Here is a 57,301-nt window from a genome sequence, read left to right as displayed (position 1 = left end):
CCATCATCACACACAACAAGTCCACTGAAGGCTGAGCCATACCATCATCACACACAACAAGTCCACTGAAGGCTGAGCCATACCATCATCACACCATCATCACACACAACAAGTCCACTGAAGGCTGAGCCATACCATCATCAAACACAACAAGTCCACTGAAGGCTGAGCCATACCATCATCAAACACAACATCACACACAACTCTCATTATGGTCCACTCTCAGATTTGTCTGAAAAATGCAATTAGAGCATTTTCACAAATCAGCAATAGGTTGAATGAGAATAATGAGAATGAGAGTAATGGTCTTTGAGCTGGAGCTGGTTTTATGTGGTCTAGATGGGCAAAAGCTGTGAAATCAACTCTTTTTTCCAGCTGTTTACACCAATAGGAGAACCTTTTTGAGGTAAAAAAAATAATAATAAAAAAAATTGCATACAACATTAAAAACGGAACAAAATGCAGCATTCATTCTATAATGTATTCTCATTACTATATACCTATGTTTTACAGTTCATGAACTAGCTTGAAAATGGTTGAACGACACCATCTAGAGGCGTTATTCCACTTCTTAAGGTGGACTGGAAAATTCCAATCGGGAGCTGCGAATCCGATGCCAACTTCAGCGTGGTAGCCACTGCCTGGTTATCTTTTGTTTTGTTGCTTTGATTTAACTAGGGATCTCTATTCCTAGGCTCGAGCTATCGCTGCAGTGCTGCCCGAAACGTTACCATCGCTGTGAATAAACACTCGAATTAAACTGGAGCCCTGCAGTGTGCGAGCTTTCTTCCTTCTTTACAGTACTGAAAATGACCACATGGCGAAACACATATTCTACCAGGGAAAATTAAGCAGCATTGCAAACCTAAACTCTCAAAAGAACAATTTCAGGACTCAGAATAAACAGATTATGGTCATAATAACAATATTTGGTGGTCCAGCGAAAGAGTTTGACTCACATTTGTGCATGAACGCACACAACAGACATCCACCGCTGCTCACCCATGGACAATTCCAGAAATGGATCTTGCCTCAGGGGCGTGGCCTATGACATGATCAACTACAGCAAGTGCACTAGGACAAAACTCAAACGCACATACCGTAATACAGGGCTTGAGGCCATGGGCTTGAGCATAGATATCTATGGGCTTGAGGCCCCCCCGTTCGTACATCCATGCTTGAGGCCCGTTTGAGTTGACTGCTGCCTCGCCTGGAAAGCAGACGACGAGACGAGAGCAGCCGAGCGCAGTCAGGCGAGGCATCAACAAGTCGAACACCGCCGACTGCACACTCACTGCTGCGCCTCTTCTTCTACAGTTTTGTATTACAGCGGTTTGTAAACAAATTGAAACATGCATTAGCGCCACCCACACTCACTAATGACCCAGCCCTTCAGATTACTCATTTGTTTGTATTCCAATGTAGGCATTGCAGGTGGTATTTATGTAAAATATGGAGTGACAGCTTGGAATAGATATACAATTGAAGTTTATACACTTCACTGTGGGTTTGTGATGCACTACTTGTTCATACTACCTGTTAGTACTTGATATAGCACTTTGTTTATAGCCTACTTCTTTGGAACATTTTATTTTTCCAATAAACCAATATTGATTTTGTCTGTTTTGGGGTATTACCAAGCTGATTTGTCCATACATGCAAATGCTAATCAATAATCAGTGCTATGCCTCCTATATTATATTGTTTCCATGTATGTCTGTCTATCTCTCTCACACACACACACACACACACACACACACACGCACGCACGCACGCACGCACACACACACACACACACACACACACACACACAGATGTATGCATAAAGTTACTCACACTCAAATGTATTCATATATAACTTTATACTGTAGTACTTGTTCATACTACCTGTTAGCAGGCTACTTGATATAGCCTAGTACTTTGTTTATACTTCATTTTATTTATCTTTTACTGGAACATAAATGCTCCAATAAACCAATATTGATGTTGTCTGTTTTGGGGTATCACCAAACTGATACATGCAAATGATAATCAATAATCAGTGCTATGCCTCCTATATTATTGTTTCCGTGTCTCTCTCTCTCTCTCACTCACACACACACACACACACACACACACACGTATGCATAAAGTTACTCTGAAATCACACTCAAATGTATTCAGAGATATATAACTTTATAGTACTTGTTCATTCATAGGCCTACTACCTGTTAGTACTTGATATAGCCTAGTACTTTGTTTATACTTCTTTGGAACATTTTATGTATCTTAAATGTTCCAATACAATAAACCAATATTGATTCTGTCTGTTTTGGGGTATCACCAGATTTTAGTGAAATAAAGCCTTGTCTTTCATTCTGTGTAAAGATTACTGTGAAATTTGAATGATAAATATAGTTTTGAAGCTCATCATAAATGTGGGGGACAACAAGCAGAACTAGCTTACTTGTCATACTTCTAGGCGTTTTTCTCTCTCCTGAAAAACAGTTTGGAAACAGGCAGCTGACATAAAGAGGCGCAATTTTGACATAACCAGAAAGCTTGCACAGTCACACGCCCCCCCCCCCCCCCCCCCCCCCCCCCCACACACACACACACACACTTATACACACAGTCCCCCATCTTTATTGTCACAAACGACCACCACAACACATGCAGGTTGTAAACCTACTGTTTTTTTCTGATTGTGTAAATAAAGTTTATATAAAAAGAATATACAGTAAAGCTCATATACAACACCAACACACAGGAGAACAAAGAAAAGGTCATTTGGGATTGGTGTAAACAACCAATTAAACTTAAAAACAATTACACACAGAAAAATCCTCCTTAGTCCCCCGTTCACACAGGATGCCAACCAAAGCTCTACCTATGCTGAACCCACAAGTTTCATTTAGGCGTCCTTGTTAACAGGCAAAGCCGTTCACACCACCCGCGCGTGTGCCACGCCGAAGCCACGCTCACGCTTTGCTTTGGGTGGGTTCAAGGCGCTGAGAGGAAAAGAGAAGGCTTCTTGTGTGAACAGCTCAGCGTGAGCCTGCCTCAAGCTTCAGTTCTGTGTACTGTACGTTAGGCGTCCTGTGTGAACAAGGGCTTAGTTTTTGTACAGCTACTTCCATGCATCTGAAATTAAAAGAAAAAAAAGGACAGTCGCTGTCAAATAAAGATAAACACCTAGCGCTCCTCAGTGTGTCCAACAGCGAGACCAGAGAACATTTCGGACCAAAATATATATTTTTGAATTCGCTTTTTTTTTTTTTTTAGTTTTGCTCTGAATTAAATGTTCTATGGTTTCTTGTGATTACAAATATAGCCGATGCGGTTTGATGCTTCTAAAGCCTTTGACCGTGTCAACCATACATTTTTGGCCAGCACATGCAAGGCGCAGGCCCTATAACAGGGTTTGTCCACCCAATTTAGTCACCAATTTGCAAGCCGATTTGGTCCCACTCAGAAACCATAAGACCTGCCGCTACCGAACTTGGTAGGTAGGTTCACAGTCACCTTTTACTATGGGCGGGAAAATTACACTAGTTGACCACTAGGTGGCGCTATAACAGCCCTCTTTACATTTTGAACCGTAGCATCTACAATCAAAATTATTTTTTCCCTGGATTCGTTGGGTCATTCCGCATCTGCTTATAGAGCCCCCACCCATTTCCGTAAAACTAGATTTTCCGCCATTTTGAATTTTCTCCAAAAGCATTTTTTTTCGCTAGTTCTCCTTCAAATTGTGTCCAATCTTCACCAAACCACATGACACAGCGTGTGTGGACTGTCCTGCACAAAACTCATTTCGCGTTTTTTTTTTTTTTTTTTGCGATATTATCAACTTCAGAACTTTTGTGGGTGTGGCCTAGTTCCTAAATTAAGTTATCCTTTATTTATCCCCATGGATAAAGCTCCTTAGCTCCTTACAATATGTACTGAGTATGGTTTTGAACATGATATCAAATACAATGCCAGTAAGTAAGAGTGTTGTCCTAATCTGCAGAACCAAAGAGGACAAATGTTTATGTTTTTAAATGGCGGTAGCATGTATCGATAACAAGAAATGTGATAGGAAACAGCTTTAGCGAATTTTGTAACCAAACTCCATTCAAAAACATGCCGTTTTAACAGAGGGTCCATTCCTGGCATTGTGCCAAAAATGAGGCAGTCAAAATAGTGGTCGCACCATCGTCAATCACTGTGGGTGATTTATTTTACAAGTGGCACGCAAGTCATATCTGACTAGTTTTAAATGTATTTCTCCCCACAAAAGTTAGGCTAGGCCTATATGTCTCGATATAGGCTATCAGTCAGTCAGCTCCTATCCTCTCCGCAGTGTGGACGCACAGTCACACAACACTGCCTGCCTCAAATGGCTGCCTCACACAATAGAATTGGCTGCATCCAACTCGATAAAACTTATCAGAAGAGACTAAAGTTAGCGACAAATCTGGAGACTTCAAAAACATGCCGTTTTAACGGAGTCCATTCCAACCACGGGGTGGCAATATGCCAAAAATGAGCGCTTCTGCCTTTGTTAGGCTACATAAACTAAGCCGCCCAGTCAAAATAGTGATCGGACCGTCGTCAATCACTGTGGGTGATTTATTTTACAAGTGGCATTCAAGTCATATCTGACTAGTTTTCAATGTATTTCTCCCCACAAAAGTTAGGCTTTTTCTGACATGGGAGCAAGCAAGCAGCGCAGCAGTAAGCTTCCCTCCTGATGCACTGGACCTGGCTGCCTGCATAGCTGAAGCGCGGTGGGATCCCTCTGCCAAACAATTCAAGCCGTTTTTGCAGCACTTGAGGAAACCGTGAGTTTGCTCGTTGATATAAGCGATTGGCCGAACGATTAATTAATTAATAAACTACCACCACCCGCCCACATAACAGCTAGCCTACATGAACAGGATCATGACTTGCCACTGTTTAACAGCAGCTGCGCTTGCGTGGAAGCGGATCTTACACCGGCGGCCGAGGTGAATAAGATACGGAGTCGCGGGAGTGGGCGTAGGCCGACTAATTGTTGTTTAAACTGCAGGCCAATCGGCTAGGAGCAGGTTATAAATATAATACGGATTCCACTGCATGTTAAGAAGTGGCTATAGTCTCACAGAATGTCATTGTCAGGCTGCTGGCTAATCCCTACTGTAGTGATGTCAGATATCAGTCACCTCTATGAAGACACTGGTATATACATGTAGGTCGCTTTTATGAAGGCTACACTACTTATTTGAGTCGTCTTTTTTTACTGCCTGTATGGAATCTTTTAATGTTGTGTGCTGTCTGTTATATGGACCCTGAGTCTGAAATAAAGCCTTGATTGATTGATTGATTGATTGATTGATTGATTGATTGATTGATTGACCAACATGTATAACTATTTTTAAGCATTTTACAAAACAATCAAAATGCAGGGTAAGATAAGATACAAAGAAACTTGTAATTTTCAAATAATATTCCATCATTTGTTTCATCTAAGTTTGAGACACTAATGATTTTAATTTTTTCATTCTATTAGAACATAATTGTTATGATGAAAATCACTAGATCAATGGTCTCACAATATGTTTCCATTGTTTCCATTGATAGACAATGAAATATTGAAATATTGTCCAGCCCAATTAAGTGAACTCTGCTGTGTGGAGTATCACGTGTTTCTTCAGGGCTTGTTTACGACCAAAACTGTTACCACAGACTGAGCATTTAAATGGTTTATCTCCTGTGTGGACTCTCATGTGTTGATTCAAGGTTCCTTTACGACCAAAACTGTTACCACAGACTGAGCATTTAAATGGTTTATCTCCTGTGTGGGTTCTCATGTGTTTTTTCAAGTCTCCTTCACGAGCAAAACTCTTACCACAGACTGAGCAATTAAATGGCTTATCTCCTGTGTGACCTACCATGTGTCTCTTCAGGACATGTTTATGACCAAATACGTTACCACAGACTGAACATTTAAATGGCTTCTCTCCTGTGTGGTCCATCATGTGTGTTGTCAAGTGTCCTTTCTGACCAAAACTGTTACCACAGACTGAGCATTTAAATGGCTTCTCTCCTGTGTGGCCTATCATGTGTCTTTTCAGGGCATGTGTATGACCAAAACTCTTAACACAGACTGAGCATTTAAATGGTTTATCTCTTGTGTGGACTACAATGTGTCTCTTCAGTGTATGTTTATGACCAAATCTGTTACCACAGACTGAGCATTTAAATGGTTTATCTCCTGTGTGGACTATCATGTGTGTCTGCAATTCTGCTTTACGACCAAAACTGTTACCACAGACTGAGCATTTAAATGGTTTATCTCCTGTGTGGATTCTCATGTGTGTTGTCAAGTGTCCTTTCTGACCAAAACTGTTACCACAGACTGAGCATTTAAATGGTTTATCTCCTGTGTGGATTCTCCTATGTGTTGTCAACTGTTCTTTACAACCAAAACTGTTACCACAGACTGAGCATTTAAATGGTTTAACTCCTGTGTGGAATAGCATGTGTTGTTTCAAGCTTTTTTTATAACCAAAACTCTTACCACATACTGAGCATTTAAATGCCTTCTCACCTGTGTGGACTCTCATGTGTACTTTCAAGATTCCTTTACGACGAAAGCGGTTACCACAGACCGAGCACTTAAATGGGTTCTCTCCTGTGTGGACTCTCATGTGTTGATTCAAGGTTCCTTTACAACTAAAACGGTTACCACAGACTGAGCACTTAAATGGGTCCTCTCCTGTGTGGACTATCATGTGTCTGTTCAAGTCTATGTTATGACCAAATCTTTTACCACAAACTGAACAACTAAAGTCTTTATTCCCAAGACCTTCACTGTTTTTCTGTGAGTCTAAGAGAGACTGACGTTCACTAGTGTCCGTCCAATCATCACTGTCTTCAGTCTCAGAAGAGTCTGAAGTCTTGCCAGCACTGGCTGGTTCTGATGCTCCATAGTCATCTCCATGAGCTGATGTTTTCATCTGTTCAGTTGAGCTGCTGGCTAGAGGCTCTGCCTCTCTGTGCTCCTCAGTTTGGCTTTGATGAAGCTGTGAGGACTGAGGTTTCTCTTCCCCATCTTCACTCTTCACAGGGACAGGAGTGAATGTGAACTTGGTGATATCAGCCTCCTCCAGCCCTTGCTGCTCTCCCTCCTGACTAATCCAGAGTTCCTCCTGTTCCTCTTTAATGTGTGGGGGCTCTGGGTCCTCCTGAAGCTGCTCTCCCTCCTGACTGATCCAGAGTTCCTCTTGTTCCTCTTTAATGTGTGTGGGCTCTGGTTCCTCCTGGAGCTGCTCTCCCTCCTGTCTGGTCCAGAGTTCCTCCTGTTCCTCTTTAATGTCTGGGGGCTCTGGTTCCTCCTGAAGCTGCTCTCCCTCCTGACTGATCCAGAGTTCCTCTTGTTCCTCTTTAATGTGTGGGGGCTCTGGGTCCTCCTGGAGCTGCTCTCCCTCCTGACTGATCCAGAGTTCCTCCTGTTCCTCTTTCATGTGTGGGGGCTCTGGGTCCTCCTGAAGCTGCTCTCCCTCCTGACTGGTCCAGAGTTCCTCCTGTTCCTCTGTAATGTGCGGGGGCTCTTGGTCCTCCTGCTCCAGACCGGGGTTCCACTCCTGCAGATCAGGGGGAACTTCTTCTTTAATGACCAACAGCTGCTGGAAGTCTGGAGGTATGGCTACTCTGTGTAACTCCACTTCAGGATTTAAAACAGTGTCCAGGAGCTTCCGTTGTTGCTCGTTCTTTTTGGAAGGAGAAGATTCTCGCCTGTTATCAGACTGAATAGTTAACTTGTTACACTCCATTTCCTTCTTCAGAAGCAGTCAACTCAGTGGAGTAGGAAGATCTGAAGATCTGGACTCAGGCAAAGAAGCTCCCTCCTCGTAGCCTACTCTGCTATCTTCTTTCAAACGGCCCAAGTATCTCTTCAACGGCCGCAGTTAGTCGCTAGTTCAGCAACGCTGTCAGGTTTAGGACTTTAGACATTCCATACTGTAATGTTGCGTGTGGCTAACTTGCAGAAAGAAGGGAGACTGGAAACGGTTCTTCTCTACAGCGCGGCGCACACGCTAACGAGGAGTTGGAGGTGACCCCGGAAAAGAACAGCAACTGGCCGGTGGCTGATTACGTTACGGACCCGTTCACTACACATCTGACAGTTCCCGGAACAACATCAAAACCTACTTGTGTAAGCCCATAACTCTTCCCCCTACTTCCCGTCCCCATTCCTACCCGGTTGATACCCTTTTACGGACAGCGTCTCCCTCCAACTAGCAATCAGGTCACAAACGTCCACAACACACCCATTCCCCGATCTCATAAGTCCATATCCCAGCGTTACAATACAGTGACACATTAACTTTTCCTCCTGAACGTTTTATTGATCAACGTTTTTCAAAGCATCAATAAACGTTAGCTCCATTAGCTTCACAGCTAACTAAACCAATCAGTCGATAGAGAGAAGCTTCTTCCTCCTCGAGTCAGTACTAAACGGAGCCTCGTCTCGTCTCCAGTTTATATATTCGTGATAATATCATCCATGATACAGAGTCTTCTGTTGGTCAGTTTGGGTTTAAACTATACTACTACAAGGGGGGAAATCGGTAAGGTAGGCGTCATTATGGAACCGACAATATTTATGTGTAGGCTATATAAAATATATATACATGTATGTATATATACATACATATCTATATCTATATATATATAAAAGAGAAAGAGCAGACCATGTAGAAAGATCAGATGCTTGAAAATGTATTAAATTATTGTCACAAGTTGTAGGCTATCCATTTCCACGACTCCCAAAATAGACAATTCTCAGAACATGTAATAAACCAAACCAAATCAAACATGCAAACTATTTCTACTACATGACTAAGTTCAGTTATCCTTTATTTATCCCCATATAGGGAAATTCATCCTCTGCATTTGACCCATCCTCGACTAGGAACCTTCCTAGTACTAGGAGCAGTGGGCAGCCGCAGTGCAGCGCCTGGGGACCAACTCCAGTTATTTTGTCATTGCCTGATATACAATTAATCCTAGGCTTGAACTAACTTAACAAATACAAATTTAAGTCTGCAAAACAAAGAATGAACAGAAGTATGTTGTAACTATAAAGGGGTCATCCCTATGTTCCCCGCTTTTCCCAAATAGGGTCCTATGTTCCCCGCTATGTTCCCTGGGAGAGGTTAGGTTTTGGGTTAGGGTCTGGGGGAGGTTAGGTTTAGGCGTGGGGGGTGGGAGAGGTTAGGTTTTGGGTTAGGGTCTGGGGGAGGTTAGGTTTAGGGTTAGTGAAAAACGGGGAATATAGAACCCGGGGAACATAGAACCCAGGGAACATAGACATGATCCCACTATAAATGCCCACTAGAGTGAACCGTCACTCCATAAAAGAGAGAGGGGAAGAGACCATGAGACAGAGACCAGAACAATGTGCAGTCAAAACAGATAATAGAACAGCCAAGAACGTAATTGTAAAATAACATGTTTGATTGCTGATTGGGGTGTTTTGAGAGGGGGGTCAGTAGGCATCTCGCGCGCTACGCTACATCATTGTGACACTTCTTTAATTGTATGACATTTCAGCCCTCCAGCCTTCTTCATGATGTTGATCTTGAAGAAGGCCAGAGGATCGAAACATGAACATCAAACTATACAGATGGTATGCCTGTGACATCAATTGGCAGAAGTCATGATGAAGTGATGATTTCATTGGGTGAGACTGTTTTCAATTTAGTTATGGGACTGCAGGGTTACATTATCTTCCCACAATAAACATGACGAATGTGAATGTGAATGTGCGAGAACTTGGGGAGATCTTTGTAAGAAAGATGTAAAAAAATAAATAAAAAAAAATCTAAAATCCTTGATTAAGATGTTTAAAATGTGATGAGATTTGAAAAAAGAAGGATAAAGAGGTTTTAAAATCTTATGAAGAATATAGGATAAAGATGTTTACATTTTTGGAACTGGTTTATGCCCGAGTGGAACATACAACACTAATAGTAATACATGGCAATAATAATTGGGGAGGGGGAGGTCTCCCCCACTTTGAAAACCCCTGACCTAAGGGATCCATTGGTACCAACATGTCATTGTAGCTTGTCAGGAAGGAGGCTAAATAATGCTCCCAAATTAAGCACATTTTTGGCAGGGGTCGCTTGACCTCTCACCTCAAGATATCCGAATGAACATGGGTTCTATGCAGCATCCACACGTTTCTCCTGTAAACATAAGGTAGCATTTACACAGCCTAATGTTGACAGGTATGGGCCATTTACATAAAGAGTTTTTCATTTTCGAAGTTTTCCTTTTGTATGTGGATGGATTATTAATTTGCACTGCATTGCCCTATTCCCACATTCACATCTTCTGTTTATGAAATCCGGAGTACAGAGGGAAACAATTAATTTTAGGCTGGTGTGTTGATCAGTTGTGATTAAAGGGTTGGGTGGGCCCTGGAAGATTTTCCAAATTTCAAATTGGGCTGCGTCATTCTTAAGTTGGGGACTGGCTGATTTAGTTGATGACCGCAAGACTCACAAAAGAAAAGAAAACCCACAAACAGCACTTCTCAGAACTCAATGAATATTTATTAACACAGTGGGGAGGGGCTTTATGAAGCCAGAAAATGAAAATAGATCTACACTCATTACTACCAACAAAGAGCATATAACCAAATCCTTACGCCACATTGTTTTTCCATTAAAAAGTAGGTAAGTAGATCATTTAGAAAACGAAAATGAGAAAAGGTGACAAGTATGCAAAATAGAGGGCTTACAAAAATACATTGCTTCATGAAGAAAGTTAGAAAGATGTAGTCAAATATTGACCAATATTTTTTTTTTCCTTTTCATACTAATATAAAATGTGTTCTACCGTCTATAAAAGCGTTTAAAAAAAGCTTATTTACAGCTGTAAAAAGAGGTAAAAACGAGAAGGTAGAAGTTCACCCTTTAATGAAAATGTGATTTCGTCTCGCATTGTTCGGGTCAGGACGTTGCCCCGTTCCATTTGTATTGGGAACTAGGAATCTCCCGGTTCAAAGGTCAGGAGCGCCCCGTGGGATGTCACCTCACCAGCCCCGAACTCAAAATCAAAGATGGCAGGTACGTGCTTCAACAGTGTAGTTAAAGTTGTAGTAAATACCGTTTATTAGCACTTCTGTCTTATTTGTGTCTGATTAAATCAGTCATACATGCAGTACTGTCTAACTTCTATGTGTGGACATGTTGCTACAGTGTTTGTATGCGCAAATTATCGCAAAATGTGTTGTTATCAACTGTTACTGCTAACAATGTGTAGCATGGCAAGAGCCAACCCTGGCTGGTTTCCCATCTGTTTTAATGGAACGCGGTCAACCCGGGTGTGACGTCACTCAACTGGGATATTCCTAGTACAATACAAAAGGAATGTGTCATAAGGGAAGAAGAACTCTGACCATGGAACTGTAGTTACAGCACGGAGCTCCCGACAGCTCTAGTGAAGCTTTAGTGATTGGTTCTAGTGACTAGTGAGAGTGGCTGTGATTGGGTTAAGGCACGGTGGGAGCTCAGCACTGATTGGTGAACGGAGGTAGGCGGGGCCAGCGCGGGGGGTAAGGGGAAGGGACGGGAGAGGAGGGGAGGGGTTTTGCTGGATGAACCCGTGTGGGCTGAGTATGGTGAGGAGGGCGAGGGGGTGGGCGGCCCTGACGCTTTGGTGCTTCGAACCAGAGTGTGAGGGTGAACGTGAACGTGGGCGTCCCGGTGGGGCCTGTGGGGCTTGGTGGTGAGGGGCAGAGGCTGCACCTGCTCTGCGTAGGGTGAGACGTGCTCGGCGCTGCTGTGGCAGTGGGTGTGCTCGGTGTGCGTGGGCGCCGGGGCGGCGGGGGAGGCCAGCGCTGTGGTGGGCGTGGCCGGGGAGTCCAGGGAGGAGGCGGGGCTGGCCTGGGACAGGTGTGTGTGCGTCAGGTGCGTGTGTGACGTGTGGGGCTTCTCCTGAGATCCCGATGGCAGGCAGGGCCTCTTGGGCTGTGGCGAGAAGTGCTCCGCCGGCACTGGGGGGAGAAAACAAACACACACGCCGATGAGCTGCAGCAATTAAACTCATTCCCCTGCCAGAGTTTCAAAGAAAGAGTCGCCAGCCACCGCCAGGGTTTCTGATCATTTTCACTCATTTTCCAAGACCCACAGAATATTTTCATCTCTGACTATGTAAACAGTAACACTGAATATCTCAAAAGAAAGAAGAGAGCCTCTAGAGATAAAGAAAGAACATTTGATTCTACCATCATCCGTTCTTTAGTTATCGACACTTGAATGTAGGTAGTGTTCACTGAAAACGTCTGTCCCCAAATTTTACTTCATTTCACTGCTTTGCCATTAGAGTCGCCATTTCTCAGCGTGTCCGAAACGTGTGACGCATGGGTTTACGTTGAGGTAAACATGCTATCAAGCCCCAACTTGTGCATATGCAACATTTAGAAATGATGGTCCTCCTCTGACTCATGGAAATATTGGCTTACCTTCTGGCCCACAGTCAGTCTTGGCAATATCCCTCTTTCTCTTCTTCCGTTTACCCTGCACAAAAACAACCAACACATTAGAGTCTCCATCCGATATCAACTAACAAAAACAATGCTCAGACTCCCAGCCAAAAAGTACTAGGGTGTGACTGTGTTTTATCAGCTCTAAAGTGGAGATTACAACATACAACATGTGTATAAGTGTGTTATATGTGGGCGGGGGGTGTACTGACGTAGTTGTCTCTGGCCGACCAGCCCGGGTAGAGCTGAGAGTGGAGCTGTCTCTCCTTGCGAGCCAGGTCGTAGTATTTGGCTTGCTCCTCACGAGTCAAAGAGTGCCACTGTTGACAGACCACAGCACACTGTCAGTTAACTGTTAACTGTTGACAGACCACAGCACACTGTCAGTTAAGTGTTAACTGTTACCAGACCACAGCACAGTCAGTTAACTGTTGACAGACCACAGCACAGTCAGTTAACTGTTAACTGTTGACAGACCACAGCACAGTCAGTTAACTGTTAACTGTTGACAGACCACAGCACAGTCAGTTAACTGTTAACTGACCACAGCACACTGTCAGTTAACTGTTGACAGACCACAGCACACTGTCAGTTAACTGTTAACTGTTGACAGACCACAGCACATGGTCAGTTAACACAATGGCACAAGTCATACATCAACAATCATACAATCATACAAGCACTAAATATATTAACAGACAATCCAGATCGAGATGAAACAAGTACAGATTCTGTCCCATGGTTCATTTCGTCATTCGTTTCGAGACATAATTAATGGTCAGTTTATTTGAGTATGATCTCAGCTGTCTGACTCCTAAAATCATCTCTTCAATCGAGAATACAGTAATGTTAGCATACATACAGTTAGGCCAATATATATTTGGACATTGGACACAACCTTCATAGTTTTGGCTCTGTACACCACCACAATGGATTTGAAATGAAACGATCAAGATGTGCTTTAACTGCAGACTTCCAGCTTTAATTTGAGGTTATTTACATCCAAATCAGGTGAACGGTGTAGGAATTACATTACATTTTAAGGGACCAAAAGTAATTGGACAAACTAACATAATCATAAGCACCGTCCAATGAGTTCTGAAGCATTTGGCTGAATATGAGCAGATAATATTGCCCGAAACCACTGCTGCTGCTGTCAGCATTCACATCATCATCAATAAATACAATACTAGTTCCATTGACAGCTGACATGCTTTTGCAATGCAAACTAATCTATGAAGAAGTTCATTCTCTCATGTGACCTCACTGAAAGTCATCTGCTTTGAGAAGAGAGCGAAAAATCACCGCTGAGATGTTAAAGATTCATTGGCCGAGTGTGACACCTGCAGCAGCGTAGTGATTTGCACTGATTTGCTCCATGGGGCGACCACATAATTGCCTTGCCCCCATTGGCTGATTGTTCTTTTCCTGGTTCCTATTTAAACAGGTTCCAGTCTTTGTCATACCATTATGCCAGATGAAGGTCGCTTGACCGAAACGTTGCATTCTTTTGAATAAAAGTCTTCTTTAAGTGAAGTCAGTGTGCGGGAGGCTTCCTCTTCAACAAGATTTATTGGCCGAGTAAAATTTCCACAATGAAACATTGTTTTGTTGAAGTGATTGCTCTGTTTTGTGGGGGGATTGATCTATTTTCCCTACTTTTCCAGAGTCAGATGAACTCCTGACTTTCAAAATGCTGGAAGTTTAATAGCACGTATAGTGAAGTGTCTCACCCCGACTGACTGACTGAAACATGGCGCTGTGGTCAAAACACGTGTAGTTGGTTCACACACAAACAAACACAGAGAAGCAAAGGCACTGACCCGACGGCCCAGGATCTGGTTGATGGCAGCGCTCTCTTTCAGCGTGCACTCAGACACCACCTTGGCTCTCTGCTCCTTCATGTATAACATGAAGGCGTTCAGCGGCTTCTTAATGTGAGGCCTCTTCTCCTCCTCCTTGTCTTTGTGGGCGGGCGACATGCTCTTCCTACAGCAACACAGCAAAAACACGCACATGCTCAGTGCATCATATTCGAGCGGCAAATAACCAATACTTTCATTATCTATTCATCCGTAGATTCTTTTCCCGACTAATTGATTCGTCGTTTTGGTCCCCAAAGCCCAAGAGCACTAGCCTGGTAAACCAGCCGGTCACGTGAACTCACATTTCATTTTGTTCTTCGTTCCCGTCTGGCCTGAAGCCTTCACCCAGTGTTTAGCAGTGGGCGGAGGTTGGGCGGGTGTACTTGCCTTGACAGACAACTCCTTCAGCCAATCAGCGTTGGATCCAGTCAAACCCAAATGCACTCGGGAGAATGGCAAAAACATATTTTCCGCAGAGAAACTCCCCAGTTGCGGCGATACTCCTGTACTTGTTTAAATGTTGTTATTGAGTCTATTTCTGCAATAACTGCACTTTATGGCTGTTTAGACTAGACGAACATTGACATTACTCCTCGAGACGGACAGGCAAGGAGGCGGCCATTAGTGTTTTGTTAGTGCAGTGCTAGTGGTGTTCCTGATTGGCCAACTTGCGCTGTCAATCACAGGGCACTGAGCGCAGTCACTGATTGGCTCTTCCACTTTGCAGTTTCTACTTAAAGCCCTCCCAGGGCTTGAGGGCAGACGGTCCCGCAGAACGAAATGAAATGTGAGTTTACGTGACCGGCAGATTTACCAGGCTACAAGATAACATCCGCAAATGTCTTTTGTCCTGACCAACAGTCCACAACCCAAAGATAATCCATTTCCTGTCATAGAAGACTAAAGAAACCAGAAAACACTAACATTTAAGAAGGTGGAGCGAGACAATTTTTGTATTTATTTATTTTTTCTTAAGAATTAGTCTAACCAATTAATCAATTCTAAAAAAATTGGCTCGTTCCCACTCGCCTTGCATACGATCCCTGTGTATGTTGATTTCTTGCTATGTTAAAAAAATAACGTTTATTAGTGAAGCCACCTTGGGAGGCAAACAACACATGTTTGCAATTAAACAACAGCTGATAGAAATTAAATGACAGGTGATAGTAATTAGATTGTGGTTTTTATCTATGGAGGAGCTGCATGAAATGGGCGCGTTATAAATAAGTCATTCTGGGGGGGGAAGAGAGAATGAGATTGTATTCGTATGTATTTGTTACCCATGCTGGCCGCTGTCTCTGGGCTCCTGCTTGATGCCTGTGGAGACGATGGCAGGGTGGGGGATCGATGACTGGGGGCTCGGCACCAAGTGGGGGGAGAAGCTACCGGACACCAGGCTGCCAATCAAACAACGCATCCATCAACGTTACATCCAATGGCATGGAGCGCACCATTACCGGGGCACACAAACTAAATCCAAAATCCAAAGCGCACACTCACCTCGACATGGAAGCATTCATAGCGAGAGCGGCAGGGTAAGAGTGTCTGAACCCCCCCGCTGCGATGGGGTACATGGACTGGCCCTGCCTAGAGAGGTAGAGAGAGAGAGAGAGAGAGAGAGAGTGTGTCAGATGCATTGACATATATATAATGGACCAACGGAGCTCATTGACTTTGACACAGCAAAATGAAGCTCACTTCCAGATATTGTTTGATTTCGTTTGATTGGTTGAATGAATTAATGCTACACGGAAGTACGAGGAGAGGGGGCGGCTGCCGGGGGAGTTTCCGAATTTGCCCCGTCTCTGTTATCGCCGTAATGCATTATGGGTAGTCAGCTACTTTGGCTAATAGTAGCGGCTAACGCTACTTACTTTACATTGCAGTAAAACGGCACTGAATTACCAAATTGATTTAACTTTTAACCATTTCGAGTAACACTGTTTCCATACGAGCGTTGGTTAGTTGTTTATAACATGACTATATTTATAACTTTATAACGTACTCCGGTTTCTGGGCTGAATCCAATGGTCTGAATGGTCTGAATACAGAGAAGGCTTAAGGCTTTATCTAACGGTATAGATAACGTTAAATGGTCCGCCATGTTATGGACGTTAGATGTATGGTATCTATATCGTTACGTGTGTCTACTAACATTATTAAAATATCATAAAGTAACGCTATTTTCTGATCATTTGCTCAACTATTACTTGCTACCTGATGCCTTGCGGCACATTGCTGCCTCTACCGGTCGGAAGTATTACTGTTCTTATTATCCGATGTTTGTCGTCAATTTTCCTCGAAATGGGGCTATAATTTAGAAAACGGAGCGCGTGAGAGCATGAAAAAGACTTGAAATTGTTTTTTCAGACCATAAACTCATTTGTAAAGTGTTTATTTAAGACATAGACCGAGAGAGAAGTTGGTTCGTTTCCCATAGAGTCGAACGGATGTTCCCGGGATGATGCTACACAAGCTGCGCCCCCCACTGGCCATTTGAGAGAATGCAATTTCCGCATCGGCCTCAAAAAGAGAGGGGCTGTGTTGGGGACTGGTCAGATGGGATGTAACTGAACGAGGGAAGGTCTTCCTGTTGTGTCCAACAACAGCCACAGTGGGGCTGAATAGCAGCATGCACACATGACTCAGTAGGACTGTGCAATATAATCGATACGGCAATATAAAAAATATGACTCTCGTGGCGTGCGGCTGGTGTGAACGGTCTCGCAAGGACACAAAAATGAAAGTGCCATAGAGCTGCGTAGCTTCGGCGTATGGTGTCAACGAGGGCTAACAGTGTGCAACTGTGCAAACTTGCAAATACTGTTCTAATAAATTGGAATGAAACATTTTAATTAAATAGTTTTGCCTATAGAGTATATCACAATATGAATCATATCGCAATGTGTCGTGATTAGTGATGTGCAGACCGCAGTTATAAAAATGAACATTCTGATTAATAGCGCATGGCTTACGGGCGGGTGAAATGATGTATCATTAATGAGGAACATTTATATGAATTACATTCTCTAGTCTATGAACTTAAGCTTAGTTTTTCTTCAGGCACTTGATTAGCCGACTATGTTGGGGCCAAGGAAAGGACCACGGAGTACAGCGTTAAACGGGATGCACGATTATCGGCCTGGCGAAAATATCGGCTATCCGTCTCTTTGATTGGCGAGAATCGGTATCGGCCCTGAAAAAGCCATATCGGTCGATCTCTAATGGTGAGCCGTGTATCATGACACGTATCACATCGTTGATACCCCAGCCCTCTTACTCACAGCCATCCAAGGGGGTGTGGGATCTGGGCCATGCCTCCAGGAGAGAGGGGGTAGTAGGGGGAGAGCTCTGCAGGGTGGGGGGTCCGGGAGATACCTGTCCCATAGAGATGCCAATGCAGGGTCAGATTCACAACAATGTTCTGGCTATAGTATAAGTCTTAATGGTTTGTAGATTTGAGAAAAGGGGGTGGGGGGGTGAGACTGTGGTTGGCCTACCTGCGTCCGGAGAGAAGTGAGGAGGTGGCGTCTGAGGGGGGAAGGGGTCCGGGCTGTAGGACAGCAGTGGGGGTAGATGGGACATGTGGGGGTGCTGCACCACTGGTACCTTGTTAGACTGCGGACAAACAAACACACACAGTGGTAACATAAGATGCTGCGGTGCCATATCTGTCCACCAGATGTCAGGAATCCCCCGCTCTCTTTGAGTGCTTGACCCGGTGTGACATATATGTCACCGTGCTGTTAAAACACACCGGGGAATCTGTGACACACATGCACACACAGACGCACACACAGAGATGCGCACGTGCGCACACACACACACACACACACGCACACACGCATCTATTTGGGATTACCATTATGTAGCCTGAGCATTCCAGCCTGTGAATGCTTCTGCTGAGGGTGGTAGAGGTCAGGAATGTGTAGTCAGAGGTGTGTGTGTGTGTGTGTGTGTGTGTGTGCTTGTGCGTGTGTGCATGCATGCGTGTGTGTGTGATAGGGTTGGACACGCCTGTTTGAATGCAGCTACTTTGTTTTTCATTCTCTCTAAACCATTTTTCCCTAAAGCTGCGTTCACACCGACCTATTAAAGTTTTTCGCTGGCATCGAGTTTACATACAAAGTCAATGCAAACGAGCGATTGAGCGTATATTCGGCCAAAAGAAAAATCGCTGGGCGTCTGAGCGACAGAGACAGAGTGATAGGGTGAAAATTTGCTCGTCGCCCGAGATGAAATATCCCAACTCGAGCGAAATCTCGCTGGCATCAGTCGCTCGCTGTTCAACGCTGATTGGCTGCCGTGTGAGAGTGAGTCAAGGATCACACTGGGTTGGAACAAACCGCGGGTTTATTGTGTGGCAACAAACCGTATTGACAGCTGATTGACAGGCTGACAGCTGACATGAAGTCTGTACTACCGGTATAGAGCTTATTCGATTGACGTCACTCACGTACTGGCACGCCCACCGCCGCCATATTGTCGACATAACGCAGCAGCTCTCAAGTGACAGCCTATGTGGAGCAGCGTTTATAGGAAGCTAGCCGCCGTTAGCGTTACCTGTATCATTCCAATTGTGTTTGGATGGTGACCTGCGTTAGGCATGGCTGTACTAATGACAGCAATAAAGTCCCAGTGGTTTGTTTCTATCTCTACCGTCCTCAGACGTGAAGGGAGCGAGACGGAGGATACAGCAGCACAGGAGATGTGTGGATAGTTAGGAGAGAGACAGGTGAAACTTTCTGACAGCTCCTCACAGCAAAGTCTGTTCACCTCGTTCTTTTGATTATTTATTACAGCAGGCATTAACGGCTGCCATCGGCAGCATACAAATAACAACTGTGGGGTTTTTATTGGTGTCATTACCATCGCTATTTTGTAATGGAACAGAAACGACAATAAGGCTGTTACTAGTTGTCAGCTGCAGCGCTGTGTGTGCGCAGGACGGTATGTCAACAATATGGTGCCGTCCAGGGTTAGTGAATAAGGTCTATAGAGCTCGCGTTAGGAGCACGCTGATAGGCTTAGCTTGTAAACAACTACGGTGGCTCGTAGTTGAAACAAACATCATGACATTGTGTAACGTTATAGCCCCCAGATGTCCGTCAATTATTGTGCCTGTTGATGAGCGATTTAAACACAGCGACAGAGCGATTCCAAAGGGTTGAATCGAGCGACAGAGAGAAAAATAAATATCTCGGTGTGAACACAGCTTAAGTAGACACATATAAATAGTGAACTTGTTGCCTATGAATTTCCTTCCAGATCCTTTATTTAACTTTCCATGAGGGCAAAGGTTGGCTACTTTAAATTATCTATATAATATAATATAGCTTTGATTTGTTTGACTCTTTTGGTCACAGCCTAATTCCATTTTGTGTAGTTTTGATGTCTTTACGATCATCATCATAACTAAAAGGGTGCTCAGCAAGTGGGCTCTGCGATTTTTGTCCCGGAAGTGATGTCACTCAACTGGAAGTGATGACATCAGTGATGTCACTTACGCAATAGTGCATTGTGACATCACTGATGATGTCATCGGTGATGTCATAAGACTGATGATGTCATCAGTGATGTCATAAGAGTAAAATCATCTTATGACATTGCGGCGGCTGAGTTGCGTATGTGAGCTGCAGGGCCAGCATGGTGAGCTGCAGGGCGGGAATCGAGCGTGCAAAGCATAAACTGTTATAGGAAAGTAAATCCGTGCAATTGTCTCCGGCGGTGGATGACACACGCACCTGTAAGAATATCCATGACTGTGGTAATAATGACAGAGCAGGGGTCATCTGCTGTGTAGGGGCTGTTCACACAACGTCAGTGTTTCCACATGGAAAAAGCACTGCCTGGAGCACTTTTTGTCAGGAGAAATATAAACGGACGGACCGTGACAGAGTGATCTGTTAGCTTAGCAGCTGTTAGCCTACCTCCGTAAACTCCGGTGGTTGGATGGTTAGCGCTTTGTTCGAGTAGACAATTGTGGAAAAAGCGAAGGCTCATTTCCAATACATGTCCGGTATAATCCATACTGCTTTATGATCACCGTTACGTAAATCCACTGATAACGACGTCTGATCTTCTGCCTAAAAGTGTTAACGTGATTCTTGTTAGATTAGCTGCTAACTGCTAGCCACTAGGGATGCACATTTTCCGCAAATTCCAAACTCGATCATTGCTAACGTTAACAATCAATCAATCGATTAATTGTAATTAAAAATACAAAACTTTCCAAACCATACCAAATGCGTTTTTTCCTCAATAAAAGGTTTATTTATGCAGCAGCAACGTATTGTATATTTCTCACAGCATTGCATAGCATAGCCTACGCTATGAAACACATAAAAACGTGGAGGCATAACTTTTTAAACATGTCAACATTTGCCCAGAATCCCCGTCACGCCCGCGCAGGGGCTCACTTACCCACGCAGATTGTGACGCGAGGTTACTCCAGGCGAGCCAATTTATCCGAATGAACACTGTTCTACTTGAACAGCATCTTATGACTTGTCTGAAAAGGGCTATAGTGATGTAGCCGAGTGTCCGGGTCCGCCTATTACTTACACTTTGTTAAAACAATAAACGAGAGTCAGGCTGTAACATTATAACACGTTTCCACATTCATTCTCAGTTAGCTCCTAGCGTTAGCACCATGGTTAGCACACACCAGCTCTGGTCAACAACACAGTCCCTCACTTCCTCACTACGGCAACTCTCGAGGGGACAAACACAGAGCCTCGCATATACGCTGAACACAGTCTGTTACAGTGATTTGAAAACACCATTTAATGCGTTGCTTTTTATGTTTTGTTTTGATCAAGTAATTTTTCTTTGCTCGAGTAAATCCTTAACAAGCAATTAATCGAGTTTCGATTAATTGTGTGCATCCCTACTAGCTACCTTATCGGCACTTTCCAAATCAGCCCTCAATTTCACTGCGCTGTCCTCATCTCTTCTCCACCCTCGTAGCTGTTGTTCTCTGATGGTGTGGTGTATGTCTATGTTTTGCAAGTTTAACTTAGCATATATTGCAAAATCGTTTTGTTGTGTTTGTCAAAATACTTCCAAACATTACTCTTATGCAGCGCCATGCTGTCTAGCTGTATCGCCAGATCCACGTGGGGGGGTGGGGCGAGTACCCGCACAGCTGAAACGCTACTCGAGTACTGACGTTACAAACAAGTACTCGAGTACCCGAGTACTCCCGCCTCTCCCTAGTCAGTACGGAGAGGAAGGCTGTGTTGGTCCCAGTGTTGACAGACATACTGTACCACTCTCCCACTGGAAGGCTATCAAACTGGCCGCCATTAAACAATGAAGCCGACTCAGTTTGCCCATGTGTGGCTGACTGCAGTCTTACCAGGTGGGTAGGAGTGGGCGAGCGATGGTCTTTGAGCGCCGCTGTTCCCGGGACATCCAGAAGAGGCCACTGCATCTGCAAGTACTGTGGAGACAGAGGGAGGGGAGCAGGGGGGAGGGAGGGGAGCAGGGGGGAGGGAGGGAGCAGGGGGGAGGGAGGGGAGCAGGGGGGAGGGAGGGGAGGAGGGGGGAGGGGAGCAGTGCGGAGGGAGGGAGGGAGGGGAGGAGGGGAGCAGGGGGGAGGGGAGGAGGGGGGAGGGGAGGAGGGGGGAGGGGAGCAGGGGGGAGGGAGGGAGGGAGGGGAGGAGGGGGGAGGGGAGGGAGGGGAGCAGGGGGGAGGGAGGGGAGCAGGGGGGAGGGGAGGAGGTGGGAGGGAGGGGAGCAGGGCGGAGGGAGGGAGCAGGGCGGAGGGAGGGAGCAGGGGGAAGGGAGTGAGGGAGGGGAGGAGGGGGGAGGGAGGGGAGGAGGGGGGAGGGAGGGGAGCAGGGGGGAGGGGAGGGAGGGGAGGAGGGGGGAGGGAGGGGAGCAGGGGGGAGGGAGGGGAGGAGGAAGGACTGTTAGAATTACAACAGGTATCCCACTGACAACCATAAGAGCACAGACAGGAGAGGAGGCTTCCCCACTGACAACCATAAGAGCACAGACAAGCCCTAATTGAATGGTTCATTCCATGCATTTGCATCAGACTGTTACTTTGGTTTCTACTGTATGTCCTCATGTACCACAGGCCTCCCTCTCCTTTGACTGCTGCAGGACCAGACTATTAGCTGGCGGTTTTCTCTCTAGCACATTTGCTTGGGAAGAGAGTGAACATGAATTCAATATGTAGTTAGGACAAATGTCAAATGAACTGCCCCTAGTGGAGTGAATGGAGCATTTTTAGGAGCCTACAGCAGCATGCCTCGGGGCAAAATAAGACACAACAGCAGACAATGGACATGACGTCTATATTTCGCAATTCCTTTTATACCCCAGACATCAGCAGAAGCTTTATGCTATGATGACATGATTCATTCTACCGTTTAAAGGTGGATAATATACTCATTTGGCTTTGATAAGACATATCGGACATGCTGCCTGGAAATGATGTTGGCATTATCTGACAAGGAAGAACTGAATGAACCATTAGCTCTCTCGCCTACTTTTTGCTGAGGGGGCCATTTTAGACCAAGCAGAACTTCCTGAACACTCTGAACATGTGACCTGAATTAAAATCATAAAAGATGAATCACACTCGAGGCCCAGAAGCAGGATCTGCTTCTACATTTGGATCTGGCCTGTGTGTGAAGCTGGATTATCAGTTCATTTGAGATCTAGAGTTGCATTAGAGTCTAGTTGCAGCCATAGTTAGTCAAATTTCAAGTGCTACTAGTTGCCACACGCCACACTATTGCATGCTGCTTCCTGAATCAATGGAGTGGATATGACCTATTTACCAACTATAAACAAACGCATGTTATATTTGCCATGAACACTTGTTGAATTGGAAGATGTAGGCTACCTCTTCACACAGACATAACAGCCAGTAGGCCTCTCTGCCAGGCCCAAATCACAACTTTCACAATGTAAAACAATATGTGATTATGTAGGTGAATATGTCATTTTAACTGTCAGGTAAGAACTGAATGAACGACACAGTACACAGCCCTTGCTTCAGTCCACTCCAGACACAATGCTACAGCTTTTGCCCTCAGGCCCCCATGTGCTGTGCTGTGCATGTTGTGTGTAAATCATCCCGTCTGACAGGAACCTCCACTCCTCCACTCAAACCACTGATCTGAACCTGCATTCAAGAAACAAACGCCAAGTGTAGGGCGGGCTATATGATTTCTGCAAAACGGGAGAAAACTGACGGAATGATGGAATTTGGTCATACACATGGAATAAACTGTAAAACATGGAATATTGCAAACTTTTTACTAAATTATTCCGTTTTTGATTTGGGCGTTTTGAGAGGGGGGGGGGGTGGGTCTTGGGCGGCTGTAGCTCAGGAGGTAGAGCGGGTCGTCCACCAATCGCCTTGGATAAAAGAGGTCGGTGGTTCGATTCCCGGCTCCTCCAGTCTGCATGTCGAAGTGTCCTTGGGCAAGACACTGAACCCCAAATTGCTCCCGTTGGTGTGCCAGCACCCTGCGTGGTAACCTGCCTCCATCGGTGTGTGAATGGGTGAATGTACCTACTGACTGTAAAGCGCTTTGGATAAAAGCGCTTTATAAATACGTTTTCCCTTTGAAACATGTTGAAGAGGCTGTCTGAGAGAGCCAAGTCATTAAAAAAAAAAAGATACCAACCCCTAAATTTAAATTAAATGGAAAGAAAACCTAGAAAGAAATAAAACGCCATTTGGAAAAAATAAAACGGATTTCATATGGCCCCCGAGGTAAAAATGGTCAATCGAATTAACTAGTAGGATTATCGATGAACGAGGTGTTAGGGGAGGTATAGACCTTATTCGATTGACGTCACTCACGTATGGGCACGCCCACCGCCGCCATATTGTTGACATAGCGCTGCAGCTTTAAGTGACAACCTATGTGAGAGCAGCATTTATAGGAAGCTAGCTGCCGTTAGCGTTACCTGTATCGTTCCAATTGTGTTCGGATGGTGACCTGGGTTAGGCATGGCTGTAGTAATCGCAGCAATAAAGTCCCCGTGGTTTGTTTCTATCTCTACCGTCCACAGACGTGAAGGGAGCGAGACGGAGGATACAGCAGCACAGGAGATGTGTGGATAGTTGGGAGAGAGACAGGTGAAACTTTCTGACAGCTGCTCCTCACAGCAAAGTCTGTTCACCTCGTTTTTTTTTTTTATTATTATTACAGGCATTAACGGCAGCATACAAACAACAACTTTGGGGGTTTTATTGCTGTCATCACCATCGCTATTTTGTAATGGAACAGAAACGACAATAAGGCAGTTACTATAGTCGTCAGCTGCAGGACGGTATGTCAACAATATGGCGCTGTCCGGGTTAGCGAATAAGGTCTATTAGAAGTCAAATGTCTCTGCGGCAAAGTCTGCAAGAACATTATGAAGGGGGCTGAAAAGACATCAAGCCAGGACCACATGTGGAGGAGAGATGCAGGACCATATGTGGAGGAGAGATGCAGGACCATATGTGGAGGAGAGATGCAAGACCACATGTGGAGGAGAGATGCAGGACCACATGTGGAGGAGAGATGCAGGACCACATGTGGAGGAGAGATGCAGGACCACATGTGGAGGAGAGATGCAGGACCACATGTGGAGGAGAGATGCAGGACCACATGTGGAGGAGAGATGCAGGACCACATGTGGAGGAGAGATGCAGGACCACATGTGGAGGAGAGATGCCAGGACCACATGTGGAGGAGAGATGCCAGGACCACATGTGGAGGAGAGATGCAGGACCACATGTGGAGGAGAGATGCAGGACCACATGTGGAGGAGAGATGCCAGGACCACATGTGGAGGAGAGATGCATGACTACATGTGGAGGAGAGATGCAGGACCACATGTGGAGGAGAGATGCCAGGACCACATGTGGAGGAGAGATGCAGGACCACATGTGGAGGAGAGATGCCAGGACCACATGTGGAGGAGAGATGCAGGACCACATGTGGAGGAGAGATGCCAGGACCACATGTGGAGGGGAGATGCAGGACCACATGTGGAGGAGAGATGCATGACTACATGTGGAGGAGAGATGCAGGACCACATGTAGAGGAGAGATGCAGGACCACATGTGGAGGAGAGATGCATGACTACATGTGGAGGAGAGATGCCAGGACCACATGTGGAGGAGAGATGCAGGACCACATGTGGAGGAGAGATGCAGGACCACATGTGGAGGAGAGATGCCAGGACCACATGTGGAGGGGAGATGCAGGACCACATGTGGAGGAGAGATGCAGGTGAGAGACGCAGGAGAGCTCCAGTCAGGAAGCACCCCACAGCACTGAAGATCTCAGCATCTGTGCCATCTCAAAGCTGATACCGCCCCAAGTTCCCCCAACCTGTGAGAGAAAGAGTGAAACGGCCCAAGATGCTCGCTGTGAAGATGCTCACAGCCTTGGGAGTAAAGGAGAGGAAGACGGGCGGTGGTTGGGGGGAGGCAGCAGAACGAGCCTCGTGTTGGCTGTGTGGAGACGGGAGGAGACGAGCTGGAGGCTTGGAGCTGATGGGCAGTGAGTTGGGCCACTGCCGACTCGCCAACTGGACGGTAATTACAGCAGGGTTTGAAACACCCGGTGAAGGTTGGGCACCGTCTGATGACATCAGCTCCAGGCCCAAAGCCTACAGTCACGGCAAGGGTGACTTCAAGTGAGGCATCCCACCATGTGTTGATGGAAGTAGTTTGTGGCTTTTGGGAACAGCGCAGTGTTTCCTTTACATCCAGTTAGCTACATGCAGAGAGACCTACACCTGTGTTTCAACTGGCATGAGGGTGAGGAGATCACCTCCATTTTCCTTTTTGGCTGAACTATGCCTTTAAGCACATTTCTCCAAAGTCAGAATCATGTGGGAGACAATGGAGGTGGCTGACCACACGCGCACATACGCAACACACACACACACACACACACACACACACACACACACACACACACTTTGCCAGTCTGCAAGGCTTCACTGGCAGAGGTGAACATGTCAAATACAGGGAAGTTTAGATAAGAGGGCTAAAAATGGCCACCCTATCAAGGTCTTATGGCAGGGGGAGAGGGGGGAGATGAGGAGAGGGGGGAGATGAGGAGAGGGGGGGATGAGGAGAGGGGGGAGATGAGGAGAGGGGGAGAGGGGGGAGATGAGGAGATGAGGAGAGGGGGGGATGAGGAGAGGGGGAGATGAGGAGAGGGGGAGATGAGGAGATGAGGAGAGGGGGAGATGAGGAGAGGGGGAGATGAGGAGAGGGGGAGATGAGGAGAGGGGGAGAGGGGGGGATGAGGAGAGGGGGAGAGGGGGGGATGAGGAGAGGGGGAGAGGGGGGAGATGAGGAGAGGGGGAGAGGGGGGGATGAGGAGAGGGGGAGAGGGGGGAGATGAGGAGATGAGGAGAGGGGGGGATGAGGAGAGGGGGAGAGGGGGGAGATGAGAGGGGGAGATGGGAGATGAGGAGAGGGGGAGATGAGGAGAGGGGCGAGATGAGGAGAGGGGGAGAGGGGGGAGATGAGGAGAGGGGGGAGATGAGGAGAGGGGCGAGATGAGGAGAGGGGGAGAGGGGGGAGATGAGGAGAGGGGGGAGATGAGGAGAGGGGGGAGATGAGGAGAGGGGGGAGAGGGGGGAGATGAGGAGATGAGGAGATGAGGAGAGGGGGGAGAGAAAGGGGGATGAGAGCTGAAGTGAACTGGAGTGGAGACGGAAATAAAAAGGCCGCCACAGCAATCTCAACACACTTGATTCACTCCCAGCAGAAACACTCAGTAGAATCATCATACTGCATGAAATAGGCCACGCCCATCATGGGGGAAATCGCTCCGTTCTTCACTCCCATAAACCAACATCATTTTCCTTGAATTAAACATAGCTAAAAGCTGTTGTGTGGTGGGCTGCGCAGACAACAAATGGGAAAAATCGCCAGTTAAAGTTTTTTTGTACTCCTGAGGAAAACAAGGAAGCCATTGAGAATTGGCGAGAAGAAAAATGTGGATGTTGCTGTCAACGAAGTTGGAGTGTTCATCTTCCGTATATATGATCTTTGTGTACCCGACCATGCACGCGACATAGGAGAACGCCAGGATTGGACGGGAGTTTGTGTTTTCCCCTTTGGGCGTGGTTTCTGAATGATGACGCGCTCCGCAGTGTCTCTATGGGAAGCGCTGTGATGTGATGAAACACTTTTGACCATGTTTAAGCATGATTGGCCTGAAGGTCCAGACACCACCCAGCTGAGAAACTAGAAGCCATCTCATGAAGCGACACCCGCTGCACGGCTGTGGTGGTTGCTTGCTATCCACCACGGTTGGCTTGTCTGTAGCACGGGGTTGCAATATTGGTAATTGTGACAGTAAGAATGTAGCTGGCTGGAGATGTATTAATGTCCAGCCATTAGGGCGTCTGGGTAGTGTAGCGGTAGATTACCTGCCTACCAACACGGGGGTCGCAGGTGCGCAGCCCCCGCGTGTTGCCTCCGGCTTGGTCGGGCCTCCATACAGGCACGATTAGCTGGTGTCTGCGGGTGGGAAGCCAGATTACGGGTATGTGTCCTGGTCACTGCACTAGCGCCTCCTCTGGTCGGTCGGGCCGCCCGTTTGGGGCGGAAGGGAACTGGTGGGAATAGCGTGATGATCCTCCCACGTGCTACGTCCTGCCGGTGAGGCTGCTCCCCGCTGTCAGGTGAAAAGAAGCGGCTGGCAACTGCACATGTTTCGGAGGAGGCATGGTGCTAGTCTACGGCTCTCCCCAGATCAGCAGAGGGTGGAGGAGCGACCGGGTCAGCGGGGGGAAATTGGCCAAGTACAATTGAGGAGAAAATGGGGGGGGGGGGGGAATCAGACATTTTTTTTCAGCCATTTAGCTGGCAGCTGGCGCTTATGGAAAACCCTGTAGTATTACATGAAACTGTCATTTGCGGCTTCATAATGTAATATAATGCAGTGTAATTACTGTGCTTTTGAACATATAGCCTAATCATGCCAGGAAGCCAACCCTGTGTGGTAAACCTGTAAATACCAGAGTATGTGGGTAGTGTGGTTACTGCTGCATGTCCTGCTAAACAGGACATGACAATCTCAGATAACAGGTGAGATACCAGCGGAACGTTGTTCACCTCCTCCATGTTGACATTCTTGCTGTTGCACAGTATTGGCGTCATGAAGGCCCGCAGCGCGGCCACACAAAACGCTTTTACACAGAACCAAGCAGCCCCGCCCAGATTTCCACCCCGGAATGTGCTTTTAGATCCACCCCTCCCGGATTGAAATGAGGCGTGAGCCACGGGCTTATTATGCTTATTAAGCTTATTATGTCCGAGGAGTTTAACCAGCAACTTTCAATATTCGTCTGATCGACTTTATGGATCACAGAGGCAGCATCATATGGTCAATGGTGTCCACCACCAGAACCTCACAGGAGACTCAGCTGAAGACGCGTTGGAAAGAGAAGACGCGTCCATATTTTCCTATACGATGAGGCCAGTCCACTCAATCAAAGTAAACTAAACTTAAAGCTATAGCATTCGTTAGCCTAGTAAGCTACATGAGGGCAAGTGCTGACTGGACATAATACACAGCATGGAAGTTTAGTGTTGGACTGCAGCGATCGCACCGACGGCAGCAGAAACCGTAAGTACATGACGTCTCCCCAAAGCGAGACTCGCTCCTTCATAGCGTTGTGAAATGTCGGGTGCACGGCGGACGGATGTTTCATGTATACACGCGGATTAGGGTGGCATAAAAGCTCATCCACGCATCTCTAACACAGACACAAACACAGACATACACACACACACACACACAGAGACTAGGGCTGTCAAAGAATATTCTATATTCGAATATAAAAATTAAAAGAATATTCTAATATGCAAATTAATATTCAAATGTATTATTAATATATATATATATATATATATATATATATATATATATATATATATATATATATATATATATATATATACATACATATATTATTATTATTATTTTTTTATTTTTATTTTTTTACAGTTAACCAGGTAAAAAACCTGGCCAAGAGGGCAACATAAAAACATACATTGTTTGCTTGGTTATTTAAAAAGATTACAAAAGTGTAGGCTACTACTGTATTAGTACTGACTAGGCATGGGTCGATTTCCGGTTTTACCGGTTCGGTTCGGTATACAAGCCCAAACCGGTTTGATCACGTGCAAACCGAAAAAAACCTTTAAAAAAAGAAAAAGAAAAAAAGATTTTTTTTTTTTTGCCAGTCCATTCTGATTGCACTATTGTTCGTATTAGCCTCTTCTCAAGTTGCACTAGTAGGCAAAAGTCTTATTTTGTTTATTATGTTGATGTTTGAAGAAAAGTTAAGCTGAATAGTTATGAGAAATAAAAACAGTGTGTTGTTACAGTTAAAAGGTTCTGCTTATTTGTATTCAGTGTTCGTGCTGGTTGGCAGCATACCAGCTTAGAGGTGCATTATCGCCACCAACTGCAGCCGCTTTGATACGTTTTTTTGGGGGAATATCGAACTGGTTTCAAAATGTTCAAACCGACCCATGCCTAGGCCCTATATTGTGTGAATTTGTGAGTTTTGAAGTTTATAAGGCAGCTCAGCTGTAAGCCAATCCATTCTGATTGCACTGCTTGTGTTTTTATTAGCCTTTTCTCAAGTTGCACTATAGGCAGAAGTCTTATTTAATTTATTATTTTGATGTTTAGAAGAAAAGTTGAGCTGAATAGTTATGAGAAATAAATACAGGGTGTGTTTGTTACACAGGTGTCCTGCTTTTTTTTATTCAGTATCATCATTGCTGGTTGACAATACCAGCTTAGAGGTGTATTATCGCTATCAGGTGGACTGAAGTTGCACTACAGACAGTTATGGGCCACACCCTGCTTAAAAAAATAATAAAAAAAAATAAAAAAAAATTAATTACAAAAAAAATCGGTATACCGGTTCGATCCGGTTTAGACGGCAATATCGAACCGGTTTTAAAATTTTCAAACCGACCCAGCCCTAGTACTGACTGAATAAATATGAAAAAAATATATATGTTGGGGAAAAAATTTGGTTCAAATAAATATACCAAGTAGTTATATAAGCTCTCTGGTTGTATTGATTTGACTTAACACGCACACAATTTTGTTGTTGTTGAATATATTCGAATGAATATGTTTTGTTTAGAGGGAATATTCAAATATGATTTTTAGCCCATTTTGACAGCCATAACAGACACACACACAGAGACACTTACATGAGTACACAAGCATGCACACACAGACAGACACACACACACACACACACACAGACACTTACATGAGTACACCAGCATGCACACACAGACACACACACAGACACTTACATGAGTACACAAGCATGCACACACAGACAGACACACACACACACATAGACACACAGACACTTACATGAGTACACCAGCATGCACACACAGACACACACAGACACGCACACGCACACACACATAGACACTTACATGAGTACACGAGCATGCACACACATACACACACAGACACGCACACGCACACAGACACTTACATGAGTACACAAGCATGCACACACAGACACGCACACACACACAGACACTTACATGAGTACACCAGCATGCACACACAGACACACACAGACACACACACACACACAGACACACAGACACTTAAGGCTGAATTATGCTCACCCTGCCGTGAAGGGCGCGGGGGTGGAGCGAGGGGCGGGCGCGTCAAATTACGTAAATTTGTTGGGCGTGGTTAAGCGCTAGCTCCAGCGGCCGCTCGCGTTCTGCCTGACTTTTTTTCTAACAGCGCGAGCTTCTCTCCAAACATGGCCGCATTTAAACCATTGAGCCCTGAACACTGAGCTGTGTTTTCCCCACATTTCTTGACCCATGTGGTAGGCTATAAACTTAGATTTGCAACTGTTCGTTTTTAGTCATTTCACCAAGTAAATGTGTTGTGTTGAGAGCATGATTGAGAGAGATTAAAAGCAGCACAGAGTAGTAGGCTATCAGGGCTGAGTAGTAAAAACGGCTTTCAGTAAAAACAAGTTTGGTGATTCCTTCATGTGCTGATGTGCGGTCATTTGAGAGTGAAAGCGCACTCAGTACTGCACAGCGTTTCTTTGCAACTTTTCACAGGCTGTTTTCACCATTGTACAATGCACACAATACATGCTGATCACTTTCTGAGTATAATGGCATCTGCCCCAGCGCGAGGTCTGCACGGTGACTCACGGAGACTCGCGGGGCCCCACCCCCACGGAGCTTGCTCGAGCATAAGAGCACCTTTACATGAGTACACCAGCATGCACACACAGACACACACAGACACGCACACGCACAGACACACACATAGACACTTACATGAGTACACGAGCATGCACACACAGACACGCACACGCACACATAGACACTTACATGAGTACACGAGCATGCACACACAGACACACACAGAGACACGCACACGCACACAGACACACACATAGACACTTACATGAGTACACGAGCATGCACACACAGACACACACAGACACACACATGCACACAGACACACACACAGACACTTACATGAGTACACGAGCATGCACACACAGACACACACAGACACACACACACGCACACACATAGACACTTACATGAGTACACGAACATGCACACAGACATGCACATGCACACAGACACACACACAGACACTTACATGAGTACACGAGCATGCACACACAGACACACACAGAGACACTTACATGAGTACACGAACATGCACACACAGACACACACAGACACGCACACAGACACACACATGAGTACACGAGCATGCACACACAGACACACACAGACACGCACACAGACACACACAGAGACACTTACATGAGTACACGAACATGCACACACAGACACGCACATGCACACAGACACACACACACAGACACTTACATGAGTACACGAGCATGCACACACAGACACGCACACAGACACACACACAGACACTTACATGAGTACACGAGCATGCACACACAGACACACACAGACACGCACACAGACACAGACACACAGACATAGACACTTACATGAGTACACGAGCATGCACAGACACGCACACGCACACAGACACACACATAGACACATGAGTACACGAACATGCACACACAGACACGCACATGCACACAGACACACACACAGACACTTACATGAGTACACAAGCATGCACACACAGACACACACACGCACACAGACACACACACAGACACTTACATGAGTACACGAGCATGCACACACAGACACACACAGACACGCACACAGACACACACACAGACACTTACATGAGTACACGAGCATGCACACACAGACACACACACACACACACGCACACACACGCACGCACACACACGCACAGACACGCACATGAGTACACGAGCATGCGCGCACGCACACACACACACACACACAGAAGCAGGATAAGTCGTGGACAAGGGCCGTATTGTGTAGCAGGTCAAATTAAAATCATAATGAGCACCGCAGGAACAAATTAAGATTGGAGAGATTCTGTTTGCTTGCTCAGTGTGTGTGTGTGTGTGTGTGTGCGCGTGTGTGTGTGTGTGTGTGTGTGTGTGTGTGTATGTGTGCGTGTGTGCGTGTGTGACGTCTTGAGTGAGAGAGACAAAGGACAGAGTCCAAAAAGTATGCACATGCCCAACCCCCATTCCTCACACTCACACACACTACCAGCCCCCAAACCACTGGGCTCCCACTGTTGACCAAGCTGTCTGAAATAGGGAACCCTCTGCCAGACAGACACACACACACAGAGTCCCCCCCCCCCCCCCATTTAGAAAGCCTTTGGTGCTCACTCAACTGTGAGTGACGTCAACAGACTCGCAACTTTCACCTCTGACCTCAAACAAGAGGAGAGGAGAGGAGAGGAGAGGAGAGGAGAGGAGAGGAGTGGAGAGGAGAGGAGAGGAGAGGAGAGGAGAGGAGAGGAGAGGAGAGGAGAGGAGGACTGAGGCATGTCCTCTGATGTCTCCTCTCCTCCTCCTTTAGGGCGACTGACGAGCTACGTCAGATCGGACGTGCAGGAGGTACGTCTGCTCTAACGTTATTCATTTATTTGAGAAAAGAGGTGGGGGGAAATACTGTTACTTTTGACTGCTGTTGTATGAAAGAATACGCAGATAGGCCGACTATATTCCTCTACTAGTGCGTGACTTGCCATATACGGGGGGAGAGAGAGAGGGAAGGAGGGAGGGTGCAGTGAATAGACCTAGTTATTTTTTATTTAAAAGCTAAAAGATTGAAACAGTATTTCGTTTAGTAAAAATATGTTATCAATTTAGCAAATGATTACATCTTCCTTTTTCAATAGATTGTGACTGTTGTTGACATAAATTGTGGCCCTACCCTCAATGCCTTAACCAGTGCAGGGAGACAGAGAGAAATGTAACATATCTTATAAAGCTTACAGAACTACTTATGTCTTGGATATTATATTTCTATATGCATCTTCGTAATATATGCCACTTCAAATGTATTCCATATGCATTTCATTACATAGAAATAGAATAGCCTATATTGCATGCTACAACAAAACCAACAGAAAATGAAACAAGACTGCAATCACTTTAGCTGCAAAACTACTATTAGTCCTAACCTACCCTGTCAAAGATTTTTTTTTAAATCCCCTAATTACAACCATACATAGTATACGATTAGGGATGCACAATATATATGCAATCATATTGGTATCGGCCAATGTTAGTCATTTTTTTGTTGTGTTACAATGTTAATTCATAATATCGGTTATCGGTATCAGCCAACATTTTCACATTGAGAGGAAACAATGGAGTAAATCTATGATTTATGTGCTTTTCCCAATGTTTGGAAATAAAGAAATGCATTACTTTTTCAAATTCACAGTGTTTACATGTGTTTTACAGTATATGTACAAAATTTGATGACCACAGAAATGTGTTTTTATACAGATCATATGGACATCCGTAAATAACGGTTATCGGCCATAACAGCAATGTTAATATCGGTTATCGGCATCGGCCAAAATTGTCATATCGGTGCATCCCTATATACGATTATGCTATATTATAGGCTATAGACTATAAATGGCAACCATATTTTTATTTTGGCAACCAAAAGCTCCTGCCAGCTTGCCACGCCGGCAACCACTTTTCAAAGTTAACGTTGAGCCCTGGAGTGTGTCCAAGTGTGTCATTCATACGGTGAAACTTCTTCTTCTCTCATTTTGGACTGAGGGCAGACTCGACGTTACAGTGACTCACTATCGCCTCTTAAGTTACAAGTGGTATTACAGGTAGAGCTGGGTATCGAACTTGTACACCTTTAAGGCATCGAACGAATGATGTCGGTACTACCTAGTATGGATTCCTGGAGGCATTATCAGACTGTGACCAATGCCCAGACGTCATTCAGGTCCAGATTGTTGCTGTGGAGGGAGCCTATGATAGCTTGGGAAAAGGTTGAGTACCGTAAAACTTTAGATAGTAGCCCAAGCGTTTATTGACCAAAATGTGTAGCCAGACCCGGCGTCTATTTGGGACCTGCCTAAAATCCTTTTTGCACAAAATTCTTGGCCAGCAAAGATTGGAAATAGTATCAAATTGTTTATTGAAACCAGTATGAATAGTACTTCATGTCTGAATCCTACAAAGGACTGCGTCGTCAGGAGAGACATTTCGAGGATGTGTATATCCTCAGTACACGTGAAGTACCCACAATTCTATGCACATGAATGAATGATTGCTCCCAGCTGGGTGTTTTAAAAATGGCAAGCAGCAAACCATCGCCGGCTGCGCAAATTGACACATTTAAATGTAAGTATCTTCTGTCCTTCGTGAAGATGTGTTATCACTTTAGTGGGCCAGCAAATGTTTTAATGCCCAATTGTTTATTAATAAGCTAGAAACTTCCAAGTCTGAAATCTGGTGGTGGGACCATGATGCAATCACGCTAGCCTGTTCTAAAGGTTTGCTCTTCCAACGTGAGGAAGGACTCTTGCCTACAGAGGCAGGACGTGACTAGGAAGGACAAGTCGTGCCGAGGAAGACTCCTTGACTTTGAGAAGCGGCTACTGTCTTTTGGCTTTCCCATATTCCTTATATTTTGGCGACAATCAAGAGACACACACGGACAAACTACAGGATCAGACTGAGGTGGAATCAGCCTTGTACCCTCGTACTGTTAACTCTGTCTAGTTACTCTATATGTCCTATATATTCTCATATCATCATACTATCTCCAGCTACTCCTAACTGCTCTGCTACAGACAAGCATGCATACACACATGTGCACACACACCTCCCCCTACCACTGCATAAAACTCCTGGAGATATGCTACCCCCTGCCTAGACTAACACACACACACACACACACACACACACACACACACACACACCAGTGTGTGCACATAAGGCCACACACACACACACACACACACACACACACACAATCCAGTGTTGTAGAAATACACACATACACACAGCAACCCCCGCAACCCGTCCCCCATTCCGAGGCCCTAGGAAGCTCTGGCTGTGAGTGCTAACTGAAACCAGCTGTTCGAAATACCAGAAAAATCAATGCACACACACACCCCTGCATGCTTACACACACACACACACACACACACACACACACACACACACCCCTGCACACACACACGCACACCCCTGCACACACACACACACACCCCCACACACACACAGCCCTGCACACACACACACACACCCCTGCACAATCAGGGTTTATTACTGAGGGAAGTATGAAGTCATTGTGTGACTAGAGGCCAAAGTGTTTGGGCCTACTGCTGTTTACAAAACACTCTGCACAGAGCGCACATGAACGTCATCTCCAAGACAAAGGCCTGGGGAAGGGAGCGGGCGGGGCCCAGAAGGTAGAACAACCAGGTGAACTCTGGACTATGTTAGTTGAACTAACACAGTCCAGAGTTCATGTCTGAAAGTGGCAGTCAGGTCCGAAGGTCAGGTCCGGAGTTACCCTTACAGACATGACCTCTGTCTGGACTATGTTAGTTGAGTCAGGTCCGGAGTTACCCTCACAGACAGGACCTCTGTCTGGACTATGTTAGTTGAGTCAGGTCCAGAGTTACCCTTACAGACATGACCTCTGTCTGGACTATGTTAGTTGAGTCAGGTCCAGAGTTACCCTTACAGACAGGACCTCTGTCTGGACTATGTTAGTTGAGTCAGGTCCAGAGTTACCCTTACAGACAGGACCTCTGTCTGGACTATGTTAGTTGAGTCAGGTCCGGAGTTACCCTTACAGACATGACCTCTGTCTGGACTATTGGCTCAATTCCACCACATTTAACAGCCCTGCACAGCTCGTCCCCACTCGGCTCTAATCGTTTCGGCTCGATGGACGTTTTGCTTCCACCGCGGATCATCTGCCCCCACCCACCCCCGCCCCCGCATATCTGTCCTTCGCTTATAGCCGAAGTAGGCTATAACATAACGTTACAATTAAATCCATCCACAGAACTTTTAAACTGTTTATGAAATACTGGTGCCTCTAAATGACCTACAGTGTACATGGGCGAATGTGACAATCGGCCAGGAGAATGGATATCACTTTGTAGTTAGTCAAACTCAGGCATGCGCTGCACTGCGCGCGGACGGAAGAGGCGCAACAGAGTGAAGCCTGCCCTGTACCCCGCGGCCTCTCAGGCAAGACCGCGGCTTCACCAAACACCCGCTGCGGCCTAGCGGAGCGCTGCAGCTCAACTAACTACAGGAGCTTGCTGAGCAGCGGACTTTTTTCACTCTGAAAACAATTGAAACCACCGCCATGACTTTATTTCACCAGAGGCGAAGGCAGCAACACAAAGACTGATGGAAATAACATAACAGAAGAGAATGTAAGCCCACTAAACTGGTATGCAGCGCATTGACAGTCAGTAGATAGAGTAAACACGATTCTGCCTGGCCAATCAGTCGTCTACAATGTTTTCACGTCACCGTATGAACCCGGGTTCACAGAATAGAACCTCGACGAAGCAGGTACGAAAAGTAGCACGACTCGACCCCAATACAACCCGGGCTGGGACAGTTTAAACCGGTGGGATGAGACAATTTATCGAGTCGAGCGGAGCGGGATCGCGCTACTACCTGCAGTGGAAATGAGCCATATGTTAGTTGAGTCAGGTCCGGAGTTACCCTTACAGACATGACCTCTGTCTGGACTATGTTAGTTGAGTCAGGTCCAGAGTTACCCTTACAGACATGACCTCTGTCTGGACTATGTTAGTTGAGTCAGGTCCGGAGTTACCCTTACAGACAGGACCTCTGTCTGGACTATGTTAGTTGAGTCAGGTCCGGACGGAGTTACTCTTAAAGACATGACCTCTGTCTGGACTATGTTAGTTGAGTCAGGTCCGGACGGAGTTACTCTTAAAGACATGACCTCTGTCTGGACTATGTTAGTTGAGTCAGGTCCGGAGTTACCCTTACAGACATGACCTCTGTCTGGACTATGTTAGTTGAGTCAGGTCCAGAGTTACCCTTACAGACAGGACCTCTGTCTGGACTATGTTAGTTGAGTCAGGTCCGGAGTTACCCTTACAGACAGGACCTCTGTCTGGACTATGTTAGTTGAGTCAGGTCCGGAGTTACTCTTAAAGACATGACCTCTGTCTGGACTATGTTAGTTGAGTCAGGTCCAGAGTTACCCTTACAGACAGGACCTCTGTCTGGACTATGTTAGTTGAGTCAGGTCCAGAGTTACCCTTACAGACAGGACCTCTGTCTGGACTATGTTAGTTGAGTCAGGTCCGGAGTTACCCTTACAGACAGGACCTCTGTCTGGACTATGTTAGTTGAGTCAGGTCCGGAGTTACTCTTAAAGACATGACCTCTGTCTGGACTATGTTAGTTGAGTCAGGTCCGGAGTTACCCTTACAGACATGACCTCTGTCCGGACTACCGTAAAATACCAATTAGAAGCAGACTTCCAAATTGCCGCGGGTCCCATATATAAGCGGGGTCTGGATACATATTTTGTACATAAAAGCAGGTCCCAATTTGACGCCCGGTTAGTTTTTTCAATGTTTTCTTTTTACCTTTGCGACATCCTGTTGAATGCATCTCCCAAACACAACGAAGAAGAAAAATCGGATGAAGAAGACGAACAACGAGGAAACGAGGAACAACGAGGAAAAAAAACACATGCACGAAACTTGCTGATCAAAATTTGTTTTCCGTCAACATCTGATGATTCTGAAAATTGTGTAGGCATTTCCTGAAGATTTTTATACACTAAAACCGACATCTCTGGTGTAATAATTATTTTGAGAAATGTGCCTATGGTATGTTTCCCTGCCAGCGGGCATAGAAGTCGGCTTCTAATTGGTATTTCACGGCACTTTCACATGTGCACTACTGAAGAGGGTAGGCTCTGTGAGTGATGAACTTTTTAAAAATTCGTTTTCCAGCAACACCTGACAGTTATGAAAATTGTGTAGGCATTTTCTGAAGATTTTTGTAGGCCTACAAATCCGACATCTCTGATTGAGAAATGTGAGTATGATAGGCTATAATGTTTCCCCTGCCAGCGGAGGAGGCAGCGCATGCAACAAATAATCTGCTCACATGATGATCATGTTCTCTCACCTTCAGCGGAGAAAGTTTAGTGGTAAATACCGGTAGGTCACAGTTCAGCTCAAATTTTATTTGATTTCATGTACAGGCCAGAACTGGCATGCAATGCTCTGCTGCGCTGAGAGGGAGGCGCGGCTCTCCCCATAGACAAGCAATCGTGTGGGGGGCTGTAGCCAACTGATTAAAATAAATGGTTTAAATAAACAATTTCATACTATTTACAATCTTTGCTGAGCAATATTTTTGTACAAAAATAATTAAAGCTGGTCCCAAACTGCCGCAGGTCCCATATTGACGCGGGGTCTGGCTACATATTTTGTCAATTAACGCCCGGGCTAATAATTGGTATTTTACGGTATGTTAGTTGAGTCAGGTCCAGAGTTACCCTTACAGACAGGACCTCTGTCTGGACTATGTTAGTTGAGTCAGGTCCGGAGTTACCCTTACAGACATGACCTCTGTCTGGACTATGTTAGTTGAGTCAGGTCCGGAGTTACCCTTACAGACATGACCTCTGTCTGGACTATGTTAGTTGAGTCAGGTCCGGAGTTACCCTTACAGACAGGACCTCTGTTTGGACTATGTTAGTTGAGTCAGGTCCGGAGTTACCCTTACAGACAGGACCTCTGTCTGGACTATGTTAGTTGAGTCAGGTCCGGAGTTACCCTTACAGACAGGACCTCTGTCTGGACTATGTTAGTTGAGTCAGGTCCGGAGTTACCCTTACAGACATGAACTCTGTCTGGACTATGTTAGTTGAGTCAGGTCCGGAGTTACCCTTACAGACGTGAACTCTGTCTGGACTATGTTAGTTGAGTCAGGTCCAGAGTTACCCTTAAGCCGTTTTCCCACATGCGTACCTGAAAATTACCTGTAAGTCAATATCGGACATTTCCCTTCACACCTCAGCGCTGGCATGTGAGAATCTAGGAGCGAAATTTCCTGTATGTTGGGGGGCGGGGGGAGCTTATTTGGGGGGTCGGGTTTAGATCAATAAGGTGTTTTCGGGTTGTCCTTGGGTCCGGACATTTCCCGAAGTTACCCTTACAGACAAGAGGAATTGTTTCGTGTCATTTGTTTTCAGACATGAGGAAATCCTCCGTGTGGAGAGTGCAGGGGAAGGCGTAAATTGTGTGTGGTTTTCAATGTAGACTACATCAGAGATATTTCTCAGAAAGCAATTCTCCACTCCATGAAAAGACACATTATTCTAGCGATAGGGTTAGAAAACGTGGTGTGGAGATACGCCAAAAAGTGAGCCTTTTGCGACATACGAAAAGGTTACTTGCCAAATAGTGGGTCGCGGTAAGGTCAAACGCCGGAAAAGGTGATTTTACAGTGGCATTCTAGACATATCTGACCCCTTTTCAATCGATTTCTCGCCCCAAAAGTTATCTCTTGATTGAGATAAAATACAACACTCTCAGCTTGTTGCATTTTCATGACACAACAGGCAGAAAATAAACCGTTCAACTTTGACTTGTTTACTCAGCAACATGGTGTTTTCTCTTCCAAACAATCCAGCCACATAGCTATCCAATCATGAAGTGAAAGCGCACGGGAACATTCATATTGTGTAAGAGTGCCATTTAACAATATAACAGGATCTAGGGCCATATGAAATCCGTTTTGATTTTTTTTGCAAATTGCGTTTTATTTCTTTCCAAATGCAGTTTTTTCCATTGGGGTTAGGGTGGATATTTTCTGATGACTTGGCTCTCTCAGACAGCCTCTTCAACATGTTTGTCAAAGTGAAAACCAAGTTGTGAGGTGACGTGAGGATCCCACGCAAGACCCACCCCCCTCTCAAAACACCCCAATCCAAAAGAGACATATTTCTTTAGTAGTTATTATTCTGATTATATTATTATTAGTATTATATTATTTACTTGTGTATTAGGTGTATACTTGTGTATATAGGTCTATATAACTATGTTCATTGCTGTATATATTTGAGTAATATGTAAATGTGTTACATAAATATGTACATTTCAAATCAAATCACGTTGGTTCTGCGCTCGCAAATTTGCTTGTTAAAGTCGAGCTGAACTCAAAAATGACTTCTTTTCTTTTAGTTCAAATACCTGGGTATGCAGTGCACCTATTTAATAATGTATGCCAAAAAAAATTACAAAAATATAATTTCTTTCGTTTTTCACACTTTTTCACATCAAAAGTTCATTTTTCAAGATTTCATTGAAAAAAAAATTCTACCCCATTTCAACCAATCATATCACGACATGGCAGCTGTCAATCAAATCTTCATTTCAGGATAATTTTCTCTTCCAAATGAAGTAGAAAATGGCGCCTAGTGCCTGTCATCTGGCAGAATTCCTATCCCATAAACTAACTACTAACTTGGCCAATTGTATGAAACATGGAACAAAAAACAAAAACTATAATGTCTAAGAATGCAAAGAAATGTAACTGGCTTGTTACAAGACGCATTCCAGGAATAGTATTTACATTTATAACGATAATGGCGCGCACCTCCGAGAGCGTGGCTGTCAGGGGTCGCCCCTCGGAGATTCCAGGCGGGCGGGGAGCACCCATGCATCGGATTGTCCGCTCGCTCCGCATGAAGCAGCCTGGCTGCCTGGTACTCTGCGGATCCCACTTGCGTAGCACGACAACACGCTGAATCCCACTCGATTTGGGGGTGGAACACGCCAGGATTGGCCAATGCCAAAGCCAGTCCTCAGAATTGTCAAATCAAATAATCGACACCATTATGGTCCGCCTCTCAATTTGTTTTCAGTCTGAAACGGACTCAGATGCACGTGACGAACGGGTTCACCTCGACTTTAAGTGTGAACTGTCGACAGACGCGAGCGTGGAGCTCCCCCCCGAGCACTCACTCACCGACCAGTCACACAGGTCCCACGGATATCTAGCCTGCTGGATATGTGGTCATGTCGGGAGAGAAGAGCGTAGTGAGGCAGGCACAGCCGGGGTGATGTCTGCTGTCTGCAGCACGCTACAGACAGACAAGTGGTCTGACAGAGGAGGCCATTCTCCAGGATTGGTACAAACTACTGTCCCACAACCAAAAGACTAATTTAAAAAGCATTTAAGTAGCTATGCAAATCGTATATGTTTACTAAAAATCATTCTATTATCTATTGAAACTTGAAATAATATTTGAGATAGGCGTAAACTTGATAACTCCGACTTAATAAATCTAACATTGATCCAATTTTGGAGAATGACCCATTGATGCGGGCGTGTGTTTAGAAAGAATAAAGCCGGTGTGAGACTGCGTTTGTGGACTTGTCGGGGATTCTCCTGGTGGAATATCTCGTAATGTCGCAGCTCAGTCATATAGTGTGAAAACCACAACGACTCAAAGACTCCTGATTACAAGACAGTTGTATAGTGTGAAAGGAACAGAGACTGACGACTCACGAGGAGCTTGTAGTCTGTAGCCGCCTTTAGTGTGAGTTCCTCCTAGTCTGTTACAGCAGTGTGCTCAGGTTGGTGAATACGCAGCGGGTCAGTGTGAGTTCCTAGTCTGTTACACCAGTGTGCTCGGGTTGGTGAATACGCAGCGGGTCAGTGTGAGTTCCTAGTCTGTTACAGCAGTGTGCTCAGGTTGGTGAATACGCAGCGGGTCAGTGTGACTTCCTAGTCTGTTACAGCAGTGTGCTCAGGTTGGTGAATACGCAGCGGGTCAGTGTGAGTTCCTAGTCTGTTACACCAGTGTGCTCAGGTTGGTGAATACGCAGCGGGTCAGTGTGACTTCCTAGTCTGTTACAGCAGTGTGCTCAGGTTGGTGAATACGCAGCGGGTCAGTGTGACTTCCTAGTCTGTTACACCAGTGTGCTCAGGTTGGTGAATACGCAGCGGGTCAGTGTGACTTCCTAGTCTGTTACACCAGTGTGCTCGGGTTGGTGAATACGCAGCGGGTCAGTGTGAGTTCCTAGTCTGTTACACCAGTGTGCTCAGGTTGGTGAATACGCAGCGGGTTAGTGTGAGTTCCTAGTCTGTTACACCAGTGTGCTCAGGTTGTTGAATACGCAGCGGGTCAGTGTGACTTCCTAGTCTGTTACAGCAGTGTGCTCAGGTTGGTGAATACGCAGCGGGTCAGTGTGACTTCCTAGTCTGTTACAGCAGTGTGCTCAGGTTGGTGAATACGCAGCGGGTCAGTGTGAGTTCCTAGTCTGTTACACCAGTGTGCTCAGGTTGGTGAATACGCAGCGGGTCAGTGTGACTTCCTAGTCTGTTACACCAGTGTGCTCGGGTTGGTGAATACGCAGCGGGTCAGTGTGAGTTCCTAGTCTGTTACACCAGTGTGCTCAGGTTGGTGAATACGCAGCGGGTTAGTGTGAGTTCCTAGTCTGTTACACCAGTGTGCTCAGGTTGGTGAATACGCAGCGGGTTAGTGTGAGTTCCTAGTCTGGTCAGGTGCTTTTCATTTCCGAGCCTAAACTTGCTGTGTGTCCTGCATATTCATTTGCAGAATGTAAGCATTGTTGTGATGTCGTCTGTGCTTGAGTGTGCGTGTGGATGTGACGAGTGTGTATTAAGGTTGTTTTTGACAGGTCCTTCTCCTGGTATTTTAAGACCTTGGAGACAATGTCGAGTAAACAGAGGAATTCTTGGGTTGTCCCGCCTTGCTGAAAGGGGCTAGCTTAAACAAACACGGCCACCTTTACACACACACACACACACACACGCACACAGATGGTCGGCCATGTCAACATAAACCTTTTTAACAAGAGAGAAAGAGAAAATAAAGAGAGAGAGGCCCACCATCTCCACCTCTGTGTGTGTGTGCGTGTGTGTGTGTGTGTGTGTGTGTGTGTGTGTGTGTGTACACTCAGCAGATAACCTATCTCTCCACAGCTCCGCTCCTGCCATTCACTGCTGCTCAGGGGTGACACTGCTATGTGTGTGTGTCCATGTGCGTGCGTGTGTGTGTGTGTGTGTGTGTGTGTGTGTGTGTGCGTGCGCACAAAGTGAAAAGTCAGCAGACTTCTGAGGCATGTTTCTTGTTCTTTAAACACTCACTTTAGCGTTGATGACACAACTGCGCATAGTAAAATTGTACATCGCTGAACCAAGAAGCCAATAAAAGAGGCTTTAAATGAGCACAACTAGAACTGAACCTTAATATGAGGAAAACAATCTACGGTAGTTAAAAAAGGGCATCATCACACATAATCATCTTAACACATTGACTGCCAGCCGTTTTTTTCTTGCTGTAGGTAGCTTCTGCCAAGCCGTTTTTTGAGGATTGTGGCTCATTTTACAAGAGCCGAGGATTCTTTTCTGCTTGGAGTTTGTGAACATACAATATCTCAAAAGTACTAATAGAATGTGTACTTTCTCTGTCTAAAAGAGTTAGTTTGTAGAGTTAGTAGTTATGTAAGCATTAGCAGTTGAATACAGCATGGTTTTAGCGTCAGAAAAAATATTCAGAGATAAACGGCTTTTTGTGAAATTCGATAGAACAGTCAGTTTAACCATTCATTTTTGGCTCTCTCTCTCTCTCTCTCCCTCCCCCTCTCGCTCTCTCTCTCTCTCTCTCTCTCTCCCTTCCTCTCGCTCTCCCTCCCTCTCTCTCTCTCTCTCTCTCTCTCTCCCTCTCGCTCTCCCTCCCTCTCTCTCTCTCCCTCCCTCTCGGGAGGGAGACGCACTAGGTTTAATCCTAGTGAGAGGGGGAGAGGGAGAGAGAGAGAGAGAGAGAGAGAGGGAGGGAGGGAGAGAGAGAGAGCGAGAGAGAGAGAGAGAGAGAGAGAGGGAGAGAGCGAGAGCGAGAGGGAGAGTTGCTTCAACTCCTCCCTCCGTGGGCGTTCTTCTTGGCTGCAGCGGCCGTCACAAGCTTGTCACCAGTCTGACAGTGCTTTGCTGCTGTCCTGTGCCTGTGGCTGCGCGGCCGCTGTTTGAGGAAGTCGGCATGGACTCGCTCGCTTCTTGGAGTTTTGGTTGAGAGAAGCTTTTGCGATTCTGGTCATATTTATGCTGCGTGTTTCAAAGTGTGTTCCACCTGTAATCTCTTATGTAAATTTGCAATCCCGCATCGCCAGCAATCAGCGCGAAAACGACAGCGTTTTCCCCCAGCCATTTTCATGAGAATGGCTGGGGTGAGAATGGCGTGACAAGTTAAAAAAATGCTTGCCTTCCTCTAGTCAGGAGAGCACTGTTGCCACTTAGTGGGTCGGTGGAATGGGTTGTAAACGTTCGGTGGCTCCAATAATTATATAAGAGATGTAAAAGGGTTAGATGCACATCCCACGGTCAAAAAAAAAAAATCATTTTTTTGACGACTCAACTCGTCGTTGGCAGTGAACAGCTGGATTGTGTTTGACGACTCAACTCGTTCTTGGCAATTAACGTGTTAACACGTTCACTGCCATTGACGAGTTATCTCGGCTTACAGAATCCAACGGTTCACTGCCAATGACGAGTTATCTCGGCTTAAAATTTTTTTTTTTTTTTTTGACGGTGGGACGTGGATCAACGCTCCCCACGTCTCCTATAAAAAATATTGGAGTCAGCGAACGTGTACAACCCATTCCACGGACCCACTAAGTGGCGACAGTGCTCTCCACACTAGGAAAAGCAGAGCCAAAACTGTAGGGTAACGCGCGAGGAAACCATTCTCTACTGTAAAATGGATTGGCGAAAACGCTTTCACTTTCGCGCATTATCGCGCTGGGAGCTGGCGGTGGGGGATTCCAAAAATAGACTGGGTGGAAAACACACTTTGAAACACGCAGCATAAAGCCTAGAATCGCACAAAGCTTCATCAAAGCTCTCAAACCCAAGAAACAAGTGAGCCCTATCCACACTCGCTGCCAGGGAGGGAGGCTGCTCAAACTCGCAGCAGCAGCAGCAGAACACTCGCTTGTGACAAACGCAGGCTGAAAGCCACCAGACACGCCCACGGAGGGAGGAGTTTGAAAAAGAGGGCGTTCAGAACTATATTGTTTAGATGTCTGATCTCTCACTGATGCCAAAAATAAATGGTTAAAGTGACTGTTCTGCCTGTTTGATTGAATTTCACAAAACTGCGATTATCTCAGCTTTCACTCTCAGACGCTGAAACCATGCTGTACTCAACGGCTAAAGTGAATGTGTTAAGAGTTCAAGTATTCTGCAAATATCAAAGATTGTCTTTCAAAAAAAAGAAGAAAAAAACAAACATTTTAAGACTCAATCTATGATGATACCATGACTGAATTTGGGCTACTTCATGGATTCACTGAATGTTCGCATTTTCTTTACAGATTTACTCGGAAAGCACGATATATCGCCAAACATATCGGTAATAATAATAATAATAATAATAATGTTAGTCATTATTTAATATATCCGCATCGGTACGATGTTGCAATAGTAATGCCGGTTATCGTATTGCCCAAAATGTACACATTGAGAGGAAACTATGTGGTAAATCTATGATTTACGGGCTTTTCCAAATGTTTTGGAAATAAAGAAATGCATTACTTTTTCAAATTCAGTCTTTACACGTGTTTTTCAGTATGTGCAGATTTTTCTTATTATCGTAGAAATGTGTTTTTAATATACAGATCATATTGACATCGGTAAATATCGGTTATCGGTATCGGCCAACATTTTCATATCGGCGCATCCCTAAGATTGACACATCTCGGCAAAGTCACCACTAAAAATTAACTAGACAACCAGTCTCTACATTCCCTCTGGCCTGCCCGCCCTCTGCTTCCTGCACTGGGTAGGCGAGTACAGTAAACACCCTGTGTTATGGTTCAGCTAGCGTCCAGCTAACGCTAGTTTGTTTACCTCGCCTTTAGACTGGCAGGCGCATCTCCTGCTCTCTCTCTCGCTCTCTCTCTCACACACACACACACACACACACACACACACACACCTAACAGTCTACTGAGGAGGCTGAAAGGTACACAGAGTGGCTATTGTACTAAGAGAAATGTGAGGGAGGGAAGAGTAAGAACCACCATGTTGACTCCAGGCATGCACTCTCAGCTCTGCAGTAGAAGCTGAACATAAAGATATGCACATTCAGATATGTGTGTGTGTGTGTGTGTGTGTGTGTGTGTGTGTGTGTGTGGTGGGGGGAGGAGGCGTGGGCAGTGTGTTAGTATAATGAGCTGTAACGATGCCCCTGTGGAGCCATGCATTAGATCCATTCAGAGCAAGCTAATGACAACAATGAGCCAGTAACACACGGGGAGGGCCATTACCAAGCTGGAGAATGCAGGTGTTTGTGTGGGTGTGTGTTTAGCCCGCATGTGTCTTGAGGCTAGGTCCACAGTGGAAAGACTTTCAAAACAAATCAAGAGAGAAATCTCCGGTCTGTGTCGCTGGGCCACCCATCAGTACGCCTGAAAACTCTGTGTCACTGGGCCGTCCATCAGTACGCCTGAAAACTCTGTGTCACTGGGCCGTCCATCAGTACGCCTGAAAACTCTGTGTCACTGGGCTGTCCATCAGTACGCCTGAAAACTCTGTGTCACTGGGCCGTCCATCAGTACGCCTGAAAACTCTGTGTCACTGGGCTGTCCATCAGTACGCCTGAAAACTGTCACTGGGCTGTCCATCAGTATGCCTGAAAACTCTGTGTCACTGGGCTGTCCATCAGTATGCCTGAAAACTCTGTGTCACTGGGCTGTCCATCAGTATGCCTGAAAACTCTGTGTCACTGGGCTGTCCATCAGTACGCCTGAAAACTGTCACTGGGCTGTCCATCAGTACGCTTGAAAACTCTATGTCACTGAGCTGTCCATCAGTACACCTGAAAACTCTGTGTCACTGGGCTGTCCATCAGTACGCCTGAAAACTCTGTCACTGGGCCGTCCATCAGTACGCCTGAAAACTCTGTGTCACTGGGCTGTCCATCAGTATGCCTGAAAACTGTCACTGGGCCGTCCATCAGTACGCCTGAAAACTCTATGTCACTGAGCTGTCCATCAGTACGCCTGAAAACTCTATGTCACTGAGCTGTCCATCAGTACGCCTGAAAACTCTGTGTCACTGGGCTGTCCATCAGTACGCTTGAAAACTCTATGTCACTGAGCTGTCCATCAGTACGCCTGAAAACTCTGTGTCACTGGGCCGTCCATCAGTACGCCTGAAAACTCTGTGTCACTGAGCCGTCCATCAGTACGCCTGAAAACTGTCACTGGGCTGTCCATCAGTACGCTTGAAAACTCTGTGTCACTGGGCTGTCCATCAGTATGCCTGAAAACTCTGTCACTGAGCTGTCCATCAGTACGCTTGAAAACTCTGTGTCACTGGGCTGTCCATCAGTACGCTTGAAAACTGTGTCACTGGGCCGTCCATCAGTACGCCTGAAAACTCTGTCACTGAGCTGTCCATCAGTACGCCTGAAAACTCTGTCACTGGGCCGTCCATCAGTACGCCTGAAAACTCTGTGTCACTGGGCTGTCCATCAGTACGCCTGAAAACTGTCACTGGGCTGTCCATCAGTACGCCTGAAAACTCTGTGTCACTGGGCTGTCCATCAGTACGCCTGAGAACTCTGTCACTGGGCCGTCCATCAGTACGCCTGAAAACTCTGTGTCACTGGGCTGTCCATCAGTACGCCTGAAAACTCTGTCACTGGGCCGTCCATCAGTATGCCTGAAAACTCTGTGTCACTGGGCTGTCCATCAGTACGCCTGAAAACTCTGTGTCACTGGGCCGTCCATCAGTATGCCTGAAAACTCTGTGTCACTGGGCTGTCCATCAGTACGCCTGAAAACTCTGTGTCACTGGGCCGTCCATCAGTATGCCTGAAAACTCTGTGTCACTGGGCTGTCCATCAGTACGCCTGAAAACTCTGTGTCACTGGGCTTTCCATCAGTACGCCTGAAAACTCTGTGTCACTGGGCTGTCCAACAGTACGCCTGAAAACTCTGTCACTGGGCCGTCCATCAGTATGCCTGAAAACTCGGTGTCACTGGGCTGTCCATCAGTACGCCTGAAAACTCTGTGTCACTGGGCTGTCCATCAGTACGCCTGAAAACTCTGTGTCACTGGGCCGTCCATCAGTACGCCTGAAAACTCTGTGTCACTGGGCTGTCCATCAGTACGCCTGAAAACTCTGTGTCACTGAGCCGTCCATCAGTACCTCTCAAAACTCCAAACACGAGCCGCATACATGTTCACATTCTATTTCTCACCCATATGGAGATTTGTGAGTATTCGTACCATTTAACGATTAAATTGCACGAATACTCACAATCAGAGATAGCTCATAGAGTACATTTTAATCTAAGAGCTGGATGCATTTCCTGCACCCACAAGATCTATTCGGAGTCCATTCACAGGCTTTGCCGCTGCACTGAATACAAATTTCCCCTCACAAACCAAACAAAAAGTGAAAAACGACCCCTCATTTGAATTACAATTGACTTATTTCGTTTATTCTGAGTGCCTAATGAGGAGTGAGCAGGTACACGTCAATGCAAAGCTAATGGCCACCTTGACAAGATTATGTGGCCGTTCACGTTGGCTGTTGCAGGGATCAAACCGTACTCTTGTTTTACTCCATGAAGGAATCCAGTTGTACAAAATGTGCCCTTATCAAGTACAGACCACTCCACAAAGTCTACAGACCACTCCACAAAGTCTACAGACCACTCCACAAAGTCTACAGACCACTCCACACAGTCTACAGACCACTCCACAAAGTCTACAGACCACTCCACACAGTCTACAGACCACTCCACAAAGTCTACAGACCACTACACAAAATCTAGTACAGACTACTCCATAAAGTCTACAGACCACTCCACAAAGTCTACAGACTACTACACAAAATCTAGTATACAGACCACTCCACAAAGTCTACAGACCACTCCACAAAGTCTACAGACCACTACACAAAATCTAGTATACAGACCACTCCACAAAGTCTACAGACCACTCCACAAAGTCTACACAGACCACTCCACAAAGTCTACCACTCCACAAAGTCTACAGACCACTCCACAAAGTCTACAGACCACTCCACAAAGTCTACACAGACCACTCCACAAAGTCTACCACTCCACAAAGTCTACAGACCACTCCACAAAGTCTACAGACCACTACACAAAATCTACAGACCACTCCACAAAGTATACAGACCACTCCACAGTCTACAGACCACTACACAAAATCTACAGACCACTGCACAAAGTCTACACAGACCACTCCACAAAGTCTACACAGACCACTCCACAAAGTCTACACAGACCACTCCACAAAGTCTACACAGACCACTCCACACAGTCTACAGACCACTCCACAAAGTCTACACAGACCACTCCACAAAGTCTACAGACCACTCCATCAGTCTACAGACCACTCCACAAAGTCTACACAGACCACTCCACAAAGTCTACACAGACCACTCCACACAGTCTACAGACCACTACACAAAATCTAGTACAGACCACTCCACAAAGTATACAGACCACTACACAAAATCTAGTACAGACCACTCCACAAAGTCTACAGACCACTCCACAAAGTCTACACAGACCACTCCACAAAGTCTACAGACCACTCCACAAAGTCTACAGACCCCTCCACAAAGTCTACAGACCACTCCACAAAGTCTACACAGACCACTCCACAAAGTCTACAGACCACTCCACAAAGTCTACAGACCACTCCACAAAGTCTACAGACCACTCCACAAAGTCTACAGACCACTCCACAAAATCTGAAAGGGTACTGCTTATATAGCCTCAGTACTGTGCGTGTAGTATGTGCTCATGCATTCTCAAGTTTTAATCTTGGTCGGTCCTTCCCTACTGTGCTCACAAGCAACATTTTTTGAATAGTAGCCATAAATGCCATTGTATGTCTTTAAGTCATCACTCAGCAGCCCCTATAATCCCGAGGCTTTAGGACTAGACTTGGGCAACACACTCGCCAATCCCACTGTTCAACTCCCAGCTAATCTGCTGCTCAGTGCTCACTGGAAGTTACAGCGTAAAGGTTCTTGCACACAGAGTCCGAATTGTTCGCTGCGTTTTTTTAATCCGTCATCCGAAAAAAACACGTCACGCACAGATACCTTGCACACTGAGTCCGATGCGTTAATTATCCAATATTCGTTGCGAAGATTCGCAACGAAAAGAAAACTACCGCGATCCTATTGATCCACAACTGGCAGTGTGTCTGTGTGGCTCTCTGTCTCTCTCCTCCCCCCCCCCCCCTTCCCCATACACATACACACACACACACACACACACACACACACACACACACACACACACCGCGTCCCGCATTCCAAGCTGGTCTGCAATCACCCGGCACATTCTGTCTTTTAATTCCGAATCTCTGTATTCCTGCTTTGCCATAAAATGCTTTGTGCTGGGAGACGAACTGAATTAACTTCTCAGATGCCATTTTTCATTGTGAATAGCAACACTACGGCAGCTCTTGGTGGTCAAACACCTGTCAAAACGATTTCATGGATGCGGAAAAACGCAGAAAATCGAACCTCGTCCGAAAACTTAAATGACGGACGTAATTGTCGGACTCGGTGTGTCAATGATGATTGACACAAATGAGGTCGTATTTTTATTTTTTTCGTGCGTCAATTTCGGACGAAAAAACGGACTCTATGTGCAAGGACCTTTACGCTGATGAGAGGGACTAGTCAGCCACATTCCTGCTGCAGGCAGCTTCAACAGGGGACTGTGTCCAGGCCTGTCTAGCCCTGTAACGTCAGACACAGCCTTATCATAACAGGCTGCTGGCTGCATACACACACGCGCGAGCACACACACATTCACACACACACACACACACACCGCTAATCAAATTCGACACCACAAAGCACACAAAAACACAGACAGTTTTCCAAGACAATGGCGCGTGAGTGGCATCCAGGTCTCAATTTGCAAAACAATATCCCTGCGATGTGAAGCAGCCAGATAGAACCTGTTGCTGTCTATCGGGCCGGCCCCAGTGTGTTTGCCACTGTGAACAAATGAATGTGCTTGACGTCAGCCCGGGGTGTCTCATAAAGCTCTGCCTCAGCCACGGCACAGCTCCGCTCCAGACGCCGAGCGGGCCACACCTCTGCACATGAAATCCGAGGCTGGCTGCAAAGCTCTGCGAGAAAAGCGGCGCGCCAACCTGCGAGGAGCGAACCTCCAGGCTGCACACAAAAGACGGTGCTATGTTACATTCCCCACGCACACAATGGGCCACACACTTCACTAACACAGAAACACAAGCCGAGGCGTTTGTGTTGGAGGCTGACAGACCTATCATCAGTTTAACGTGCGTGCGTGTGTGTGTGTGTGTCTTACCCTGGCACTTCCATTGGCGAGGTAGGGGTTACCAAGGTTACTGAGGTTAGCAAGGTCTGGGATCATGAGGAAAGGATAGCCGGCATATGGGGAGGGTTTGAAGAGCCCTCCATCCTGCTGTCTCCTCAGCGCTAGGGAAAAGGAAAAGCAGTGTTTCACATGAATTAGAGAGAGAGAGAGAGAGAGAGAGAGAGAGAGAGAGAGAGAGAGAGACTATGGTGGGCCACCGTAGTTTAATTTGTAAATTTTGCTCTCAAAGTGCACAAAATTAATAGAAGATGCATTTAACTTTAGAATGTACAAAGTTATCTTCCAGGGGGGGGGCAGGCCCCGAACCCCTGTGGGTCCCAGGTCCACCCATCAGTCTCATTCTTGTGGGGAAACACTGGGACGTGGGAAAGGGATTATATTTGCCTGTGTGCCAGCCCCTTCACTCTCAAAACTGACTTAAATGTTGTCAAAGACCATGATTGTGAGAGACAGACTAGATTAAAAGGAAGCACTGCTATGATTCCCAATAGTTCCAAAGTGATTAACTGTTGAGTGATCTTTTACCTTCTACAAAGAGCTCTCTCTGTCGGGCATAGCTCTCCAAATCTGGTCTGGGCAGCGGGCGTCTGTCTGCCTGCACAACATTAAACCACACGCACACACAGTCAGAGCATAGATGGTGAAAATAACCACAGGAAAAACAGCTTTACCTGGGATAAGGATGGCGTTATAGAGGAGTTAGCACTACTGGAGAAAAGTTGCGTTACCTCGGAGTCAGACGAGCTGCTGTTGTTCTCCGACTCGTTGACCAGAGAGGACTTGACGTCGTCCAGATCCCGCTCAGCAGACACGTTCTCGGAGATCTTCTCCTCCTGCTCCCCTTCGTCTTTGAAAGAAATTAGTTCATCGTTTGCCCCCAAGTCATCTCCTCCACCCCCGTTCAGCTGCGGCATGTTGCTGGCACTTCCAAGAAAGTAGCTAACGTTAGCTAGAACAGCTAAACGCACACTGTTGTGTTTAGCTAGACCCCAAGACGTTAGTGGCAGACCACTTTCTAAACACCCAGCGAGACCGTAAAGCCTCGGGTGGGGGAAATATTTAACTAACGTTAGCGGTCTAACGAAAGAGTACAACGCATCACAGCGAGCTCAGTTAGCTAACGTTAATTGTAGACGTTACCCAAAACAACACTGCCTAAACTAGCTGAGTTAGCCAGCTAGCGAGCTAACGTTAGCGTTCCGTGACGGCTCATTTTGGAGCTGTGAATTCCTGAGGTCGGGCAGCAGAAAGTCCTCCTTGGAGCGGCTCTGTACGGAGGAAAAGCTCGGTGTAAAAACACCCGACACGAAACAAATACAAATCCAGCCAGTACAATCCACACGTTTTAGTTGTTGCCTTGTTTGTTCTGTGGCAATTCTGTCACGAAAACATAATCAAACTGAGGAAAATGACAACAATAAAACCGAGCGAAACCATAGCACAGGTCCCGTTCGCACGTACCCACCAACGGAAAAAAGTTTGGGTCCCCCCCGCCCCCCCCTAGTGCAATGTGTCCTGGGCAGAAAGTAAAGTCCCGTTTGTTTGTTTACTTATTTCCCATCGTCGTTAGTCCAGTGTGTGTGCCATGCATAACATCCATCGCTGTTTTAAAGGAGTCGTTTCCGCATATTAATGTCTTTGCTGATTCAAGAAGTGTTCTTGTTGCTTGCGGTGCGGAGGCGTGGGAAACGGAGGGCCTCGGTTGGAGAGTGGATGGAAGGGAAAGCCAGGGCCCAGAGAGCGAGCACACTGGGCTGGGGGAGGAGTGGGGCTCTGCACCGACCCCGGATCAGTTTAGGAGGTTTTTGTACACACTCAACCTATGCACTCAACCAGCGGCTGAACTGATTCTCGACCAGGCAGCACAACAAGTCGATCCCACTTGTTCTTCGCCAAAGAGAGACAAGGGGAGGAGGTAAGGAGGGAGGGAGGAGTTTGGATGGAAAAAACGACCCTTTGAGACCTTAAAGGGACAGCTTCATTGTTGGTTTTTTCTGACCTCATGAACTTACGGAAAAGAGTCCAGGCAAGGGCCAGGGTGTATTCCAGGGGAGTCAATTCACAAAACCCTGCATTTAATATAATTTGTGCTGCCGGCTTGGTCAGATGTCGAACTGAACCTGTTCGTCACGTGCATATGAGTCAGTTTCAGACTGAAAACATAGTTTGTCTAAAGACAGGGGTGCCCAAATTATTTCCCATGAAGGGCCAAAACTCATCTGGGTGGAGGGCCGAGGGCCAAAAATAAACGTTGTGGAATTACATTCAAATGTGTTTTATAGAAAATTAACATTCTAAATCTAAAATAACATTTCAATATTATAATCTACTTTTTATCTGTTTGGTAATTGTAATAATTTGCAATTGGTTATATATATTAAAAAAAAAAAATCTGCATTTGTGGGGAGCTTAAACATTAAATCAGTAAACACCCAGTTAAAAACAGTTGTATTTTCCACCTTTGTAATCAAGAGAGACATTTGACTTAATTCACAACTTGAAAAATCCTCAAGGTACTTTGAAAATCAGTTTCGTAGTGGCGACGTATATTGTACTCTTTCAAAACAGCCACTCTCTGTCTGCAAATGAGACAAACCGCTGTTGAATTTACTTCGGTAAAAAAATACTCGTCTTGCAACTCGTCCTAAACTTTCTTTTGTCAGTGTGCCACTGCCGTGATGATGATCTGTCCATCTTGCTGAGCTGGTGTAAAGCCAGTGACTGGGGAGGGATGAAATATCAGAGCTCACCCCCCAACCAGGTGATTCAGCCAACCAATCAGGAGCAATCAATCCTCAGATAGCAATGCCTCACACCCATGTGATAGAGTCGGGGAGAGAGAATACCAGCTGCACATTATTAACGTTAATCATAGATAGAAGAGTCCCGACATCTCCATTCAGACGCGGACTGCATAATCGGGCACGTCGGGCAAATTGGTCACCACTGGTCTAAGATGACAGGTTGAGAGGCGGGTCATAGTATCATGCGGATGATTTTATTTGACAATTCTGGGGACTGGATTGGGCTTTGGCCAATCCTGGCGTGTTCCGCCTCCAAATCGAATGGGATTCAGTGTGTTGTTGCGCTCCCCTCGGGAAGAGCCTTTTGACGGGAGGTTAGTGGCTGAGTGGAGCTCAGCAGCCGCAGGCAGCCAGCTGCCTTCGTGTTGCCGAGCGGAGAGTGCAGCACGTCGGCCTGGAATCTCCGAAGTGCGACCCCTGACAACCAAGCTCTCGGATGCGTGCGCCATTATCGCTGCTGTAAATACGATATCCCTGGAATGCGCGTTTTAACGAGCCAGTTACATTTCTTTGCATTCTTAGAGATTATAGTTTTTGTTTTTTGTTCATGTTTCTAACAATTGGCCAAGTTAGTAGTTAGTTTATGGGATAGGAATTCTGCCAGATGACAGGCACTAGGCGCCATTTTCTACTTCATTTGGAAGAGAAAATTATCCTGAAATGAAGATTTGATTGACAGCTGCATGTCGTGATATGATTGGTTGAAATGGGGTAGAAATTTGATAGTTCTAGGTGACGTCAGCAAACTGTACATTACTGTTATCAATGACATCTTGAAAAATGAACTTTTGATGTGAAAAAGTGTGAAAAACGAAAGAAATTAGATTGTTGTGATATTTTTTGCATACATTATTAAATAGGTGCACTGCATACCCAGGTATTTGAACTAAAAGAAAAGAAAAGTCATTTTTGGGTTCAGCTCGACTTTAACACAATTGGCCGTGACTGCGGGTGGGGAGCCGGTTGGGTATGAGTCCGGGTTGTCGCTGCACTAGCGCCTCCTCTGGTCCGTCGGGTGCCTGTTCTGGGGGGAGGGGAACTGGCGGGAATAACGCGATCCTCGGCTCCCACACCATACGTCCTGGCGGTGAAAATCCTCGCTGTTGGGTGAAAAGAAGCGGCTGGCTGCACATGTATACGAGGGATCAGCCAATAAGCATTTTGGTAACACTGGGGGGAAATGGCAATGGGACCCTATGGAGCCAGCCTTGAGCAGCTCACTCTAGCCCCAGCTGTGTTGTTTACATTTAAAAAACTGTGACAGTTCACACAACTTATACATCAAAGTCTTGAGCTACTTCTGCTCTCACTCAGAATGTCAAAATATAAGCGATGTGATGTATAGTTTTTGAGATGTTAACGTTTGTTTCACACAACTCATACTAGATAACTGCTGCGGGCTTCCACATTTCTGGGGGATTGTGATGTCACGCTGATTCGTCCTATTGGAGGAAGCATGTGCTAGTTTATGGCTCTCCCCAGATCCGCAGAGGGGATGGAGCAACGACCGGGACAGCGGGGGTTAATTGGCCAAGTAAAATATATGTGTGTGTGTGTGTGTGTGTGTGTGTGTGTGTGTGTGTGTGTGTGTGTGTGTGTGTGTGTGTGTGTGTGTGTGTGTGTGTGTGTGTGTGTGTGTGTGTGTGTATCTTGCAGTACCAGAACCTCCCATCACAGGGACAGCTTCTACCCAACTGCCATCTGCCTCTTTAATGAGACCCGAAAGCCCCCACAAATCCCCCCCCCCCCCCCCCCCCCCCCACTTAAAGGACTTTTACTTCGCATCTTACATGGACATTTTAAATAGACATTATCCCACGGACACTATCCTGCCCCTCCCCCCATTATATATAACTTAAAGGACTTTTAGTGGACATTTTACATGGACAGGTTACATTGACATTTACATGGACATTATCCCACAGACATTGTCCTTCCCTTCACCCCCCCCCCCATTATATCACCATCAGTAACTGACTTTTACTTTGCACTTTATAATTGATCATTTTTATAATTTGAGGTAGTTTTCTGTTTGCTCCATCTTCTGCTATTGTTGCGATCACTGCACTGCATACTGCACAAAATCAAATTCCTCGTTTGGAATATGATTACTCAGTATTGCTAGATCAAAAAATTTTTGGGGGGGGAGGTAGGCTATAGCAATCGCAACACGCAACACAATTTAGATTAAACGTATAATCATATTTGAAC

The 57,301-nt window shown here is 45.9% G+C and overlaps 1 protein-coding gene across 1 annotated transcript; it reads right to left on the bottom strand.

The window, feature by feature from the left end:
• Nucleotides 1-10,563: 10,563 nt before the first annotated feature.
• LOC310778049 (transcription factor 7-like 1-B) lies at nucleotides 10,564-53,744 on the bottom strand. The gene is made up of 12 exons (XM_083638367.1): nucleotides 53,015-53,744; nucleotides 52,812-52,881; nucleotides 52,257-52,387; nucleotides 21,731-21,814; nucleotides 17,871-17,988; nucleotides 17,655-17,748; nucleotides 15,871-15,957; nucleotides 15,651-15,767; nucleotides 14,329-14,494; nucleotides 12,718-12,825; nucleotides 12,485-12,539; nucleotides 10,564-12,016 (listed from the first exon to the last, which is right to left on the bottom strand). The coding sequence occupies exons 1-12, from the start codon at nucleotides 53,198-53,200 to the stop codon at nucleotides 11,469-11,471; spliced, it is 1,764 nt and encodes a 587-aa protein (XP_083494493.1). The 5' UTR covers nucleotides 53,201-53,744; the 3' UTR covers nucleotides 10,564-11,468.
• Between the last annotated feature and the right edge of the window lie 3,557 nt (nucleotides 53,745-57,301).

The sequence above is a fragment of the Poromitra crassiceps genome, assembly GCF_964638095.1.
Source record: "Poromitra crassiceps genome assembly, chromosome: 6".
NCBI classification, from domain to species: Eukaryota; Metazoa; Chordata; class Actinopteri; order Beryciformes; family Melamphaidae; genus Poromitra; species Poromitra crassiceps.
Note: the sequence above shows the minus strand (reverse complement) of the source record. Positions and strands in the feature narration are given on the sequence as shown.

Bases quoted from the DNA above. Each gene is read 5' to 3' on its own strand.
- LOC310778049 (XM_083638367.1), bottom strand. From the start codon at position 53,200: ATGCCGCAGCTGAACGGGGGTGGAGGAGATGACTTGGGGGCAAACGAT. The intron at 14,495-15,650 runs GTAACAAATACA...GTGTTGCTGTAG, and splicing joins AGAGACAGCGGCCAGCATGG to GAAGAGCATGTCGCCCGCCC. The intron at 12,826-14,328 runs GTCAGTGCCTTT...GTCTGTCAACAG, and splicing joins ACCAGATCCTGGGCCGTCGG to TGGCACTCTTTGACTCGTGA.